General features: G+C 40.3%; 1 protein-coding gene across 1 annotated transcript; it reads left to right on the top strand.

Moving 5' to 3' along the window:
• The first annotated feature begins 27,878 nt into the window (after positions 1-27,878).
• On the top strand, positions 27,879-71,280 carry CPEB4 (cytoplasmic polyadenylation element binding protein 4). The gene is made up of 8 exons (XM_068408425.1): positions 27,879-30,863; positions 39,633-39,714; positions 59,222-59,395; positions 61,214-61,303; positions 61,940-62,058; positions 62,960-63,074; positions 63,286-63,467; positions 66,862-71,280. The coding sequence occupies exons 1-8, from the start codon at positions 29,742-29,744 to the stop codon at positions 67,087-67,089; spliced, it is 2,112 nt and encodes a 703-aa protein (XP_068264526.1). The 5' UTR covers positions 27,879-29,741; the 3' UTR covers positions 67,090-71,280.
• Positions 71,281-72,089: the final 809 nt, after the last annotated feature.

Raw genomic sequence — 72,089 nt, 5'->3', positions numbered from 1 at the left:
ATTTTAATCCTTTTTCCAGCCTGTCCTTTTCCTTTAGCATCTCTTCTCAAAGTAGTTTTCTTCTAGCTTCCTTGATTAAATATATGGTTGGACGTCCTGCTTTCTGGAGTTGCATCTGAACCAAGACTGTAGACCCGAGTGCTAAGCACCAGGCTGAGACAAAACGCTACTTTGTCTTTGGCATTCACATTTTCTGAGACTGTTTTGTTGAGACCACATCAAAATGCGAAACAGAGATCTGGACCTGTAAGTGTGAAAACTTGCTTACTTAATTGCAGGTGGTTTTGACGGGCTGTTTATAAACACTTGAAAACTAGAGTGTTACAAGAGTTGCTCTGATTTGTTGTGCCAAGTAACAGTTAAACTTTGAAAAGTCTCAGTGATTGAGAGAAACTCAGGGGTTTGGCATGGAGATCAAGCTTTAGTACCTCTAGGCAATTGTATGAGACCAAATCTGTTTGCCCTGAAGTTCACCCCCTTGGTTTTGGGGTTTTACACTACTCACACTGAAATACTTGGTCTGCCCAAGCAGTGTCAAGCCTTAAATTTTCAAAGCTTTTCACGGGGTGTTAACCACACCAGCCCATACCTTTAACGCAGCAGAAAATTCACACAACCAACCCCAAACACTCTATGCACAGATTTGAAAGAAGGAAAACTTAAGAGTCTAATCTGAACTGGGAGATGAGAGGAGCCGACAGCAGAGAGCAATTGCATGTGCTCAACTGCTGCCTCTTAGGCGAGTGCACGTCGTGCTGGCTCTGGAGCAAAGTAGTGCCAGTGTCAGGCGGACTCTGTTCCCAGCTCCACCAGTGACTCACCGGGTGACCGCGGGACAAGTCACTTCACCTCTCTGAGCTACAGCTTTTCTATCCGTAATGTGCTAGCGTGAGGCTTCAATAATCCATGCCAACAAAGCTCTCCTAGAGCCTCAATGAAAAATGCTTCCCGGATGAGAAGTGTTATTACTGCCGTGCCGGAGTGGTGCCGTGGTTCTGTGCACAGTCATGGAGGCAGGAATAGCGAGTGGAGGTGTCTGTCCTGCCTGTGACCTTGTAGTTTCTCACTTTTGGCAATTTAGGTCACGTCCCTCTTTTCCTCTTCTTCATGTTATCTTCACACAGTCTGAGATATGGGCATTTATTTTAGTCCAATAAGTAGCTCTAATTAAATTAAGCTGCTTCTGTGACCAACAGGTCAAATTTCTCAGCTACAATTGACATTTACATTCCTATTATGTCTTCCTTATTGGATTAACTCTTGATCAAGGGAAATCATTTACTGGGGCAGCATCCACAGAGGGACAAAACAACATTCTGTCGCCTGTTCTCTGCTTGTGTGGTTTGAGAGGCACCGCAAACTGTAGGGTGATGCAGGGCTGTTTTCTACAGCCGTTTGCCAACTTGCTGGCCAGTGGTTAACACCAATTTTTCTTGACTGAAAGCTGTTAGCATTCAGGTATATTTATTTATAGGCTCATATGTTCTGACTGCGTCACGGGTGTTTATGGTTTTGGCTCCTCTGTTCTCTCCAAGAATGTCCTGTTTTGTTGGCAGTTTTGATAGAGGCCAAGGGGAGACCATGTCTTGACAGTAAATTCTCTTCACAAACTAGGAGGGACTTGCAAGGTCAGAGCTGGAATATATGTTACATATATTGTATTATGTTTATCTTTTTGTGTAATACTTATATATATTATGAGTGTTGAAAATCAAGGCTTGGTTCTGCAACCCCCAGCTTCTCCCTGCAAAAGAAAAAGACTCCTGGTTAAAAAATGTCATGAGCTCTTGCTTCTTTCTCTTTCTTTCTTTCTTTTTTTTTTTTTTAATAGGGATGTTTGGGCTGAGTTTAAAAAAGAAATTATTTAACTTCTGATTTATGAGGCTTAAGGGTCATGTTTTTAAGCTTTTCTTTGCAGTCATGAGACCTAGGAAAAAATGAAAGCTAAGACTTTCAGTTAATGAGAAGAGTCCAGGAGTTTAGACTTCATGAAAAATACCAAATTCCACAAGGCTTGCAGGAAAATTGCTAGTGTTGTCAACCCCAGCCGTCCCCCGGGGAGGGTTGTTAGGAAACACTGCCTGGGCTTCTACTCCTAATAAGTGAGGATCTTTTAGGGGAACAGAGAGAGCTGGCTTTGTAACTCCCAGGGCAGTGGTACCCCCCAAAACTTTCTGTCTCTCTGTAAATGAGGTTGCATTACTCACTGCAGCATTATAATCCCATCCGAGGGAGAGCGCAGGTTCTCAACTAGATTATAGGCTGGCATCGGTCCAGAGGCAAACCTTTCTGATACCAAGGGAGGAATTTACCAGCCCAGCTGTGCACATCCACTGCCTGACAAGGGGTTTATCTGTTGGTCTCCCCACAAGCCTTCTCCATCCCCTGCTTTTGTGGCAGGACGCAGGTCTGGTGTCCCATCTGAACTCCAAGGCCTGTTTCCTGGATGACACCCCAGAACTCACTTTTGCTCCTTCACCAAAACTTTTCTGACCATTATCAGAGTTCAGTATCAGTTCCCCCCAATGGCACCAGGAAGTAACTCTGCGCAGATGAACACCTGCACACCCAAAGGCACCACCACCCTCCTGACGGCTCCAGGGCTGAAGCAGCACCCCGTGGCAGGGATGCTGATGTGACAAACGATGCCTGCACAGGCAGCTCCTCATTTCTATGGTAACGCTGTTCCTCCTCCTGTTTATGTTCATCCGCATGTGCACACACAAGTCTGCGTTGTTTATCCTCATCCACACCAGCAATTACACCATTCTCAGCCCTTCACCAGTTAGTCCAAGGAATTAAAGATGTCCCTTCTCTTGCCATGTTTTAAAGTCCTGTAAGAAAGAGGAAACGTGAACACTTGGGACATGGGATTTCTCTGAATTATTAATCGTGGGAACAAAGGAGCAGGAGGTTTCCTCACTGGGAGTAGGGCAAGCGGAGCACAGCTTCTCCTTGGGACCATGCAGGAGGAAAAGGTGATGGCTCTGCTACTAATGGACTGGTTTAGTCAGCTTTTGATTGTTTTGGATATACTCAGAGATGCTGCAATGACTCAGACAAAATTGCTGCTTTGTCTCAGAGACGCCTTTACTTCTCAGGGTAATGAGTTGATCTCGGCTCTGATTAGATTTCACTGCAGTACTCGTTACCAGTGGGTGTTGGTAGGAATGGGAGTGGTGGAAGGTTTAACTCAAAGGAGAGAACAGAGAGGAACCTGCTCTGCAAAGGGATATTTCAAAAAAAAAAAAAAAGCATTAATTGCAGCGTAAGCTGATCATACATAATAGCAACCTCTTTCCACCTTTGCTCAGGCAGTTTCTTCAGCTTGAAGCAGACTGATCTCTGGCAGCTCTGGAGATCAGCAGGAAGCAAAGGTGATTTACAGCCCTACCAACACCTCCTCCTGCCCTCCCACTCCAGCTGCGCCGGGCAGACGTGTGGGTCCTACCGGGGGGGTGAAATTCCCAGCGCAGAGGATGCAGAGAGGCTCTCCCCACGGCTCACGCCCTGCGAAGGCGGCATGTGGGGTGGCGGTGTGTGGGGTGCCTGCCTGCCTCTGAGCATGAAAAGACCTCGGGAAGCTTTGGACGGGGTCAAGTTGAAGCACATCCAGCTGCAGCTGGGAGAGGAGCCCGGCGGAGCTCACCCCAAGCCCCAGCTGCCAAAAGCCCCAGTGAATGTCACTGCTTCTCTGTATTCATCTTAAATATTATGATTCATTACAGTACATGGGAGAACTTTGTCTAGGGCAAACATGACATAAGAGTACAGCTGGGTGAATAATGCCGGTGACATTTTCTACGGCAATTAATTAAAACTGAAATTCCAGTTTGATCCAGCCCTCTTCAAAGGCCTTCTCCAGGCATTCCCACACAGCTAAGTAGTCCTCGCACCGGTACGGGTGGAAACACTGAGCTCACGTATGCAACTGCTTGCGGAGGAGCAGACTTTATATGGGCTCACCGTGACCTTTCACGGTGGGAAAACTCCCCAGCAGTTTTATTTCTCACATTACAGAGCAGGAATGGATTCCAGCCGGATACCTGAATATCAAATAATGATTAGAGGGTAAAAAATAAATAGCTTGTCAAATGATTTTGAATAATAGACAAAATGCTGCCCACTCACGGGCTGTTTCAAATGGAGGGAGGAAAGAGCTTTGCTTGCCAAGGTCTCTCGCAGCCCATGTGGGACAGGCCAGCACTTCTGCAGGGTGCTCATAGAGGGGTTTGCCAGCTCAGGGAGAAACCACGACAGCCCAGTCAGACCCTAGCATCGGGGCACAAATTGTTGGTCACTCCCACGTAACACCCAAATTACCCTGCCCTTGGCCTACACATGTTGCAAGCCCCTCTCCTCTCTCCTGAACCCTTGGCACCACAACTGGGTTGTTCACCCCTTCCTGCCTGTGGCCTGCACTGGGCTGCCATTCCCCGCCGCGTGCAGAGAGGCAGAACATCAGAGTGGAGCAGGAGGGTGCTGAGCTCTGTGCCCTGCTGTGGTGATGCCTGTTTCTGCCACGGGGTCCCTCTGGTCCTGTCTCGAGGCTCCTGTTTGGAGCTGTGGTCTGTTCTAGCAGCAGCATAACCACACGGGGACACAGCGCTCCTATCATCTGTCCCAAACTTGCCGGATAAATAATTGATTGCAAATGCTTTGCAAAGCAGCCTTGTGCCTCTGGTAGCTCCTCACCCCGGCACATATCTTTCAAATGGGTCCTCTTCCTGTCCCTCCCAGAAAAGATCTGGTGGCAGCTCTCAGTCTTTTCTAAGCCTTGAGGAAACTTTTGGTCAAGGAGGTTGGCATCTCCTTGCTTCGCTCACCACCAATGGCCAGGTCAGCTCTCCACTCCTGTGTCAGTACAACGCTTTCCAAACCAACCTCCGCAGCCTCCGAGAGGTCAGGCCTGAGCATGAGTCACGCAGTGCTGGTTGGGGCCATTGCATCAGGTTGGAAACGGCATTTAGTCTCTTGAGCTTTCTGAGACACATGAATTTTAGTCTCAAACCCTGCAAGATAAGGGGATTTGTTTCCTGGCTCATCACTTGGGTTGGAGCATCTCTCACCCTGGGCTCCCCCTTCTCTGGGGTATCCCAGAGAAACAACTGCCTTTGTACGCTATCCCAGTCCTAGCTGTCATGTCTGCTAGGCTGTAGAGTGCTTAGATCCCTTCTATGGTTTGCCTTCCTCTTCCATTTTTAAAACATTTCTACCCTACACCTCTATCTTTTTTTTCCTAGAGCCTCTCTTGTGCTGGGAGGTACCTTCAAGGCTGCCCTCTCCCCTTCCACATTCTTCCTCAAAATCCTCCTCAGCCCAGAAGTGCACCCAAAACCTCAGCAGTGGTTTGGCACCTGACATGCTGTCCAGATAACCAGGCTTGTTTCCATGTGGTCTTTGCCAGGGAGAAGGGTGAGATGGTTTTCCTCCAGCCCAGATGTTCCTTCTGGCAAGAGCAGAAGATTTGGCAAAAAAAATCTGAAAACCCATTTTGGTTTCATTTTGAAAAAGGCACAGAAATGTCCAGACCATTTCACTTGACATTTCAAACACGGCATTTTTTTTTTAATCCTTGTTTTGATTCAGGCTGACTCTTCATTTAAAAATGTTCTGGAGTTTGGTTATTATGACGTCCAGTGGGAAACATTTTTGTCCAGTGCCAAGCTGCCTCTTTTTAACTTCTAAAATCTCGGACAAACAAAATTCCTCATTCATGTTTACAGAATTGTCAGCAAACTGAAAACTCATTAGCTCTCATGCTCCCTTGCCTGGTCTGTCTGTACCCACTTGTTCCCTCATTCGTACCTCACCATGTTTTTGCTGGAAAGTGCTGATGCACCATTAGTGCAACCGAGCCTCTTTCATTACTAAGGCCCATTGGGCACTGTTGTATTACAGTAATAATATTAAATGGTTTGATCCACTTCCCTCTGAAGTCAGTAGATGTCCAGCATAGTGTTTCTTTCCCTTTCCAGTCACATGATAAAAGATCTCAGAAATCCTCTCTTTACTGTGGCTTTTCTACACCTGCGCTGCCCCGTGCTTCAGCACAGAGCTCATTAGCTGCTACCAGAGAGATGAATGCTGACCGGGAAAGGGCCGAGTGCCAACCTGTCAGATGGAAATGGTTTCCAATAATTCTCCAGAGGGTATTTTCTGGGAGCATGCAGTTGTTTGCACAGTGGTACACTCATTTCAGCCTGTATCTGGAATAGCACATTACCATAGCAAATCTTGCTACTGGCTCCTCTGCGCCAACGGGAATTTCTTCTTTAGCATTTATTTAAGAGTGCATCTAGCAAGCTGTAGCTCTGAAGCTCAGTGAAAAAGAAAACAAGAAGTTTTACTAGGGTCAGGGCAGCAGAGATGATCCCTTTTTATCACACATCTGAGTTAGGATGTTCCCCCAAGCTCAGTTTTGCTGTGACTGGCTAAGCTGTATGAGCCTAAGATGGGAGAACTGCACCGTGCCTTCAGCCGAGGGCACGTTCCTTGTGGTGGGGAAAGCGTTTGCTCCCTCTCCTCCTCTCTCTGCATGTTCTCAGCAGCAACAAACCCAACCACCAGCCCTTCCCAAGCGTGTTTTGTGTGCGAGCACAGGGGATGTGTTTATTCGCCCGCAGAGTAACAAATCTGAGACTTAATCAGGTTTCTATTTCTTTCATTGCCCAAGGAAACCTGCAAACCTTAAATAGCTTTTCTGGTCTTGTTCTTTACATTCTAGAGGGGATTTTTACAAATCACTGAGCATTTTGCTTTGGTGGGCAGGTTAGTTCATGTTGCAGTATTACCGGCTATTGTTGTTATGCCAAAGGATCAATATCATTTTCCACCGGGAATGTGCCTCCCCTCTTTCTTCCCTGGCCCCCCGCAGCCTTTTTGACTTTGTGGACTTTGGCTGCAAGGCAAGCGGTTCCCTTCGCTTTGGAAAGAAGCATCTTCTCCCACACAAGAAATTAATTTAGCTTGGGTTTTTCAGTGCAGCCTAAGATGTGTAGGTGCACAAACCCCAAAATTCACTTAATCAAAATCCCAAAGCAGCTTTGAAAAATCTCTGTCGAGGTCCCTTTTATCACTAAGGGACTTAAAAGCAAAACAAGTTGGTGATGACTTCAGATGCCTGATTTAATGTCTAGAATATTTTAGTTCCTTGTTTTTTTATGTATCTTGGTGGAGTGGATGGATGCCTCAGTAACAACTGGGTTAACCACTCAATCTGCCAAGACAGCGGACAACAGGGTTCAGACCTACGCCGATGTTTGGACAACAGTGTGAGAATTTGGTGGCACTGAAGTTGATGTTAAGGCCCAGGTCTGAAAACAGCAAAACTGAGGGGAAAGCAGGCAAAGTGCATCACCTGGTTCTCTTTTGCATTATTGTGTCTACAGATGGACAGGAGATGTGTCAGAAGCTGTCACTGCCCCTCTTCTGCTAGACACAGACATGAGTGCGCCAGACCTCTGCTGGGCTGGGGCAGAGCAGGGTGCTCTTGGGGGCAGCTGAGTTGGATGCAGAAGTGCAAAGCAGCAGGAGATGTTCTAAGCGAGGACTAAGGCATAAAAGCTTATTACGTGGGTACGGCCAGAGGCAGGTGAGGGGAGAGCATTACTTCCCCTGGCAGAAGTGTTTTGGCAGCTGTGGGAGCTGGGAACTGGAAGAGCAGGTAGAACCATGTAGGAGCTCAGGGCTGGAGCGGTGGTACCTTGGCAGGGCTGAGCCAGCCCCTGCTGCCAGCAGTTCTGGGTTTCGCTGCACAAAACTTCCTACCCACCCCCCCAGTCCTCACCCTACACCTCCCACCTTCTTTTCCATAAGCACTGCATGCGAAGGGCATGGACGTGAAGGCGTAACCAGTGGGAGGCTGTGGAGCAACAGGAGGAACAGTCTGAATGGCTTTGAACAGGTAATACCAGCGGCGTTGTGGCAGAAAGGAGAAGTTTGCTACAGGCAAGTCACGAGGCGATTTGTGTTTGGGTTAGTTTTCTCAGTGTGGGAATAGAGGAAAGGCTAAAATGGAACATACAGCAGAAGAAATGACAAGCCTTCGACATAATGTTGAGTCAAAGACTGAGTCAAGGAGGAAGCCAAGGCTCAGACTGGTAGAGAAGGGACATTAGTACTTTCTGCAAAAGAAAATGTGAGAAGGTTTGGGAGAAAAGAGCAAGCACATACTTGGTTGCATGGCATGTGAGGACAGTTGTCCTGTGCTATTGTTACCCAGTGAGGCGAGCCCTGGTCTGTCTCAGGGTAAGAGGTATATGTTGTTGAGATGGGTAAAAACCACCACTGTCCTAACATGGAGCCCAGGGCTCAAAAGTGAGAGAGGCAAAACCTGAATCTCACCACTGAGCATCTCCAAACGCAGTCACTCACAAAGAGCTTTCCGAGTAGCTCAGTTATGCCCAGAGGCTATATTCCTCAGGGGACTGTCACAACACACACTCACTGACTCCCCAAATTCACTTGCACATAACAACAGGTGAGGAATGCAGAGAGTAATGTTTTTTTCTGAAGATAACTGGCAAAAGGTGAGTTGTTTCAGTGGCGATCTGTAATTTTTCACCCAAGTCAACAAAATCAACAACAGGACCTGAATCAGGACCATCCTGTTTTGAAAGATGGGCCCTGGGAACAGGAACAGGTACATAACCAAACTGGAAATCATCACAGGACAAGCTTGCATGTGTATCGTATAAGAAGGCATTCAGGTCAGTCTCCACCCAGGAGGGATCCAAGCACACTCCGTACTGGGAGGGGAAAAGTCTGAGCCAACTATGTAATCATTCTCCACCTTATCATTGCCCCAACATGACTGATGAGCCAGGGACAGTCTGGAGGGAATGAGGAACATGGAAGCAGCAGCAAAAACAAAGTAGGTGTTTGCAACACCTCTTGTTCTGAACAAGTGCACTGAAATTATGCAGCAATCCTTCTTGCAAAGCAGAAGACATTGCTCTAGATTAGGTGTTAGATGATTTTCTAATTTCTCCCCCAAATTAGCAATTGCTTTTTTCCAATTTGGAGGGGGGGGTGGTGAGAGTGGAGGAGTTGTTATTTTATATTTCAACTTTGATCTGATCTCTTGTCTCAAGACTTCATTTCAAATTCTTGTAGCAGACCCTAGAAGTCAAAATGAGATTTGTTTTATAACCAGAGTTGGTGGTTATGTACATCATGTGCTTACTACGTACACATGGCCCTGTTGCATGTTGCTTTGAAGAGCGGGTCTGAACTAGGTAGATTTGTGTGAGCAATCTGCAGGGCAGGGACATGCTGTGTCTGCCAGGCGTCAGTGCTCCTCATCTTTCTTTTCAAGTGGTAGATCCCACAGGTCAGGGGTGAAGATCCTCCTACCCAGTTATTTATAAAGTGTCTTTTGACAGAGCTGTGAGTGAGGGAGAACTTGGCTGTATTGTCAGTGACCAGAGCAAAAAAGCCCTTGCTTTCAGGAACACTAAATTAACTGCAAAATAAATAAATAAAATGAAGAGCTCGCTCTCGTTATTGTGCTGCAGGCATCGTTTATTAGATGCTGCTGTACTGCAGAGTCCTTATCTCTCCCTCCAGATAGTGTAAATCAGAACGCCTGTTGCTGACACCCCGCAAGTGTTCTCATCTGTGGGAGATTTAGCTGCCCTTTTCTTGTATGTTTTCCCAGAGAGTGATTTTTTATTTTTACTTTAACCCTCAACATACTCATCATTCATGGCTTATGCACTCAGGAAATAAAGGGCCACGGAGGGATGCTCCAAGGTCTTTTGTTGCTGTTGATGAACGTTTCTTTCTGTCCTTAGTGAGAGGATCTCTGTCAAAGGCAGATGCTTTAGCCATGCTAAATACATGGCGCTTTATGCAGTGTAAGAGTCAGGGCTCACAGGCTGGCTTCTCCCTCTCTTCCCGATCCAGCTGCAGTCATCAGGCTTCACCCCCCCGCAATATTATTCCTTTAATGGGCTTAATTATTTTTCCGCTTCTGAAACATGAATCAAATATAAAAATTGCTCTTGAAAGTACTTGGAAAAAGCTGTGATTTTTATTTAACTCCAGTGACTTCTCTCGCTGAGAATCAGCGGTACCTCAGCCAGAGGCAGGAGAAGCAGATCCCATGTGGAGGGGTGATCCATCTCAGCAGGCAGTAGATTTGGTGATTCTTCATTGCTTTACCTCGTTTAAATACACTTTCCATTTGTCCTAATGACTTACTGTGGAGATGGGGCCAAAAAATCTACTGTTAGTTAGTTAGTAGCTCTCAGACTACAGTAGGACTCTAGGGAATATGTTATCTTCTCTGCCCAGTGGATCCCTCTCTGAGAGTAAGGGACTTTGTGCAATGAAGCCCCTTACTTATAGAGCATGGACTTTATGTGGTAACTCTGCTTTTTGGTAATATTATTTAAATACTTGTGTGGATACATACTTTTATGACCTTTCTCATCCTTCTTCCCTTGTGTCTCTCTTGTCAGTGGGTCTCCTGGCCTTATTAAACTTTATATTTTTCTCTAAAGTCACTCCAATGCTCTTCCCTCCCTTAGCCATCATGCTTGTCATTCATAACTTAACTGTGAAAACTGTCAACAAGGAAACAGTTGGGTTTTGAGGAAAAAAAAGATAGTGCCTTGTCTCCAGTAAGACTGTATGTTAACTATTTGGGTAAAAAACCCCAGATTTTGTTTGCAGCAAAGACATGGTTTTAGTTTGATTCTTCCTTTCAGCAAAGGTCATGAGTAAACCAAATTGCTCGATGTATTTTTACCTGTTTTTAATCTGTCTGTGAAACAGAGATGTCCTCAGGTTCTAGTGCCCAATCAGAAGAATAGAAAGAAACTTGATGAAGAGCTCAAACAAATTAAAATAAATGTAACATGTTGACAAACACTCTGAGTTATGGTATAGACATTTAAAAATGTAAACTAATCGTATGGTTTTGGGTTGGTGATCAAGGAGTACGAAAACTTAAATGGTGCCTAGCTCTATTACAAGTGTTGTGACAGCGAAATGACGTACATGAATGCTAAAAGGCAGTTTGTTTGTATACACTGCATATACATGTATAGATGTACACATCACTTTAAATATGAGTAGACGTGTATATTGTGCGTGTGCTGTATGCATTCGGGACTGAGATATTCTGCTCCAATCTTAGTGCAAATGAACAGTGTCCAAAAATCTGTTTGTCATTCTTGAATCTTTTAGAGACAGATTCAAACAGCTGTTTTGTGCTCAGAAAATATTAGTCTCAGGAAATAGAGGGTCACCAAATCCAATTCCCTTTTATGGTGATTTTGATCCAGCTGTATTTAGTTTTCAAAGTTTCTTAAAAATCCAAACAAAGCACCCATCATTTTAGGAGAACTTCAGCAAGCAGCTCTGAAGCCTCCTAGCAACAACTGCTTGATTATCTCTGCAGGTTGGTGTTCTTCTTGTAAGCGTCGGTAAAGCAATCTGTCACCAACCCGAACACTCAGAGCCATAATTCCTGGGCCAGTTTCTGGTGCTCAGCAGGAGTTGACTGTTGCAACACATTTTGCACAGAGAGCAGAGTTTGGCTTGAAGATCTACAGAACCTTGGATGAATTTCAGCCCACAGCCCACAGTAGTAGCTGACTCTGGGATAAGCCACATACACCTCAGGAAAGCTTCCAGAATTAAGTCAAGGCTGTGCAAGAAGAAATAAGCCAGTGGGTTTTTACTGGCCCGATAGATCAAATGTACCACTTTTACTATCCTGAAGAACCATTTATTACGATGCCCAACCATAACAGCAGAAAGATAGCTTATTATTTCATGTGCTAGCAGATGACCTGGGGACACCTGAATTGCTTTGCTACAGATTTATTGGGTGAACTGTGTCCAAGTTAGTTGGGTTGAGGTACTAAAAGATGTTTAGATGCTTGAATACTGTTATACCAAGACAAATTAGATTCCCAGTTCTTGCTAGGTGCTCACCTAGTCTACCTCCACTCCTACTTGTCAAATGTATCCTGCTCCATTTCCCTGCTCATTTTTCATAGGGTGCCAGGGATGAAAGACTGCGAGGCACCGGCCTCAGTAGTAAACAGCCATTTAGAAGATGTGTGTACTTTCCCTGATAGATCTAAATTGATATAGCAGGAGATCACACAACCACAGGTTAAATCGGGCTGGCTTATAGTAGATTGGGATGTAGCTACTCTTCCCTAGTAATTTTATCTTGTACTGTAGAATCTGTTTTGTTTTGTTTTGTTTTTCCTTTTAAAATTATGCCTTTAATGCTATGATTAAAAGATTATATTCAGAATACAGATTAATTAAATGCAGTGCAATTGGCCCGGGTATGGTGAGAACTTGAAAAACATCTCAGAGGCATGCTTATGGACTAGAGAGTATACATACAAAAAGTACCAGGACACCAACCTCAGGGATGGTGCAACTAAACTGCAAGAGAGGACCTGTCTTTGCTATATAAAATTGTGTTGACACTGAAGCTCAGCAAAGGTATTTGTAAACCTGTCAGCGTGGTCTGGCTCGTATGATTAAATACTAGTCCGTGTGTCCTGCTGTCACCTCCTTGAACTTTGGCATTTACTGATAATTGTTGATTTCCATACGTTGTTGAATTAGCAATATTCTGTAGCTGAAAACATGGATAAAGTGGAGGAATGATTCAGATGCAAGAAGTCAGCAGTCAGCTGTCTGTAATAGAACCTGGGAACACAATACGGCTTAGAAATGGGCTAGTGTGGCCCGAAGGATATAGATAGAATCTTATATCTCTGTCAGATATAGGCCAGAGCAGCAAAGTTCAGATCTAGTTTTGGATCACTGAACTAGTTCAATAATATCCAGCAGCAACCTGACCCCACCAGATACCCCGTCTGTTTTGGGGGTTTTGGAGATCTGCTTCTCTTGCACACTTCTAGCCCCATTAGACCAGGTTACACCAGTGTAAAGTGCAGAACTGGGTCTAGATCTACTGTCCATAGAACTGGGGACACAAACCGGAAAACCACAGAGAATATCTTCTGCCTTTTTAGTAGGTGGAGTTTAGACTGCAGCAATGGAAGACTCAGTTCTGTTACTGAAAGATTTAATTATTGTATTTATTTTTATTACTAGTGGTTTTTAGGGCACCTATATGTTGTGAGGTACTGTACAAACACAGGGGAAGAAATGCTCTGAAGACATCAGAGGGGAGAGAAGGGTTAGAAGGAGCTGAAATATCCTCCAAGGTAGAGAGGACGCCGAGGTATGCAGGACAGGTGATTAGTGTAAGGGAGCAATGCATGAGACTCTGGTGGGGGACACTTGGAATTCCAAACTCTAGGACTGCAGATACTGGACTTTTCATGTTTCTGATGGGGTTTTTTTGCTCCTCTCCCTTTACATGGCACACTTTCCATTTCTTTTTCAGAATTTCAATTGTAATCTTCAAATTCCCCTCCTCATCCTGCTTTATCTTATTTGCATCCAGGAGATTCTGTGCTTCTCTGAGGGCTGACATGCCCTGGCTTAAACTGGAGCTGCCCTGAGGGTGATTTTATATTTAGTATGTCCTTATGAGCTGCTCTCATTTGAAGCAGCCCAGACTGCCTGATACAATATTTACTGCGTAAGTCTCTCTCTTGCTTCTCCCTATTGCAGTGCAACGATAAAGCTGAGCTTGAGAAGGGGCCAGGGCCTTACCCAAAGAGTGCCTGGGTAGCAGAGCCTTGCAGGGCACAGTTTCTAGCCCCTTTATGCTGTCAGAGTAACCCACAAGATCTGTGGTGAGGGATGAAATTCTGTCCCACAAAATCTGCCGCCAGGAGAGCACAGCTATCAGCTTGTATCATTCAGAATACACCTGTATAAAAGGCCCAGCCATGTGCAACCTCTGATATTCTCCCCTCATATGTTGGGGTTTTTTTTCTGCATTTATTACAAGTTGGCCCCTTAGACTGGCGTATTGATTTGGAGGGCTTAAAAGGAAGAGGTCTTCTGCAGGAGTGATACAAATGCAAAGTCACCTGGCTTCTCCCATCCTTTGGGTATCAGCTTTTTAACAGGGAGCTTTCAGGAATCCACCTCTCAGTTTTTATACAAAGCTCCTGGCTTTAGTATCCAGGTGCTCAGATACAACCACTGCTCCCCATGCCAAGTCCTTGTCATAGCGATGGGGTGAAGCTCTGCCCTGCAGCTTTCGTCTTTCCAATGGAAAAGTCAGCAATGAAGGTTCGGGGGACTGTGAGAGACTCACAGCTCTCCCTCCAGACACCCCACTGGGCTCCAGTCTGCAGCAGACAGGCCAGTCCCTTTTAAAATGGTCCCTATTTCAAGCTTGTGATGCTTTTAAGTATGACAGCATGTGGGTGGGAAGCTGTGTATCAGATGGAGCACTGTCTCAGCTCTCAGCATCGTGAGCCTGCAGAATAAAGAAATGGCACAATATTGCCTCCGCGGAGAGCAGCCTTTCCTGGAACACTGGACTGAAGCAGCAACGTGGTAGCTCAGGCTCTGGTCTCTCTAGATTGTGTTCCTGGAAAAGCCGTTCAATTATTGATAAGGGTCGCACTGACATCGCCAAAAGACAATGAGGCTCTTGCTTGCCTTTAATAATTTCTTACTCAGCAGATCTTTCACTTACAGCTCAGCGGAATTGGCACTGCAGACGCATCAGCTGAAATACAATATGCATGCTGGAAAGACAGGCAGGCGACCGCCCAGCTTTTTCATTTTCAGACTTGAAAGGAATATAGAGCTGGCACCCCGGGTCAATTCTGCTCTGCAAAATACTAACTGCCGTTATGGAGTTGGCACTGCCAGGTTTTCTTTCCTGCTGATAACGTTTGGTCCTTGTTCATTGTTCAGAGCTGCTCTTGAGTTTCTCCTCCCCCACTTATCACATATGCCGGAAAGGAGGATTTCCCAATAAAGGTAAAGAGAAGGGACTGATACTAATGCTCCAGATTTAATTCAATTTAACAAGCACTACTCTAGCTAGTAAAGCTGCTGCTGTTTTGTTCAAAATATAGTGCTGACAGCTTATGCAGGGAGGAGCATTAACCCCATCTGTTCCTTGCACAAGGTTTAGTATTCCAAGAGAACTTTTTGAATAAGAGAGAAAGCTTTAACCCTAAATGTCCCTTTGAGACCTGGGACTGTCTTGGGTTTGGTTCTGTGAACGTGCCCTACGGAATCAGCACCAACTTGGGAAGCAGGGGGAAGTTTTGGAGGACACTCATGAGATTCTGGCACTCTTGAAGCTGAACCCGTAGCAAGTTTGGACCAGAAGTTGAATTGCCACCTAAAATAAACGCATATGGAGAGTCCTTTTTTAACCTGTTTTGTTGTTCATAGACGTTTCTGAATCTCCTGGTAGTGGCTGCCATTCACCTCGCTAACGGGATCACTAGCTGCCTGTGAAGCAAGGAGGCTAATGATTGAGACTCATTAGAAAATGGAAGAGAGAAACTCTCATATCAGCAGATCTGAATGTCAGGCAGGGCTTCCCATCAGTTTGAAAACGTAACTTCCCAGAAATTCCAGGTGGTGCTGCAGAATCAAAACCGTGCACCAGTGTCACGCCTGGGGAAGGGTCAGCCTGGTCATGGCGTTTCACTTCAGCACTTCCATTTTGTCTGAGGTCTCTGCAGCCTCAGCAGCTGTCAAACCGACTGCTTTTCCATTTCCATGCAGTTTTAACAGCAAGAGGCACGTGCGTGTTTAAGGAACCTGTTTACCGTGCAAAGGTAAACAGTCAGGTTCCATTTTCACAATTACTCCTGTGTTAGAGGTAGATGCAAACATTAGGTTGCCAGCGCCACTGCGTCACAGATGCAAACAATTTTCATCAGGGTGAAAGCCCGGATGATACCACCATGGCAACCAATTTTAAATAGAAACAATAGGCCAGGTCCTTCGCTGAAATAAAGGCACAGGACCCAAGGATGTGATTCCGTATTTGCACAACAGACAATACAATTTTTAGGCATTCATATTTTCTATATTTTTACTGCTTCTTTCCTCAGAGCATCTCAACATGCTGTTTGCAATTTATTTGCAGTAAATACTAATGGAATGAAGCTGTCTCTGTGGGGCTAGCATCAGTCAGAGAACAGCACGGTGGATAAAGGAAGTTCTTGCCAACTTCTTTATCTTTCCAGTTACAGAATCTTTAAGTCCCATGCAGAGAAGTCAGTCCAGCTTTTCCCTTGAAAATCTCAAAAAAATAAACAACAAATCATTAACGTTGGGAAGATGAAGTGCTGAATCATGCCTCCCACACTTTAGAACTTGTGTTCCACTGAGTCTAATTATTTCACACTTGCTACATAAATCTTTGAGCAGCCTCTTCCAAGAATATTCATGGTGATGGCTGAAAAAGAGAAAGTTCTGATGAACAATCTAACATGGGGACAATAGTTCTGGTCAAGCCCAGTGGAACTTAATGTTGACTTATCTCATAGCAATGGGGTTTTATTTGGCCCCAAAGAACCTCAAGCAAACTTGAAATTGCCGTGAGAACAGTACAGTCAACGTGCAGCTGACTGAGTGTATAGAAACTGCCAGAAAATGTTGAACATATTTTAAAGCATTTGAACCAGTGTCTTTTGTGTATCTGAAATGAGGTGAAAAGATGTTAAAATCCCACCAGCTCTCTCTCTCCCTTATTGCAGCCAGCATGCCCTTAACAGAGTCAGTGGGTGGAGAAATAGGAAACTACTTTTTGCTTTTGCTTGGGTATTGGGGATGGGGAGTTAGTATTTAAAAAAAAAATTACTAACCTACAGCAAATTCAGGAAGGGCACGTATCAAGTACTCCACAGCTCTTAATTCTGAGAAGGAACTTCAATGCTCTGGCATTGTTTTCGCCTGTGCCATTCTTATCTGACAGGTAGTATCAGCTGCCAGAAACGATGTGGGTTTATTCTGTACTTTGTATTCTAATATAAATGGAGCTGAATACTTGTCATAGTCCTTTGGGCAGGGCTCCTTACTGCTGCAGAGTTTAATATTGAGATTGGCAACACAAAGTTAGCTGATGTAATCCGTTCCATTACAGATATTTACGGCACGCCATATTACAATACAAAGGCAGAGGTTTAGAGACTAGAAAGATGTGACAAGCCAAAAAAGCCAGCCCATTCAAACCTGAGGCTGACACTGCAGGGGTCTGTTTCCCTCACTGTACATTCACAAATATTTCATTTAATGCCATTAGGAGCATACGTGATGCAAAATTCAGATCAGGCATAAAGCAAACTCCGCTGATGGGAAACAAAGTCACCATGATACACATCGCATCTGACTGTAGATCTGTCTTTAACATTAGCCAGTGACTCATGATCACCAGCATGCATTATCCAAAGTCACTCCTAGGTTTCCCCATTCTTTGGCCAAACATCACAAGCCTTGGCTTATTGTAACGCAGGGGGAAGGAGCAGCATAGAGGAGTGTTTGTTCCTCTTTCTAGCAGCCTCTTTATACTCCTGCAGTAGCCCAGGAGCTGATACGGTGATCTGTGAGTTATTACAGGTCAGAAAACTATGTGCAGCTTATTTATGTTTTCAAAGTCCTGGATAGTTCCTTCTTGAATTTCTTGCTCGCTTCTAAGTCTTTCATCAAGCCTCATCAAGCAGCTCTTTCAGATCCGAGGGCAGAAGCTGAGTGACTCCCTAGCTGTTTTAGAGCCCATTTCTTTCCGACAGCTCTCCTGGAGGATCTACAGCGTCTGTTGTGCAGAATCAGCACTTTCATTAGTCTTAATGGAGCCTCTTCTTGCGGAAGACACTGGAGAGGCTTCGCATGTAACTAACTGAGGAATTTCTATTACGGACCATTGAGGAGATACACATCCCACATTGCCTGGTGCTTCTGATTTGAAGTGAAAAAAAATACTACTAATGTGGTATGAATGCAGTGCTGTGTTTCCGATACGGATGGGCCCAACCCAATAGCTTGTTTCCCCGAATTTCTTAAAGTTCAAGGGAGGTTGGAGCCAAAGTGCTTAACTGAACAGTCTAATTTGTGTTTTGTTTTATTTGTCACGGAAGTGGCAAAATTGGCTCGATGAAAAAAATGTTGTTTGCCATACCATTCAATCAGTTTGTTGCCTTTTGCAATGGCTTCTCAGTGAGGTTGGTAAAAATAATGTTGCTTTTCCAGTGTATCATGTAAAGTGATTTCAGCTGCCTTTTTCCATTCCTGACCTCTGCAATGCTTGCATTTTAGACAGTTTTATACACTTATTGATTACCTGATGTACCGTTCTAATTTCTAGGAAGTAAGAACATAGCCTGTAAATCATCCAGACTCTTTGAAATGTTTTAATTTCAAGTAAATAGAGCATATTTTGCCAGGAATCTTAAATGTATGATACATGGATCTGATTCCACTTTTACACAGGTCTTGTATAACTCCCTTCACTTCAGTGAAATTACTCTTGATTAGCATTGAGAATCAGGTCCAGAATATGGCGAGGAGAGTGGGTTAATGCCATTTTTTCTGACATTGAGTGCTTTAGAAGCACTCTGAGACTGTAACCCATTACCATTTCTCAGTAAGTGCCCTTTGAGAGGATTGGGAAGGATTGAAGAGTTTTTAACCAGTAAGTCATGTCAGGCCTTTCATAGAACAGTAGAGATTTAGCCATTTCTAGCTACTGGCTATTTGGTGATTATGTATAGTCAGTAAGCTGGTGGTCTCAGCCACTGGTGGACAAGTGTCCATACCACAACCGCTGCTATTGCATTAGCTCCCTCGCTGGCAATCTGGAAAGAGGGTGAATGCAGCATGGGTCTGGTTCTCTTCCCAGGCTTTGCAAGTTTTCCTGTCAACCAGGAAGGAAAGTGTCTTATAAAAATGCTTCAGAAAAGTGTATTATTTGCCTCATCCAGAATTGTCACGTTCCAGTGTCTAAATACGACGCCTGATATTCTCTAACAACCCCGTCAAACTCTCACATCATAGATGACTGCTACAAGTTATAAGCACTTCCAAAATAGGGCTGGATTTTCACAGTGATAATTGAGAGCCATAACTTTCCACCAGCGAGGCTCTGTAGGTGGAAGCAATAGCAGAGACAGTAGTATCAACAGAGTCAAGGCTTTTTACCAGGATGTTATCTAATTTTATTATAGTATATATACCATAATCCAATGTATAGCCTTTCTTTAGTGGATATCTCCTGTACACAGTTATGGGCCCATCTTTTGCCAGTGTGAGAAGAACTCCAGGGGAGCTAGCAAAAAGACTTTGTCCTTATGACTGCCCTAGGCCCTGGCTCAGGAAAATGTTCATATTCAGGACTGTGCTTAAACTTTATGGACATCGTTGAATCATGCTGGCTTCAGTGAACTGATGTCTTAGAAAAAAATGTTCATGTAGGGTTTTGTTTTCCTTCAAAAGAACTGAAAAGGTTCTACCTTTTCTTAGTGCTTACCACTTTACTTAGTGCTACCACTACTAAGGAAAACCTTAAACTGCCACCAACCACTCATTAGCTCAGTTCCGATGTACATATCAGAATATTTAAATGCAAGTTAAATACGAGAAGCTAAACAGAGCAATATTCTCAGTCACTGTAAGCAATAATTGTTGTTCTTTTGGGACTACATGGCCAGAAAGATTGAATCAAAGAACAGTTATGGGTCACATTCTTATCTGGTACACTGCCACCTCAATCAAATAACGCCAGAGTTGCATTGCGGCAACTGCTGTTGAGATTAGAATCTGCATATAGATATTCTGTCTCTCAAGTTCTAAAAGTACTGTTATATTTCAAGTCAAAGGGAAAAGAGAGAACAAATAACACAATTTATTGCTGCAGATTATTTTTATGCCTGTGTGCTCCATTTAAGAGAATAATCTGTAAATGACTTATTATCAAGAAAAGTTATTTGTTTGCACTAATCAAGCCTTAAACTTGGAGGCATAATATGGAACTAATTATTTTTAACTAACTAATTAACATGTTTCATTCATAAGTTGGGATTTATCAATATAGCACATGAAAGGAGAGAACATATTATTATTTCAATTTAGATAATATGCAAAAAGCACTGTGTTTGTAATGACCTGCTTTCACTGAATATAATCAAGCTCCAAAGCTCTATTACAGGCTGGAAATAGCAGCAGCTTACTTTAATGAGATTTCTGGCTCTGGGCCCCAGCTGTTCTACGCAAGGCTCTCCCTTTGCTCTGTGACCTACCAATATGTGCTGTCACCAGTAATGAGACAGGACCTATTTCCTAACATGGGGAAAAATTGGAAAGCATGAGTTCATTCTACTCCGTCGGTGGAAACACACCCTCTTTCCCCTGCAAGGCAGAAGGAGGGGAACACTGAATATGCAACATGCCCCCCATCCCTTGCCAGTGGAAATATAACATGAAACCCATAAGGTAGAGAACTCAAAGACTGAAACTCTCTTCTTAACTCATCCCCTTAGCTCATGGAAAACCAATATTCACTAGGCACATACAGAATATGTCTCTCCCCTGTGAAGTACCCCAGCAGACCACTTCACATTATCTGCAAGCCATGGGGAAGGGGGAGCAGGAGCAGTCTTAGGCTTCGAATTTTATGGATTTTGTGGAATTATGCTCATCTCAGAGCCGTGTTGGGAATGTGCCAGGAGGCAGAGCTGCACTTAATTTGCCTAAAATGGAGCAGATTACCACTGCTCTCCTTTTTAATAATGGAGATGCAGCCTGGAGACTACAGATTCCATCAAGCAATACTCCAAAATGAGCCAAGCAGCCCAGGCGCTGAGGCAGAGCATTGCACACTGGGACCCGGCCCCGAGGGCTGCGTCCTGAAATGCTGCAGCAAGGGGTACTGTGACGCCAGGGTGGAGAAAAGACGACCAGTCACATTTTGGTCACTCTGAATTGGACTCTTAATATAGTTCTCTTTGCTTTTTTATTATTATATGCCACACTTTTCAGAATTTCTGTTCTTGAGAATGTTTGATTAGCTAACATTTGGGCTTTTTTTAATGCTATTTTTATCCTTAAGCTGTCCCTTGGATTCATTAACACTTCACACGTGAATCTGTTTTTTTTTAGGACAAGAAGCCAGTGATTTTTTTCCCTGAATAGCATTGTTAAGTATTTCAGGAATCTAAAATCCACAAACTATATCTGTGCCCTGAATACAAACCTCTTTGGAAAAAGCCGATGAACATTTTAGTCAGAAAATTGGAAGGTGTGTGCTTAATGCACTTTGAAATTAAATGATTTGGTGCTTTTCAATTTGTCTTTTTGCCCTTCCCAAATACCCAAAGGCACTAGCCCACTTTGTAAATGAATAGGCTATGAAATCTTATTTTGAGAAATGAAGGTGTCACCGAGTTACGGTAAAAATTATACTTAGCACCAGTGCACTTTGCAAGCCCTGACTACTTGGCCCTTGCAACAGCCCTGATGCATTCCTCCTTTATTAACAGAAATTAAATAACCAGTTATTTTATTTCAGATGTGGGAAAAAAAAAACAAAAAAACAAAACCCAAGAGACTGAGAAGCTAAGTCTCCATAGCATTAACAGCTTCTTTCCCATTAAATGCAGTGAATCACTACTACCTTCCAGATGCCTCTTGGACAAGTGATGGGTGCCCATGGACAGGCTGTCCTGGCACGCCTGGGGCTGGCTCACCCGCTGTGCTCAGGCTCATCCTCCCAGATATTTGGAAAAGGGCACCCTGGCTGTGCCCGAGGCCGTCCTTGCAGGCTAACTGTGTTCATGGCAGACAGCCCATCTTGAAAGGGATTTGGGGCAGCCCTTAGCATGCAGACCAGGCGTCAGAGAGGTATCTCCCTCTTGCTTCCCCCCCCAGGCGCAATGCTGTGATGCAGTTGTGATCAAAATTTAGGAACTTTCAGCTTCAGAAAATCTCATCTTAGCAGAGATATGTGAGGCTCTCTGTGAAAGCCTGCAGCTTTTTTCCTTCTACAATTTCAGAAATAAAATTATAAAGTTAGCTTTCAATTTGCATTTTAAAGCTCCGTATCTGTGTGAAATTTTTTGTCCAGCTTGAGGAAGCGGTATCCTTAAATGAAAAAAGAAAAAAATGCATTTCCAAAGGCCACATCGCCAAGTTTTGAAGTACAGTGGTAAGAACACCACCGCCTTCGCAACACTACCTATTTCCTCTTCTAAATTATTTATGTATTTATTGTATTTTACATGAACCATGGAAGCTAGAGGCATTTTTGCAGTGTCAGGCCATTCTAAAGTACATTCCATACAAAGAATAGGGCTGGAAAATACTGTTGTGCGTAATATTGTTCATTAATATTACATAATTACTGCACACAAAATAGTTCTCTGGGCAGTGATAAGGATTTTTTTCATAAAGACTAAACACTCCAAGGCAATGTATTCCATTAAGGGGTTGCTTAACGTATGAGGGTATATCAATATATATAGTACCTTCATCCAGTTGCAGAAAAATGACGAAGCCAGATTAGCCAAATGAAGCCATTAGCATGTATAATGTGTTTTACGCAAGCGTTAAATCGTTTACCGGGTTTATAAAATCATACGTTGATATTGCAGTGACCAGGCTGAGATATGATCTAGCAAACAGCAGTTGCAGCTGCATCAGCACAAAAATGAACTCTTAGATTTTCTCTGCGGCCTAGAGAACATTTTCTGCAGTCTTTGAAAATTGCTCTGGAATAAAAAAAAAATTCTCTACGTGTAGGCTAATATTAGCTACTGACAGCTTGCCTAGAGTTTTTAGCTCAGCCTTCCTGAAGCAATTGTTTAGGATAAAATGTTGATGCAGCTTTTCAGGTCTGTTGGTTGCCTTTACTGCCATTGAACGTGAGCAAGTCCTGTGTCTTACATGACACATTAGACCTAAAGGAATGTGGAGGAACACTCGAGTGACTAATAATCCTGTAAATGATCCCTCTGAATTTTACTACAGCCCAGTGCACTCTTCCTAAAGTCCTTATGCTATAAGTATAGCATAATTTTGACTTTTGATTTACTAAATTGTGTTAATATGCCATAGATTGTTGTATGGACAAGACACAACAACCATTATTAATATAAAACTGGAGATTTCGACATCCTGACAGGGCTTTTGATATTCAAGAAAACATCAGGCCTTGTTACAGTTTTTGATACATAAGATCCAGTTGATAATTCTGCTCCTAGAAAAGAGATTCTTATCCTCTTTCTGCTCCTTTTTTTTTTTTTAAGGCAGAAGATTACTTCAACTCTCTCAACAGTGAGACCTGAATTCTCAGTTTCCCCACCAACAGTGTTGAATAGGTGCATCAGTCGGATGTTTCTGTAATCGGCAATGTGTGCAGTGTTAACGTTTGAAGTTTGTGTGTTGAGTCACCGAGGGTTCACCTTTCTTTCCAGATGACACCATGACAGCTGCAATCAGCAGATGCATGAGAGATGACAGTCCTTTGATTTTTCAAAAAAAGAGGGTTGCTGGCAAGGCATTTTCCATAAGGAGTTCTTACTAAGCACTGTAAGTCATTTCACTTGTTAGCTCAATAGGATCTTGATTTGATAAAGCTCAGGGTATATCACAAACCGCACATCTGCTCTCCCAGAGTCTCCCAGGATGAGTGGTGTGACTGAGCTGGAGAGGCTGTTTCTTGGGGATTCCATTTTTTTCAGGTTTAGTTTATCTGTGAGCTAATTCTAGTAAATTATCATTAATGATTCCATGTCTTATGGGTCATACGACCTTACCAAGGTTACACAGTCCACCTGACAAAATTGTTTTGTTTTGCCCTGAAGATTTTCCCCTTTTCTGTGTTTCATTGGGTGTGTAACACTGAAGGGTTGAACGGGCACTACACCAGACCCAAGCAAACCACAGATCTCAAGATTCTTTCTGACTGAGTAGAAGTGAGCAAACAGATTTCTACACACCAGTTCTGCCATCCTCAGTTTTTCCTGTGACCTGAGTCACAGATGAGCGCTTACTGGGTGATGTGTTGCGGTGAGACTGTCAGAATAAAAGCAGGCTAAGGAATCTAATCCTCAGAGGAGAGCAATATGTTCCCACTTGTGATTTAGTCTCGCAGTGAAGAGGTTGTCAAGGGGTTTGTGATCCTGGAGATTCATTCTGGGGGGAGCCTGCTTAGCGCACAGTGCCACTGGCAGTCAACAGCTAAAGCTGCCTAATGATGTCAGCTGGAGTGGCCAGGGGAATCCTCTCCTGTGAGGTAGCCAGAAGAGTTAAATTGCTTTCAGAAATGAATCCATTAGGTGCTGATAGTGATTAGTGTAAGGTACCATAATGACTAAAAGTACTTCAAGTGTGATTCAGTCTGAAGTCCCTTTCAGGTGAAAGGTGTTAGATACAGCAGGACTCAGCTGCAGGTACCTATTTGGTGGATGTGGCAGCAAATCTAGGGGCTGAATCTCACCGCTGTATGTGAGCAAATGCTACTGAGAAAACTCTCGCTCTTCCTTCCCATTGAAAATATCCCTGGATATTTATTGTTGAGGTAAAGGGAAATTTAGGATTAAATTTCTAAATTAGTTAAATTCACATTATTTAGATGCCCAAGGGTTGTTTTTTTAATTATTATTTTGATCTTATGTTTCAAGTTTCGTCCAAAAGTTAGGTCACGGTACAAGCTGCAGGAAAATCAGTGTGTCGCTACACGAAAAAGGGTTGATTTGACTGTGCCAAGACTTGAGCTCATGGCCTGAGTGATTTAAAAAAATCTTCATTATACCATTAGCTATATGTTGAATTAGAACAATAAGGAAGTTTTTAGGAATGCTTGTCATTATTTTAATGTGTCTGTAATGAAAAGCAACAACAATAATATCTTCATCACTCCATGGAATCTAGCTTGGTTTTGCAGTGTTAGACAGCTGGGAAAGGAAGATTCTCTCCTGTAAAAGAAGGTGGCAAATTAAATTATATTGCTATTAAAAGTAATTAATTTTAAAATGTTTGACAAATTTTTAAGCTAATCATGTAGTTAATTTGATGATTAGTTTCTGCAAAACTTATATGACAATTAAAAAAAAATCCTGTTGGTTTTCATGCATTCCAAATAAAGCTCAGACATGTTATTTGAGGCTCTCTTTACGTCATTCAGTCATCAAAGTGGCAAATTCCTCACAGGTTGTTAAATGCACTTATTCATAGATACTACTCAATTTCTGTAGTGATTTATTCTTCTTTGCAACTAAATGTAGTGACTGCAATCCCCGTATATTCTTCGGGTATTTTTCCTCAAAGAGGCTGAATAAAACGACGCAGATCCTGCTGGGCAGCTGATACCATCAAAATGTCAGCCGTTAAACAACCTCCCATGGTTTCAACAAACCATGTTTGTCAAGCAAAGTGATTAAAGTCAGATTTTGGAAGTTCTGCTCATATCACTCTAGTTGATCTGCATCTACCCTAACGCATTGCAAGGGTGTGCCTGAAATTAAATTAAGGCCATCTACTCAGTCTTTCCCAAACGATTCATGTAATAGCAATCTACTGCTGGAACCAGGTTCGTAGCTTCTTGACAGAAGTGCGTGTTAACCCTGAATCTGATGATAATAATAATAACAGTATGACTAGAAAAATACAGAGAAAAATAACGCTTAATATCAGATGGGGTCACATAAGTTGCAAACAGTAAACAAAAGGGGAAATTATAACCCAGTAATTACATGTTCACAAACAATGATGTTTTCACCATATGTAAACAAGTCTCTTTTCACACATGGAAACAAGGTATATACGATTGCAAAGGAAAAAAAAAAAAAGGTAATTTTATAAAATGCTTGAGAAGTACTGGATTTTGTAAAAATATCTAGATCATCCAAACTTACAATCTGGTGACTGAGTAGGCTGGAAAGAGTCTTGGAGAAAGTAGTAGTGGACACCCCACTACTAAATGAAAATTCTTCAGGAATGTTTCTGCATGTTTCCTTTTCCAGTTAATCTTTCTACTACTGTATCTGCATATAGCTATTTTGATGACAGTATTTTTTCTTATTTAGTTTTGAGCTATATTTTTATTTGCATCTTTTAATTTATAGATGTGTGAAAAGGGCACCCATCCCAGAAATGAACTATTTTAGAAAATGGATCTGTAGTAGACAAAAGTTTTGATGCTTGTCCTTGAACAGTGCACATTCCTCTGCAAGAATAATTTTTAAAGCGCATGCCAGTTTTGGACCCATGGTTGTGCCCATAGACCACATAACTGTATATACAAAAATCCAATCAGATGTGCAGTGTGTGGTGTTAGCCATCTGGTAAATGCAGTAGAAGTAAAACTGCAATTTCACTTTGTATGCCTGGCAGCTGAGGACAACCAAGCCTATTGCTTTTATACAGATTTGCTATGTGTGATGAAGTAATAATCACTAAATGTTTAATAAATAACAGAGCTATATACAATACGTGCTGAATTAATATTTTATGTCATACAACTTGCTGTAATATGCATTCACTTTCAAGCCAGAACTTCTTAAAGTATATTAGAAACTATGGCCTTTGTATTGGTTACTGGGACAGAATTTCTTGCTGGGGCAATCCCATCCTAAGGTACCACGCACTCGAGCCAGTTTTACATCAGCCTCAGGTGAAGGTGTGGTGGTCCAGGAGGCACTACATGAGCCACAAGAAGGTTCAAGATATCAGAGTAGTGCAACAAAGGTCCTCTCTTCCCACCACCACTCCAGCTCTGAGAGCTGCACTGCAGTGCGAACGCACCTCTGTAATCCCCCTCCACATAAACACCTCTATTTATAGTGCTTTAAAAGTTGTCATGGCCTCATCCACCATCCCAAAAGATGAGGGTTGCTGGCTATCACAGCCCAAACCTCCTATCCCTTCATTGACAAATACGTCTGAAAATCAGAAAAATCCCCCTTCGGCCCATATGATAGGTAGCAATTCCCCTCACGCTGGATGGGGAGGGCCTGGCCAGCACGGTGTGGGCCCTGCAGCGCAAACCACCCCTGAATAACGCTGATTTACTGCACATTTATTTGCTTCTATCTTTTTGTATCTTTCACTGATTAGTTTTTTGCCTTTTTTAAAACCAATGTTAACATGAGTTATTTGGGAAAGCCTTTAATATACCTAAGTGAGCTGGAGTTTCGAAAGTCTTTCACAATGACAATCTCTGAAAACTCCCAAAGCTTTTCACGTATTTTTAATGCGACCCTCTGTCATTGTATCCGATTTCCATGTTTCAAGAACTAAAAAACAAGCACAACCCAGGTACTGTGGTATTTTCTCCACCTAAGTTGCCCTCTGAACATTTTGCTACATTATTTTGCTGACTTTCCATTCCACGAGTGAGATCGCTCCAACGTGGCGGCCCAGGGCAGGGCAGTTTAGGGACGGGATGATTCCCTAGAGGGGCCTCGGCTCTCCGGTGCCAAAGGGTGTTACAAACTGGCAGCGTTTGGGGTAAGATTTGATTTTTATATACTAGCTATGATATTAGAGCAGGGAATGCCTGTCCACGGACACCGGCTGGGGCTGCCACCAACCAGCCCGCTCCATCAGGGCCCGGCCCCGCCGCCAGCCCCGCGCCGAGGAGAGCGACCTGCCCCGCACAAAGATGGCGGCTCGCGGCGGGAACTGCGCTCCTCAGCCCGAGATGGTCGCCCCGCCGGCATCCGCCTGACCTTGTGCCCTGACTGAGGATGGCTTCCAAGCTGCGGGCGACGTGCCCAAAACAAAGGTGGCCACCCCAGCCAGGGTGTTCCCTGCCCCTACCAAAAATGGCGGCGCGAAGCGGCTGCCGGTGGGCAGGGCGGGGCGGGGCCTGCGCCCGGGGAGCCGGGCCCGGGGGCGGGGCGGGGGCGCGCCCGCCGCCGAACCGGAAGTGCCGCGCTGCCTCCGCCAGCTGGTTGTCATTTCGTGCGGCAGCTCGGTCCGGAGGAGACGGGGCTCGGCAGCGGCCGGGTGGGGAGGAGGGAGGCACCGGCTGCGGCACCGAGGCAGGAAGCGGCGGTCGCTGGGGGGGTGGGGGGAGGGGAAGGCGACAGAAAAAAAAAAAAGAAAAAGAGGCAAAACAAGGCAGCGGCAGCAGCAGCGGAGGCTCCGCGCGGAGGACCCGTCGCGGCCAGGCTCGCCGGCTACCGACCGAAGCGCCTCCCGACTCCCCGGAGCCGGTGTCGCGGCAGCCCTCCCCCCTCTCCCGTCGCTCTCGCCCGCGGAGCCTCCCCTCCTCCTTCCACCTCCCGGCAGCAGCGTCCTCCGCGGCGACCCTCCCGGCGCCCGGCCGGTTTACATGAGGGGGAAGGAAGCCCGCCTGGAGCCGAGAAGACGCGCAGCAGGGGAAGGACTGCTCCGAGGAGCCGCCACCGCCGGACCCCGCGCCCCGGTTAGTCCGCCGGGCCCCCCCTCCGCTGCGCCCAGCGGCCGAGACCCTGTCCCGTAATCCCCGGGCGATTTGGGAGAACCGGTTAAACACCTTCCATGGGGGAGAGAGGAGCCCGGCCCCCCGCCGCCTGCACCTTCCCCTCCCTGCCGGAGGCTGCTCCTCTCCTGAGGTAAAAAACAAAATCCCTCCTGCCTTCCCCGCCAGCAGGACTCTTGCGAGGGAGGGGGGATACCGCGGGGGCACCCCACAGAGCGCCGGGCCTCGAGAGCCGAGCCTGCCTGTGCCGCCCGCCCCTGCCCCGCTGGATGCTGAGTCCCTGAGGAGGAAAAACACACACGCGTGTCCACCCGGCCTTGCAGCCAGGGGCTGGCTCGTCCGCAGGGCACCCGCATATCTCGGTGGAAGGAGGCGAGCCCCGCACCAGAAACCACCCTCCCAGCAGCAGTGAGAGCAAGAAAATCTCCTTCCCCTTCCTGCACAACTCGCTGTCCCCTCGCTTCCCTTTTCCCCAACGCTGAATGCTGATTTCTGAGATGAAAATCTTCCTCTTTGGACAGCTAGGACTCATATGAAGGACACGCAAATATTGGATCATAAATAAGAAGCGAGTCTGGCGAGCTCAGAAACCCAGCCCAAAAGCAGCAGCATCAAGAATCCACCCTTCTCCTGCACAACTCACTCCCCACCCAGCACACATAGAATACTAATTTCCTGAGATAAGATCTCACCCCTTTAAACAACCACACACGCACACACACACACACACACACGCACACAGAGTGTATATTATTACTAAAAATAATAGGTTAAACCCAGCAGCACGGCAAAAAGCCTCTTCTGCAACTCACTCCCCCTTTTCACCCTTCTGAATGCTGAGATCCTGAGGTAAATTTTTCCCTTACCCACAGCAAAGACTCTTTTTGAACAGGACACAAATATATATTAGATTATAGAGATGTATTAAATTATTCCAGATTTAAATCTATTTTTTGCTGCCAAGGGGTCGGGGGACCAGACGTCATTGTATATTTTTTTTTTCCCTTCCCTCTTAACTCATTTATGTGCAAGTCAAAGCTGCTGAGGAGGAAAAAAACAGGATAGTTAGAATCTCTTTATCCTTATTCCCCAGAAGCTTTTTCTCTCATTGCTGTGCATTTCCTTTAGAAAAAGGAAACCTCTTATTTTGTGAACCAAAGAATTATTTTTCCCTTCCTCCTGGCCAAAGGAAGGAAACGGAGACAAATTGACACATTTAAATAGTTGAAGAGATCTATCTTTTGCAAAAAAAAAAATCCGAATCTGAAATAAATAGCGTGGAGGGAGAAACTGGAATATCTAGCTGAAAACAGGATACTTACTAATCTCGCCTCAGAAGAGGACGAGGTAAACACTAAACATCAACTTGTTCTTACAGGGAGGATTCAGATCCTAAATATAATAAATGGGGGATTACGGGTTTGGAGTGTTAGTGCAAAACAACACTGGAAATAAGTCAGCTTTTCCAGTCAGATTTCATCCACATCTGCAGCCTCCACACCATCATCAAAATGCAACCCCCAGCCCTGCTGCTTTTATAAATAATAACACAGCTGCCAATGGCAGTAGTGCTGGGTCAGCTTGGCTCTTTCCTGCTCCAGCTGCCCATAATATTCAGGATGAGATTCTGGGGTCAGAAAAATCTAAAACTCAGCAACAGGAAAAGCAAGAGTCCCTAGAAAAACAGCAGCTTTCCCCTGGTCAAAGTCAGGAAGCAGGCATGCTCTCTGAACCTGAGAAAGCTAAAACTGAAGAAAATCAGGGCGACAATTCTTCAGAGAACGGCAATGGAAAGGAGAAAATAAGAATAGAATCGCCGGTGTTAACAGGATTTGATTATCAAGAGGCTTCGGGGCTAGGTACTTCGACGCAGCCCTTGACATCCACTGCATCTTCTCTGACTGGTTTTAGTAACTGGTCTGCAGCTATAGCTCCTTCTTCTTCTACAATCATCAATGAAGATGCAAGTTTTTTTCATCAGGGAGGGGTCCCTACTGCCTCAGCTAATAATGGTGCTCTGCTGTTTCAGAATTTTCCACATCACGTCAGCCCTGGCTTTGGCGGTAGCTTTTCTCCCCAAATTGGACCCCTCTCTCAACACCACCCTCATCACCCCCATTTTCAGCATCATCACAATCAGCATCAGCAACAGAGGAGGTCTCCTGCAAGTCCTCATCCACCTCCATTCACACATAGAAATGCTGCTTTTAATCAATTGCCTCATATGGCTAATAATCTTAACAAGCCACCTTCTCCATGGAGCAGCTACCAAAGTCCATCGCCTACACCATCTTCATGGAGCCCTGGTGGCGGTGGATACGGGGGGTGGGGTGGGTCCCAAGGTCGAGACCACCGCAGGGGACTGAACGGAGGGATAACACCCCTGAACTCCATCTCGCCCTTAAAGAAGAATTTTGCAAGTAATCATATCCAGTTGCAGAAATACGCTCGACCCAGCTCAGCCTTTGCTCCAAAATCGTGGATGGAAGACAGTTTGAATAGAGCTGACAACATTTTTCCTTTTCAGGTAAGAATACTCTTGTTATATCCGTAAGAAAAATAACAGTAAGTGCATTAAAATGCCCTAGAAAGGGTCGGGGATTTGAACAGTACAGTCTGCTTGTGTGATTTCTGTGCTTGCAACTGAAAAAAAAAGTATATATGGCTAACTTAAAATGTCATAGTGTGAATTATGCTCTGAGCTGTGAATCGTGTTGGTTTTGTTTTTTTTTTTTTTAATAGTGGTGGTCATATAAATATCAGTATTAGCCAGTTTCCTGCAGCTTAATACTTACACATATTCAGAAATAGCCGATGAACAAATTTAGTTACAAGTAGCAAGTATGTCTACAAAAAGGAGTAAGGAAAAAAGTGCTGCCTGATGAAGTATGAAAGATGAGGCCTTCGAAAGTATTTGAGGATGTACCACATCTGAGAAAAAGTATTAAGTGATTTTATTTTGTTTTACAGTATCATTTGGACTTGTAGTGCAACATAATTTTTGTAGCATTTTTTGGAAACTTTGAATTTTTTACATGGTGGTAATCAATGCAGTTTGCTTTCCTCAGTAATGCCAGCAAATTTTGGTTACAGGCCATTAAATTATCACCAAAAATAGATCTGGATGCATTTCAGTTGGTGGTCTCCTATATTTTAATATGGCCTTATCCTGGCAGGAGGCAGGCTGTCTGGCAGTTCCACCTCTCCTTCTGGGCTGACTTTTTACGAATTTGAAAAGAACTGTATAATATTGAACCTAATTTGCAGTAAAAATTGAAACAGAAGTAGTCTTCTCTTCATCTGACCACTAGTTAAACCTAGCTTTTATGTGTGTGTGCCCTTTGTAAACTCCTTTAGGGTGACTCCAAAAACCCAAGAGCTCTTTTACATTTAGTGGGTTGTTTGTCAAGATCTTCAAATAAGTGCAAAAGTAAAAATTTCAAAATGATTGCAGTATTTCTAGCCACGCTGTAAGAACCAGGGTGACCTACTTTAAAATAATTTGAAAGATCTGTAGATAAAAACCGTGCAATGTGTCTGATGTTATAAACCACCCTAGAGAAATATAAAGATATTTCATAATGACTTTGTGGATTCAGACATAGGGAACGGTTCAATTCTTCGTAAACTGTTCAGTTTGTGTTTGGTTTGCAGGGCCTGCCTATGCAGCCTCCTGACACCAGAGCAGCTGCTGGCAATAACTTTCCATTAGAGATCTTTTTTCCTACTGCAGAGCTTCTAGCTGGTTCAATATCAGGTAGAGCCCTTGTAAATTTAGAATGCATAGTAATAATTGATTTTAATGTCAGGATTTTTAATTAATATAATGAACCTGTGTCCAGCATACCAAATTTATGCACTGAAACCACTAGAAAAAGGGGCACAGCTGGAGTCAGTCTTTTTTCAGCCTCACTGCAGTGAGACTTGGCTCACAGTTTAATTCATTCTGTACCCTGACACATAGCTGATGTTCAGAGTGACAGAATGAGATCAAGTGTGTCCTTGCTGCTGTGTACAAGGTCCAAATATATACGCAGCGATAGAAATGTGCTTGGTTTGACATCAAGGAAATTTCAGGAAATTGGCAAAGTCAACCTTGACTTCTGGGTTATGTTCCAAACATAAAATATCAGACACATGTATTTTGATCATGGTAAAGAAATAATTTTTGTGTAGCATGTTGGTATCTGTTTACATAAACACTAAGATGAAGCTGTACATGTCAAGACCAAGTCTGACACTTCTTCATGCCAAGAAACAGAAAGTGTTGGAATGAAGTGCTTTCCAGTCTGTTACTATCACTTTTGTGAAGAAAAGGGCAGGGCAGCAAAACAGGACTTCAGCACTGCAGACCTAGAAAGATGCTGATTAATTTTGAAGCCATCTTGGACAAATGCTTTTTATAACTTTTTGTGTGTAAAATCTTTAGCTCCTTTGGTCACTTAGTCATTTGTGTGTTGAAAGCATGCTGAATTTTTGAATTGCTGAAAACAAATGATGTAAAATTTGACCTTTGGTGTGTTTTTATTTTTTCTTGATTATGCTGATTGTTTGCCTGACTTAAAGCAGAAGTGAGTTTTGCTTATTGTATATTTATGTTCGTGCATATATATATGAAGTATCCTTGGTGATGCAATCATGTACTGGACTAGGCTATTTTGTTACTGGAATCTTCTTAGATTCCTGTTTACGAAATAATTGAAAGCTGTCTTTGCTGTGGCCACATAATGGAGTAATTTGATACAACTATCCCTTTCATTTAATATTTATGTTTTGCTGCTTAAATCATTAACAAGTGTTGCTGCAATGTAGTGAAAATGAGTTTCTTTAGAAGGCAAGATGTAAACCACAATTGTGAATATTTGGGGATCACTTTCTTTTTTCTCAAAGGTTGTCTCTAGTCCAAATTTTGGTGAAACACTTCTGGGCCTATGTTTTGATGGAGATCTTAGGGTAACCAAGTGCTCGTTTCCTCTTCGGAGAGGACAGCATTGCATACTGTCCTTACAAGCCACTAACGTGAACTACTGCTCACTTCAAATATTTCTGCCCATGGCCCTTAGGCGCTTGCAATGAAGTGGGCATTCCAAATGGCGCAGATAAAAGGAAAACACTGTGGTGATCTGTTTGATAATCTTGCAATTCGATGATTGCTTGCTTGGTACTGAGAGCTGCATGCAAAACTTTGTGCTTTTTGTTGTGTTTTTCATTTGGAATTCTGTCTTACAACATTTCAGAAGTAGCATGTCTGTAGGAGCCTCTTGTTGCAGAGATGGAACTGGAAGCAAGGTCGGAAAAGACTGTTACCGGATCTGTTAATGAAATTAAATTTTGATATTGTGCTTTAGCTACTGGGCAGGCTTCCCCCTTCAAAGATCTTTGGAAAAGAGAAAAGCCATTGTTCTTTGTGTGTTCATTTGAAAAGGAAATGGTCTCCAAATGAAAAAATGGTTTCTGAATTTAAAGAAAAAGAGTCTTTTGGATATAACAGCCTTCCCTGAGAATTAATGAATTAAAATGCTTTGACTGTGCCTATTGCATCTTACAAACTTACTGATTTTTTAAATAATTCCTTCTACTTTTCTCCCAGCAGCACTGACAAACTAAGTGCTCGGTAATTGCATTTTACTGCAGCATTGCCCTCAAGATTGTTTTGGCTTTCCTTTTGCTGTGTACTTGCACTTCCTCATGAGAGTGGAACATCCTGCCTGTTATGCAATGCATAAATCTTGCTTTGATAGGCATTTCCAGGTTTCCAGATCTCATCTTCAAATGTGTGATGGTGTTTTTTTAAATTTGTCTTTGAAGGCACAAGCAAGTTAAGCAATAGTGTTCAGCTTTCTGTAAAAATACTTTAAAATAATTTGTGTTTCTTCCTGGAATCAGGCTTGAAAAGAACTGCCCATTTGAAAGAATTTTGTACATGAGAGCAGTTCATTATATCCACTTGTTCAAAATGTTTTTTCCTTTCTTCTACAGTGGCTAGTTTCCAGGTATATAACCCCTTCCAAATCCATTGAGGGTCTGTGCCAGAGACTTTCTCTTCCCCCAGGCAGATATGTAATGTTTGTGAAAGCACATACGTGATTACAGAATGTGTTTTAATTCTGAGCTATACGTCATGATTTGTTTGCCCATAGAAATAGGTTGATTTAGTAAGTGCGTTAAACAAATTCACAGGGAACTGGAATTAAAAAATAACCTCTTGAATGCATTTGCCAATCTTTCCTCTTGAAGGAATTTTGCAAATAAATTTCTTTACCATGCCTCTTTATTTTTATATTTGTTCTTTGTTTTTGAGGAACCTTTTCATAAATCATGATGGCTGGTTGCATACAATGAGGCTACTCATTCTGAAGAAAGTTTTGCAGAATTTTATTTTTATTCTGGCAACAGCAATTATTCCAAGAAATTTCAAGCTATCATTTTAAGCTGGATTTTTAAATGTCTGTTCACTCATTTTTTCTATAACTACCTCAGCTGTGTAGTAATTAGTGTTTTGTGTGCTGTTCCCCACAGCTACTGATCTGTGGAATTAGAGGCACTCTAATGTGGTATGACATGCACAAGTTAAGTACTGTGGAAGTTAACACTGTTCTTGTTTTATAAACTTACTACTGACGTTAATAGTTCAGCTTTGGCCCTCCTGTGTGTTTTTGATCTCGGGGTTTCTTTTTAAAGAGAGCTTTTGTTAGGAGCTATTTGAATTATGTTTGTATTTTCCTAAGATTAAAAGGAGTACTCTTATTAAGCATTTTGCTTTGAAAATTGCATACTTAGCAGCCCAGCACAAAGATTGAGAACACAAGATATTATGGAAAATAATTTCTAGAAGACACATAAAAAACTAAATATGTGGCTAAAATAGAATCAGACATGTTACTGGAAATTTTTATAAAGGTCTGTAATTTCTAACACTTTTTTTTTTTTAAAGTTCAAGTTCGACTAAACCAGAAGTGCTCCCTCCCAAAAAAACTCCTATGTTATGCGTCACTTAACTTTTCCAGCTTTTTCTTATTGTTCCCTGGTGAAGCTATAAAAGATGATCAGGGCAGCATACAGCAACATCCTTTCAGGAAAAACCTGTTTACTCAAAGCCTTTAATTCACTGGATACTGGACTGGGAGCTGGAATACAGCATTTGTAGGGTGGTGGGAAGGAGGAGAGGCTTACCCAGAAGCATAATCAAGTCCAAATTTGCTTTGCAATTAAAAGAAAAATGTGGAACTTGTATTTAGTTCCTACAATATTACCTCTCCCTACACACTTTACTTTGCCTGAGACACAAGGCTTTTTAATTGTGGGAAATATGTACAAGGTTTCAGAAGGTTTCAGGCTTCCTGTGCTATAATGTGGGTAGCAAACGTAGTTGTGAGTTTTCTAATTTTCACAAGTATTCTGGTTTGACAAAGATTTAAATATATAAAATAAGCGCCAGTTTTACAACTACACCTACTCCATAAATACTGATTAATCACCTTCAATAAATTGCTTAATGCAATGGCATGCTTTGCCTTATTATTGATGCCTCAGTCTTCAGAGAAATCATATTTTATAAGATTAGGCACAGCCTTAGCTACCAGCAAGTGCTCATACCTTGCCAGGCTTTACTTTTTGTACAGTTTTTTCCTAAGTACAGCGTGGCTTATGTGCTTTATAACTCATAACTTATGAGTTATAGCTGAGAATAGCTCTCATTTAGTTACCAGTTAATGAGCAATGTATTGACTGTTACAGCTTTTTTGATGTTATGGAATTAAACGTATAGTTACACATTTCTTCAGCAATATGGCCACTACCACTAACCTGTCATCAGTCTTTTTATGTTAGGTATATAATATATATGTTTCAGATATGTGTTTCTGATAAAATGTGCTGGCCATCTTGGAAGTTAAGACTGGCAAAATTTGTGCTACTGTTTTCAAAGCAGTCTCAGAATAAAAGGCCTTGAAATTGTATAAAAATTCTAAAAAAAATACCAATGATAACTTTCTCTAGTAGTGTGGACCCTTTCAGTATCCCGGCAAGTAGTCAATTAAATTAATGGAATTCTTTTATAACAAGCACTGTGCAAACCTCTGAACCAGTTGAGCATGGCATTTTGGCTGGTCTTTATTTAGGATATACGTGACTGACATCTTTTCATTGGATAGGTGTATATAGGTTTACTTATATACAAAGTTCTTGAGTTACTCTGTGTTTCCAGAGAGGTGGGCTGCTGCATTAATTTCAGGAATATATCCCAATTCGATGTGACAGTAGTGGCGCCTCTTAGTGTTGTGCTTAATATGGTTTGCTACCTTCTAACTGATAAGCAGAGATGTGGAACAGCAAACTGTTTCAAACAACCCAGGAACAAGACTGATCTTCCCAAGGGCCTTGAGGCCGGGGCAGTTCAGCACCATGAATTGACAGTGATGGTTAGATAATGCTGTAAGCACAGAGACCTTTTGTTAGAAAGACAAGCAAGAAACAGGTAGTAACATATCAGCATTTTGAGGGTGCTCTAGCCTATGGCAGTCTTTACCATTGCTATGACAAGTTCCTGGAAGCACTGTTGAGCGTGAGTATGAATGTGGGCCGTATTTTAGCCAGTCCTCTTTTTTATGTGATTGCTGATAGCTGCAGGTAAGAATATGACCAGTTAATCTTTTGTATTGGCGTGCAGGGTCGTGTTTTAAAACGTTTGCAGTATGATTAGAAGCTTATGGACCTTATGCTACAAAAGGGACATCTACCTGGTTCACTCAGAGGGGGAAAACTATAAACTCCTCCCCACAAAAAGCTTCCACTGGAGAATGTGGTGTCCCTATCAGCCAACCAGTTCAATTCTGTGTTTTTTTTTTTTTTTCTCAAACATTGAAAAACCCTGTTCTCATTATTAAGAGACAAGAGACTGTTTTCAGGCTCACGTACTCCAGCGCATACACAGCACAATAAACTAGAAATTACTCGGCTTGGGTTTCTTCCTTCGTGTCTCTCTGACAACCGAAATGTTAAGTGCCACAAATTCAACAAAGACTTGGAACTACTGAGGTTCTGCACTTTGTGAAATAAGAATTGTGTAGCTGTTCGTGGGTTGGACTTGAGGTTAATTCCACACAGAGAAACACAATACACTATGAAAGCCAGAATGGAGGAAGGAGTAGCTACTGAGGGACGTCAGGTTTCCAGAAAATGCTCCCACCTGTGTTTTAGGGTCTTTTTGTCATGTTGTGAGGACTGCTGAAAATGTAGAGATTGTCTTCTAGTGACCATTCCTGAGTTACGCAGTTCTCTGATCCTGATGGGTCCAGGATGCAGACCCAAGGACTTTTACTCAATCCTGCTAAGGTGTTTTAGTGTAACTAGAGTTCAAAATAGTTAGGAACTAGTAATGTGTAAACCAAAACAATAACCTAACTACTACTAGGAACGGAAGAAACAGTAGGAAACATGTGAAAGTAAAAACCACAGAATTTGAGAATCTAAATGCTCGTGATAGTTTCTGTGAGGTGCCTCAATTCTCTTGTAATATAAATGACCAAGGAAATAAAGACTGTGTAGAGAGAGGGCCGTGCTATGCTTTATATAGCAAATTTGATTTTGGGCTAGACTAATAAAGGAAGTGGTTCCAAACTCTGATCTTTCTAATGCTATTTGAAATGCAGCACATACGGGTAGAAATACTTCACCTATTCTGTGTCAGTAAGAAACTGCTCTGAAGAGAGGAAAAATACCAGAAAATTTCATTGAAAAATAGTATTTTTCAGTGGTCAGAATGTAACTTATAAACTTGGAAATGGATCAGGACTGTAGGAGCTAGTGTATTCCTGCTCTTAAAATACTATTGGGTGTTTAAAGTCCAAGATGACTGATCATTGTCTGATATAAAGAATGTCTCTTGCAGCACTGCAATCAATACTGCTTTAGCACTTCATCACTGGAAGTAAAGGATGTTATAACTTGAAACACACCAGTCTTTGTGCAATACCGTTCTTTACTTCACCACTGGTTTTATAAATGATCAAAGCTGGATCTGTGTGCTTTGGAGAAATTTCAGCTTCACAGCTAGAGTTAGGAACAAAAAAAATGCATATTCACTGCTGTAATAACGTTAGTTGTAGAGAAGCAGTTTAGAGCAAATGTCGGTCTTGAATTGCTCACATTTTGCTTTCTTATTTGAATTTTCTTTCATATACTTTCCATGCTTGATCTCGGTTCAGAGATGAATCTCTTAGAACATGAATGAAATAAAATCTTTAGAACTGATGTTAGAGTTCTTCTTGGACACAGAAAAATTGAATTCAAGGTAGATTAATATAATTGTATAAAATTCTATCCAAGCATTTCTACAAATATCCAAGTGTATAAAGACAACAGATAATGTGGATAGGTGAATAATTTTGGGAATGAGAGTGATTTTTTGCCTCCATTAGTGATCTTTTATGATACTGTAAAGATTTCAAAGTTTATATATAATTTCGGTTATTCTGAATTTGCTAATTAAAATAATGCAGTGCCAGGATATTTTATGGTTTCTTACCCTAATGTAGTGTCAGATTTGTAAGATGTGGAATTTATTGTTTTAGTTGGGAAAGTCTGAGGCGTATATGTGTTAAATGTTGGCTTTGGTTAATAGGAAGGAGAAATATTTGGTAAGTATACTTCAAATAGCTTGAGATAATGAAAGAGTAAGGTACATGAGACATCTTGTCTCCCATTTGTTGAGGCCTCTTTCAATTCTAGTAATGCTTGGAATACCAAACTTGTGAATTCAGGGAATTAAAAATCAGAGCTAAGTTGTCACCTAGTAAACCAGCCTATTTGGAACACTCCTGCTTGTATGGAATACTTGATAATTATGCAGAATTTGAACTGACTGGGCAGAATTAGATTATTTAAGTTGTTGGGGTAGTCGTTTAGGTGAAGGAAATTCTGTGTGTTTCTGGAATTTAGATTTTCTTAAATTTGGGCTGAAATACCTATTTTATGATTGCTCCTTGCAATTCTGTCTCCCAGGATATGATCTTTACTTCTGAACTGTGAACTTATTTTTAACAAAGTTTAACTGTATAGCAAGGAATACAAACTAAATGTTGAATTGTTCTTAAATGTTTAGTTATGATAAATATAGATCAGATTCATATTTATGAATACTGTAATTTTTAATATTCCTATATCAGACTGATTTTAGTGGTATGTGTATTTTTGTTTAATTCTGCTGTAGCAACGTAGAACAAAACTGAAGGTTTTGTTTTACATGGTCTTGTTTAACACTGTGTGTTGCCTAAACTGGCTTTGTATTTGCTTGCAGGATCGCACTCGGACTTTTGACATGCATTCACTGGAGAACTCACTAATTGACATAATGAGAGCTGAAAATGATTCACTGAAAGGTAAATTTAGAAAGAGACTATTTCCTGCAGTAAACAATTGGGAAGACGTGCTTACTTAGAATAAGAAAGTTCAGTTTTGGTTGGGAAAAGTAAAGTTACATCGTGCACCTAATGCATGCCGGTCAGCTCGGGCAGGCCTCCTTTTTTCAGTTGTCTCTAGATGAAGCTATTGCAACACATGAGCACTTGAGTGTGTTTTGTCTTTGTACAAAACAATGCGAAACACAAACATAAGCTGATCTTTTGTGTAAGTTGCCAGTGTTGTTTTTAATAGATACAATGTGTGCAGCCTGTAAAAATTATCAACTTCAGCAATCTTGTGCAGCTCAGTGAGATGTAACTTTTTGCTTAATAGCGTTTTCCTGCTGAAGTCTTAGTCCTTTCTGTCTTGGGGAAGAACGAGGTTTATCTATGTCATTCTGAGAAGAACACTGGGTATTTCATCACAATTTTTTTTAGTTCTTTACCTCTCTTTTTGTTGCTGCCTTGAATTGCAGAATTCTTTGTACCATTGAAAAAGAAAAAGGAGGGTTGAACTGATTTGCAGTTGGGATTTATCCTTTTTTTAATTTTGGCAAAGCTAATCTTTCTTTGAAAATACCTCAACTTACAAAGTATTCAAAGCATTGTCTACATAGTTTATCTAAACCTGGATAGAAACTGCTTATGGTATACAATTCAGAAGTCTAGTTTCTTATTCTGTATGATGAGTAATCTATTTCAGTTTGATGGTTACTTGTATAAGTAAAAGCAGTCAAACTCTTACTTATGCTCATTATCTAAGCATTCAGTTTTGTTACCAGTCATGAGACCACTAAAAAAATAAACTTGCATTTGTGGTTTCTGAAAGAAAATTTCTTTGAATATAGAGGCTTGTGGTGTGAATGAAATCTGACTTGTTTTAATAGTGATTCTTGCACAGAAGACCAACCTTTGATAAACTGGAAATAACTTGCACGTGTTGCATTCACTGTGGTCTGAAATGCAGCTTGTGTTTCACATCCCCAGTACTGTGCAGCAATTCAGGGTGGTGAGAAACACCAAGAAATACACTTTCCTCTTGAAATGACAAGGAGAGCTTGATGTAGATAAAAGTAATGCCAAATGAATTAAAAAAACAAAATACATTCTCTCCTTATGTGTTGGGGGCCAGGCTTTTATTAGTGACAAGTACTATATCTTTCATTTGTTTTATATGCTGTCTGGCAACATCCTATGCCCCCAGCATTGTATACTGAATCACAAATCAGATGCCCATCGTTGACTGCAGCACCTGGGATTTGCCCTGAGATGACCTATTCAAACTGTCAGGCAGGCCCAGCCCAGGTTTTAGCTGTTGAAATCTGGCAAGATAACAACCCAAGGTGTGACATGGCTGTAGAACAAATAAAATTTCCCTTTAAATTTTAATTTAACAAAGTCAGGGTCATATGTATTCATACTCAGCAACTAAACAAGGGCTGTTCTGTACAGTAGTATGCTTTTTAGTTTAAGTGCTTTGAAAAGGTTCTTTGCAATTGAAGTTTTTTTTTTGAGTGCTTACCATGTTTTAAGATTGGTGGAATAATTGTGTCAGCAAAGAATACGTATAATTCTGATACACATTAATTCCTGCTTGAGCTTGATTGTTAATCCCCTCTTCAGAGTCATCTATGGTTTATCTAAAGTTGTGTGTGCATTGTATCATACTGATTGGGTCACAGTAATATCAGTCAGGTATTGTTCTGGGAATTATTTCTTAGTTCTTTATGTTCTGTTTCATGGTTAATAATTATAAAACTATAAAGAAAAAGCCTCAAAAGTGAGATTAAAAATTTAAGTGATCCTACATAAAATACTTTGTTGTGAAGTCTCATTTTTCAAGGATTTCCTCATCAAAAACATTAAGTTTGCTTATAGTGAAATATGCAGTGCACTGAATTTGACTGCTGCTTATCTGGCATGGCAGACTTAATACAGTAACTTATTTCCTGTAATATACTTAGGAATGGATCTTTATTCAAACTGGCATCTACCGTGTTGTGGTAATGCTGCAGTGATCGTCTGTAAGTAGCACAGGATTTGTAAGGAGAGGAAATACCTTTAGTTAAACCAACTGATACAGCTGGAAAAAAATTCGAACTTGCTGGTACAAAACACAGAAGCGCTGAAGAAGGGCTCATGTGGTCACGAGCATTTTGTGTTTTTTTTCTCTCTATATCAGTTGGTGTATGATAATGTCTTAACATAGATTCTGTCTCTCTCCTGTTTTCACTTTTATCTTCTTGCTTTACCTTTATTTAAACTGATTGAAAGGAATCTTTAAAAACCTTGGATCTAGACATCTTAAAATATGACAAATTACGGTTGTCAGTTCAAATCTTGCTTGTCGTTTCAAACACCTGCAGTTAAGTAAGCAGGTCCATGAGAAGTTTTTTGGTTTGTATTTTAAATGGGTTACTTGGTGCATACAGTGCTTTTAAACTAAACTTGGACACTCTCAGAAAGGAAAAGGTTCTGGGTTTGAGATTTTAAAAATAGCCTGAGCAAGACACTAATAAAACATACTGTAGAGAGCAATCTCAGAATGGCATGGAAATAATTTAGATGATCTAATAGGTCTCACTGCTATCTTGTGAGTCTTCGAGAGGCTTTAGTATTGACTCAACATGAGTTCAGCATATAACACTAACACCACCGGCTTTCATAGTGTAATGGACTTCAAGAGAAAGAGGTACTATGTTAAAATATACCTTCAAAACAGCTTAAAGAGTATGGGCATGAAAATAGATACCAGTCATAGTTTGGAACCCCCTGTCTCTTGGAAATAATTTCTGTCTTTAAATGGTATGTTCAGAGCAGCAGGTTTTTTGATCCTGTAATAAAATTATAAGTAGGAATTCTTCAAAATTTAACAAAACACATTCACAGTGTGTACTTCTTGACTGAGGTGATTAGCTGTGCTAGCCTTGGATTCATTTAGGACAGTAATAGTTATGTTCTTGGGTTGTCTTGCTATATGAAATAAAGTATTTCCTGCTTGAGGTTCAAAGGTGAATCTTAAGTATCATTGATGCAGTACATTCAATATTACCTTTTAATGCTTTTGATAGGCATTTCCCCTCCTCTTTTTAAGGTATGTTTTTATCTCTGCTCAAATCCTCTTCCTTTGCTGAGCAGCTGCCATTTCAATATGTTATTTTTATCCACACAAGTGAGTGTGCTGCATGCTGCAGAGCCAATGAAAGCCTGCAGAAGCCTTTCCCTGGAGACTAATTGCATCTTCTCTACAATGTATTCGGCCTTCGTGAGCTGAGCCTGGGATCCAGAGACTGATTTGTGAATCTGGGTCTTCCAGATGGCAATTTGAGCATTACTGTAATAGTAGTAGATTGACTAAATATTTCCTTGTTAAGTGACACTGAAATGTCTTTAAATACTTTATAACCGCAGCCTGTTTTATAACTGAAATACCCTATGGTTCAGTTCAGGATATAAGGTTATTATTGCCTGGAAATTATGCAACGTGAAATGGATAAAGAACCAGGTCAGTACATCTACTTCTAGCACTGCGAAGCACTCCTGTAAAATCTGGGTGCGAAGAGCTCAGTATCTGCATGAATGCTACGAGTGTGAAATAGTGTCTAAAGACTAAACATACTTATGCACAAAAAGGAAGGTTTTAGAAGTAGCATAGGGTCAGAGTATACATACAGACACTGGGAGAGAGAGTCAAATAACTTTAGAGATGGGAAGCTGGAATGATGAGAACTGGCATCATTCAAGATTTCTCTGATACACCTAACTGTATTTTTAAAGCAATCATCAGCCCCTTAATATTGATCTGAAAAACTGTTTCAGATGTGAAGAAAGTAGATAAACCTTCTAGAGCGTTCTTTGATGAAAGGGATCAAAGTAGTTTTGCCAGCATTTTCTGAATATCTGATAAGAAACTAAACTAGTTGTTTCTTTTCTAGCTGTACAGATTATGCAACATGTTCATATTAATCGAGTAGAATGGGCCATTTGGTTCCCTGTATGGTCCAGAAAATTAATGAGAATCTGTTGAGAATCAGTCTCAATTTGTGCCAAGGGCTGAGTAACAAAGGCTACAATTGGTTTTTGGGAAGTGGTCCTTTATATATGCACAGGACAAAATCTGAGCTCTTTTAAAATGCAAAATAATAGATCTTGAGTTTTTTCTTAAATTTTAAAACCATCTTTATTTTCATAGCAGTGAGGAATGTTTTTGAGGTTGGTGACTAAGATCAACTGTTCTTCCCTATTCTTGTTCTGTGTGAGGAGCTGCATGGTCTAGTTACTGAGTTCTGAAAGTCACAGGTCTCTCGCCAACGTGTACGGCTGCACTGACGCTGCAGTCGCCTTCGTGTCTCTGGTGCCTCTTGTACGTGAGCGAGCTCTCACAGGGGAGCCGTGGCGGTCGTACCTCTGACTTTGGAGAGCATCATCAGCAATTCATCTCGTTTGTGTACCTTGTCTCAGAACAATCCTATCTAAGCATTACTCATTCGCAACTTTTTATGGTATCCAACTTAGGATAAAATGCACAAAAACTTTCGCTTGTACTGCTTGAGGCAGTAGACAATTTTTTTGTAGACAATTAAGGTTTGCCGTAATTGTTTTTGGAAACTGTCGATGAATTACTGTGTTGAATGTTTCCTACTCAGGATCTTCTTGAATTTTACCTCCTATGCAGTAACCAGGAAAGGCTAAAGGGAATTGCAGACTTGAGTGCATATTAATTAAGAGGAGAACCAATTGTTTTATTATCTCAAAATATTGTTGAACTGGGTCTAATAGCAATAAACTACAACCCAATGCTGAAGGAGCTGTGAGGGGGTAAACGGTCTCTATGAATTTTATTTGACATCAGCAGCTCCCATTCCTGTTGCAATCCACTATTTGCTGTTGGGTTAGAGTAGAAGTGTTACAACTGCTATTAACAAGTAAGGGCATACTTTTTTTTCCAAATGCAGCTAATATTCAAAATTTTAATTAAATATTTTAATTTTTTAGTCTTTGAGTATGCTTTTTTCCCCCAGTTCCTCTTGGCAGTTGAGGTAGGTGTTTGTTGATTTATCCCTGCCTTTCCAATATTTGGGGTTTACCAGAGCCTTTATTTAGAAACAGCCAACAATATAGTAAGAAAACGAAAGCCCCTGGGCAACCGGAATGAACAGAAATCTTCTGTTCATCACTGTGGAAATCAGACCATAGATTGGATTCTAACCTTACACAGAAGTAATCGCAACCATACATAATGTTATGATTTTACATTCATTGGCTATTATTTAATAAACTTCCAGCTTTCTCATTTAAATTGACATTTGGTTTTGTGGCTTGACCTAAATGCTTCTTTGTAAGAGATGCTTAATTTGATGAGGCTTAGAAAGGCAAAACTTGATTTGGAAGAAAAAAAAATCATGCTTCAAACTTGAAAAAAAAAAAATGAGGACTTGAACCTAGATGGTATGGAGCCAGAAGCTGAACCAAGCCCCCACCAGATGAACTCCCCTTGTGAGCAGCCCCTGTCACCGCCGAGCTGGGGTGTGAGGGCCTCACACCGCCAGGGAGCTTTGCTGTCCTGGAGAGGCTGCTCGGGTTAGGGCTGTGCTCAGCGACAGGCGACCGCATGCACTGCTTCCTGATGGTGCCGAACCTTTTGCCTTTGCTGTGTTTTCAGGGTGCTGCAAGTTGACGAGACTTCTGCTGTAGTTAGGAGGGGGGAGAGGAAAATACTCCCGAGTGCTACCTTCAGGGGCACGTTCCAGGAACTTTTTTTGGAGCCTGCTCTTCTCTGAGATCCGATTTAAAGGTCACTGTTTGCGTTGTGCTTCCTGAAGGCATGCTGAAGCCTGCGTGCTCTTCTCCGTTTGTGTAATACTGGTATTAAACAACAACGGAGACTTTTAATATGGCTGAATTCTTAAAGTCGCAGGCGGGCCCTCTCTTCCCCCCCACCTCCCCCTAATTCAGGCTTCTGATTCCTCACCTACAAAACCCACCGGCCCATCAGCAGTGCAGATTATTTCTATAGCGGGGAAAGAACATGGGTGTATCCAGGATATTTTGGACAGTTAAAGCCTTTAAACTAGACTGATTGCTAAGTTATCAAATGATTGCCTGGTTTTGTGGCACTGCATGCCATAAGAAAATGGGGTCAATTTAAAAAAAAAAAGGTTTTTAACTTATAGCAGTCTGCAATTTGCAGCATTTAGGTGGATGTAAATGAAACAAGGATTTGCCCGTTCTTTGGAAGACATATTGGGACTGGAACACAGGTTTCCCTGAGGCAAAGGTAGGGTGTAATTTAGGTTAAGACTTTTGAGATTTTTTTCCTGATTATTCCTTGGCTTTGGCACCTTAATTTTCTGTTATCACCTGTGAAAAGCCAAGACCCATTTATACTACCTCGGAATCACAGAATCAACTAGTTTGGAAGAGACCTCTGGGATCATCAAGTCCAACCTTTGACCTAACACCACTGTGTCAACTAGACCATGGCACTAAGTGCCACATCCAGTCTTCTCTTAAACACCTCCAGGGATGGTGACTCTACCTCCCTGGGTAGCCTATTCCAATGTCTAATAACCCTTTCTGTGAAGAAATTTTTCCTAATGTCTAACCTGAACCTCCTCTGGTGCAGCTTGAGGCTATGTCCTCTAGTCCTGTTGCTAGTTGCCTGGGAGAAGAGACCAACCCCCACCTCACTAAAACCTCCTTTCAGAAAACATTGTGCATTACCTAGTAAATAATTTAAACCATTTGCATCCATGTACACTGATGCATATGATTTAAAAAATAAAGCAGTAGTTAAGTTACTGCTGTTTGTTTTATTATTTGCTACAAATTCTCTTATTACAATGAAAACTGCAAAAATCCCAGGGCAGGGATGCAACATTTAAAGATGGTATAATAAACATTTTTTACAATCATCTGGAATAATTTGGGAAATTATAGCACAATCCAAATTACGTAGTGCAATGTAGCAGTTCAGTACTTGTTTTCAATGATGGAAAATGTTGGTTTGAAGAGGTGAATTACTGTTGACATTAACTTAATTCCCTTGCATTTATTGATATTCTTAATTTTAAGTGTGTGGGAAGTAGTTTGTAGGTTACAGTGCTCCTCAGAGTTTGGGAAATTTTTCAAAATGTTGACATTTGTTTGTCTTTGGAACTGCATTCAGAGCTTGAATGTGACTTATGTTAAATATACATAATGTTAAATATAGTACTAGAAGAAATTAAGGTAAGGAAACAGATACTGTTGGTTACCTGTCCTGGTACTGCTTTTACACAAGAATTATTGAGTAGTTTAAACTTTGTAGTACCTGTGTTTTTATAGAAAAACAGGTCTTGATAATGCAGATGTCAAACAACTAGATGTTGATACTTCACTACTGCAGGATTTTCAGGTAAGGTATTAATTCAGCTGAGGAGGAACAACACCTTGATTTATGCTCTCTGTCTAAAATGGAGCCGTTGAGCAATAAGCTAGAGGGTATTAATGTAACCAGCCTTTGAGGCCAGGAAATTCCTTCCCCTGCCACCACAGAGCAGTACAAATATCCCGGGGTTTTCTGATCCTGGTCCAGCTTTGAAATCAGTGTTAGGATTCCTGTTAACTTCATTGGAGTATGAGACCTACAGTTTTTTTTGTCCGATCTTGAAACATTTCTCATAGGCCCCTTGCCATGCCATCCCATCTCCAGAATCTGTATGGAAAATTAAATGCCTTTCATATTCCTTAGACAAGATATTTCCGAGGAATGTATGTGCTACAAATGATGCGGCAGTTAAAGAGATTTTTAAAACACAACAAAACGTTGGGAAACTGCTAAACATTTTCATGTCTAAATCAGTGGTTTGATCTTGAAAAGTGTTACAGCCAACAAAATTGTACTGAATTCTATGACAGCAGCCTTGCTAATCTGATTAAAACCTTTCTAAGGTTTTCTTGCTTCCTTTTTTATGTCCTTGTCTTTGTTAAATTAATTCTCTCTCTTTTTTTTTTTTTTTAGAAGCATGTTTAATCTTCTGCCTTGTTCAGTATTACTGTCCACCAAGTGTGGGTTTGTTTTCTTCTTTTCTAAATTTTTGCTTTGATAATCTCTGACCATCCTGGATCATCTTCAAAGCAGCCTTTAATTTGGAGCTGTATTCCATGAGTAGTGTCTGTTCCTTGTTTCAGAAGACAGAGTGCTCGCCCACCTCCCCTCCCAAACTGCTGAAACTACCTGTCTTTCCTCTTTTTGCTCACTTTGTTCACTTCTTTCCTTGATGTTGAATTGTTAGCTCTCCGAGTCTTTCGTTAGCCATGTTTTGCATACTCTCTACTATGTTTATCAGGCTAGAAATGGCATGAAAGGAGCAGAAAGGAAAGCCTGAAGTGCTTTTCTTAAACCTGGAGATAAAGAAGAACTGGGAGGTATAATGAGAATGGGGATGAGTTTTCAAAAAAGATAAGGAGGTGACAGATGAGGTGTAAATGTAAATGGGAAAGTCATACAGAAACACTTCATAGTAGTGGGCAGTCTTTGCATATACCCAAGAGTGACTATGCAGCAGCCTGAAATCTGATTTTTTGCGTCAATTAAGATATTTCAAGAAAGAATTGTGATGCCTGTACAATTTATGTATTCAGTATCTACTTATTTTACTTCAGCATTAGGTAGAATGATGAGTACTATTGATGAGGCGAATCTGAAAATATATCTTACAGTAGATTTATCCATACTTGGCTTAATGTGTTGTTTGTTGGCATGCAGATTGCTTAGCTGTGATGCTAGTTTTTTGGGTTTGTAGGTTTGGGGTTTTTTCACTATAATGTTGATAGTTAGACTTTCAGGTGAGTGGAGCAGTCGTGCTGCCTCTAGATATGCACATGTCAAGTGTCTTTAGAGGTGCAGGCAGTGAAATTGTTTCAGCTTTCCTTAGAAATCCTGTTAACAAGAATCCCAGCTCAGCAGTCAGATTGGATAAGTATGAGAAAAGGATAAAGTTTGTATATGGAATGTGGGGATAATTATGATAGGTAAAATGAAATATATAAAACTATTCATAACACATTACTATAAATCCCTGGGAATTTATTAATGTTACATACAAATCTTCATATTGTCATTAGTGCACAAATGATGAGGGAGATGGGCACAGCTTTCTGAAGGCATTCTAAAGAATGTCTTGGTTGTTCATGTGTCATTTTAAATTGTTATAATAGTGTTGGTGTCTGGTCCTGTATACCATTTAGAATCTAGGCAGAGGAAATGAAGTGCTGATTCTTTTAAAATAGAGTTTTCTGTTTCTCTTCCCATTTGGTTTGGGTGTGAGGAAGTGTATAGTACAGCTTTTTCACGTATATTACTGGAAAAATTAGTGTCTTGTCTATGCTGGTTACTGTAAAAATGAAAAATGGGGAAATGTTATTCTGCAGAGACTTGAGCATGCTTCATGTTGACTTGCTTGTGTTACTATTTCCTTATTGTTTGGGAGTGAAGTAAGAAGGTGCTTAAAAAAAGAACAAAGCCCTCATGTTGCATTTCAGGCTGTCTTGTGATCATTCCTTCCACAGACAAAAATAAATTGCTTTGAACCTATTATTGTACTTAAGGAACTCTGGTTTTAAATCTTGCAGCAAGTAAGTATATGCCAGTGTAAATGCAGCTCTTGCAAGTCACATGCAGGAATTGCATTTCAGGTTATTCATTACAGTATGGGCAGAATTCAGCCTGTTCCTTTACATTAATTGTTAGGCTGGTGGTTTAGGCAGATACCAGCATCTCCTGAGGCAGAATATTGCGTATAAATAATCGAGGAATACGGTGCATGTGAATCATGACTGCGAATGGGAGGTTTGTGGAGTTTTTGCACCTTTTCCATATGTTTTCGTGAGTTGTTCAGTAAATTCTATAGTAGGTTCAATAAATTGTTCTTGTCACTTACAAAATAAATTCTGTTGAGCAATTTTTAGCATATGACATCCCGTTCTTTCCTTTCCTCATGTCAGAAAGTTCATCGTTAGTACTTTGGAAGTTACTGAAGTTAGCACATTTGAAGCAGCTTGTGGCTGAGAACCTGATTTTCTCCTTGCTGGCCAAGCTATGTAATGTGTAATGCTTTTCCTTCTTCTGGTTGCAAACTCTGCCTTTCATTTTTTACTTTTAAAGTGAATATAGTAATAGTTTAAGTGTTCAAAAGATAAATGCTGCCAATTATTCCGTATCATAAACTGGAAGATGTATTGAGGGAAAAGATTGGATGTTTTTCTAACTTCTTGTCTGTTCTCCAGAAGTCATACATTAATGTAAAATAAAGCTCAGTGCCACCAGCAGTAGGGTGGCTGCTTTTCTGAAATACACGTATAATTCCAACTGACATCCAGTCTCCAGCAGAGAGGGTTTTGCTTCATCATTTGCTTTTTCTGCTGTTGGTTTCTTATCTCTGACCTTGTGGGGGTTCCTGGAGAAGAGGGAAGATTTATATTCAAATACTTATGATATTTAAGGGTTCCACTTAAATTGATTTGCGGTAACCCAGTGTAACGTAATTGGAATTATGGAAAAAAATATTGATCTCTTGTAGACAAAGCTGTAGCTATGTTTAGGTTTTAAAGCAGATTTGTTTAGGAGATTTCTCTGTATTCTTATGTTTGATAGTGAAGAAAACTCCAAAGTTAGCTTTGAAGCTTCTGTGTTTTTGAGAGGAGTGAGGCTGGATTTGGTTTGTCACCTTTCAGGAGTAGTTAAGTCGTTGTTGAAATGTATGAAAGATCATCTCTTGAGGTTCAGTCCGTGTGGCACTGCGTTAGTCTGGCAGACTACCTGAGAGCATCAGCAGTAAAGGAATAATAATAGTGGTGGTTTTTAAAGCTCTCACACAAACCTAACTGCAGTATTTTCATAGTTAACCTTTTTTTTTTTCCCCATTTCCCCTTCAGGTTTATGCTTGAATAGCATGCTGGAAGCGTGTCTAGGACTTTATGTCCCGGTTCCCCAATCTGGGAGTTAGCCAGAGCTTCTCATAAAGGTGGATTTGAACCGATGCTGGGCTGGACTGGCCAGGTTGGAGGCGCGTGTGCCTCTCTGCCCTGGGTCGTGCAGCGGCAGTGTCTCTGGGTACCACGACAGCTGGGTTTGTGCAGTGCACAGGGATGAGAGACGTTAGTTGTTTTTTCCCCCCCAAAGAGTATTCTTTTCTGAATATAACTGCACAGTCTCTTCAGTGAGGCAGTTTTGCTTTAGGCAGATTAAAGCCCTAAAATCTTGAAGCCTTGGAAACAGTAGCTTTCACTTTCACTGTTTCTCAGCTTCTCTCCCATATGCTCCTCCTGGTTATTTGATGTATTAAGTTGTCAACAATCAAACTATTAGGAGTTATTACGCTGATAATCTGCTTTGTGTGGTACAGTCAGGTTCTACCTTTTTACCATGTGAACCCAATTAAATCAACATAATCACAAGTGAAACAGCGTTACCATCAGAAGAGCCAGTGCTAAAAGGCTTTTATACATAGATTCTCTTTAGGGTTTTAGAAGAAAGGAAACCTGCTTGCTTTTTGTGTGTCAGTTGTATTTTGTGACAGTGACCTGGAATTTAAAAAGAAAGATTCTAGTCAGACCTGTACTCGAATGCTACGGAATACCAGAAACTTCATTTCATTAGAGTTCTCGACAGAAGGAATGGGTAAATACTTGTCTTCAGGCATCTGGCCTTACTTAAAATAAAGCATAATACTTGCACCTACAATAGTACTCTTGTTTTTCATCATTTGTTTGGACATTTTGGACATAAACTATATTTCTCATTGCAAAGCTTTTTTTTTTTTTTTTTTTTACATTGTGTTTCTTTGATAATAAATTAGGAGGAAAAAATGCAGGTTTTGGCATCTCTGCCACTTAATTTTGCAGAATCAATACTTCTAAAGGTGTTAATCCTTAATTTTACCATGCAGCCAAATGTAGTCTACTTTTCTGGTTTCATGCTGACTTTGACATTGCTGAAAGTATGACAAATATGCATTTTCCAGGTGGATATATAGAGGTGTTTAATTTTTTGTAAGATTGTCTTAGCTTAAGAAAATACTATTTGAATGTTTTTCATTCTTTGGAGTTAGGTAGTGTTTGAAATCCACATAACAGGGGATCTCTCATACCCCTTTTTAGTAGCTTATTTTTGAAAACAATTTTTAAAACAGGGATCTCATTTGACAGTATCATTAAGATGGCTATGACTGTAGATGCAAAGTTCTGACATGGAATAAGTTCACTGTCACTGGAGACTTGATAACGTTTTGGTCAATTTGTTCTATATTGACAGAATTTATCCTGGACCATGTATCACATGTCTGTGCCACTCTTTACCATGCATTGGCTGTTGTTCCACAGTCAATATATCATGTGCTTGGGATAAGTTGACAGAAGTGAGATTATCTGCTTGAACTGGGCAAAATTTTTGCGCACGTATGCATGTCTTAACATTAACAATTATGGAACTGTGGCCTAATCCTTTTGTCCTTAATATTTTAGTTCTAAAATCAAGGAACGCATAAAAAGTAGTACTTTTTTGCCTGCCATGCAACACTTTGACACTATATGCTTTCCTATTGAAAATGTCATCTAAGACTTAAGTTGTGAGGCTCTTTTAAATATACCTTTGTGTATAATACATATAGGTAGATATGATTTTTATGTTCTAATTTGAGGAAGTGTATATAGCTCTCTGACAATACCTGCCTTGGTCTCTGAATTGCTTCTTCATATACAGAGATAATTTAACCGAAAGTAGGTTAAATATAGATGTTCTTTGTAGTTTTCATTTTCCTACTTTTGGTTTGTTTAAGGATAAGACTAGATTCTTCACTTGGGCTTGAGATGACCTTACAGAACTTCTTGTGCAATGTACTGTTACCTGGGGTAGAAACACGTGGTCCATGCATTACATATGGAATGCATTGTGAAATGTGAAGCGATGATAAAATCTAACTCTTGAGTTATAATCAACCCTACCTGCCCTCAGGGAGTAGAAGGGGAAAAAAGGTAATAAAATACTGTAGTTCATATTTTAATGGCCTTGTGCACAGCATTGTCAATCTTGCTACAATTACAAAATACAGTTTAGTGTAGAATAATTTAGAAATAAGGCTTTGCTGTTGGCATGGCAAAACCAGATTGTACTTCAATTATTTTTCTATAATTTAAAAATAAAACTCATGAAAGCATAATTATTTTCTGTAATAGATTCAAGGCTATCTAGTTCACATTTAGAAATAATCCCTGAAACTTTGATACTTCTGTTTCTCTAAAAGTTAAATCCTAAGTGCAGCACCAAATTATCTCCCTATCTTCTGTTTAAGAGAAGAAAATGACTAGCAGGCTAAATAGTTTCAGTGAAAGTTTGAAACTGTGTTTGTATATCGATCGTACTTGCTTTCTGCCATAAGAAACTGGCCACCTATGACAATCTACAGTTAAAAGTTCTTTTAAATAATATGGAGAGGTTTCAAGATAGTCTTAGTGAAAACCTTATTATCCCCCCTTTTTAAGAAATCTTGTCTCTTACACTTTTCTCCATTTATATAATATCTAACAAATAGCTGATGATGGTACAGAGGCTTGTTTTCCCTTCTACACTTTACTGCTTTAACCTGCAGGAGTTGTAGCCTGTTTCCCCTGTAGTGGTTCCCTTATTTATACCTGAGGTTCTTGTTTGTCACTTTTTGTCCCTAAAAATCAGCAGATAAAATCATTACTTCATTCGTGTAAGCTTATGAAATTGGGATCACTTCAGCAAAGTCTTGTTCAGCTTGAATATTTTTCATAGAGCCTGTATGGTTGGTGTGGAATATGAAAGAGTATATGCAAATTGACATAAGTTTCCTAGCTTTCCTGGGAAGCTGTTTCAGTGGTAGAGCCTGGTGGAAGGGTGTGATTGAGTCCTACTTGTTCTCACAGTCAGGTTATGTAAAAAGTCAACATCAATATTTGCCCCTTTTAAATTTCAAAAATATTTCTCTGGTAACTTCAGTAATGAATGCACATAGAAACCTGAAATTCTTTGGAACTCACTAATGAAACTAGTCTGGTTTGATCTTTGAGAGGAAAGAAATGAGAGCGTATCAGTGACTAATGTAAAACATTGCAGTGTGTTACTTTATTGGCCTCTGTGCCAAGGTAAAGAACAGACTCCCTGCCTTGAGGAGCTCTTGGACTAAAGATATGATTTAGGTACAGAACTGGACAGGTATTACATCAACCTAGACTTTGCATGCCTTAAAACAACTATAGCAAGGTAGTGAGAATGAAGGTACAGCCGTAATTTAACTTGGAGCACTCAGTTGCTCTGTCCACTCCAGGGTTTTATGATGTTTATGTTAACTATGGATGCTTGTGTAATTCTTCTAGTTGTGACGTGACCTTAGAAAGTTGGGATGACATTCACAGGAGATACAGGTCCTCTTGCTTGCTGGTCCCTTTGCTTTTAAACAATCTGCTGACCTTTTTATGTAAATCTTCCACAGTCAATGGCACAAAATACCCCTGAAATTGCTACCATCCTGCAGGTTGGAAGGCAGCAAGAACCATTAAAGAGCGCCAGGTGCTAAGCCTGGGCACACGTTTTGCAGGACAAGCTTGTAGTTAGTTTGGAGCTTAAGTGATTGGGGACTCCTGCATACATTTTTCATGCTTCCTCAGCAGAGTACCTTTGTCATTGGGAACTGTGTATTTTATACAAAACTGCATATGTGATTATACACAACATATTGGCAATCTTTTTGGTGCTTCCTATAGAGAGAAGAAAGCTCAACGCATTTAATTGGAGGTACATTACACACAAAATATGTGATTTTTTTTAATAAAAAGGAAAGAAAAGAGAGAGGGAGATGGCCAGGAGCCCATTAAGTGTCTCAAATGAAGAGAAGACACAAAAAATTGAGTGGGCTGCTTATTCATTAAGTTCCTTAAAATGAAAGACAGTAAGAGCAGCAGATTTTTGAAAAAGATCGTTGTTTTTCTGTATGGCTTTATTTCTTACATAGAAAGGAGTGTTGCAGGGAGGGATGAGGTGACAAAATAATTGAAGCAGCAGCTAATAGCATTTTAAATTTCAGACTGATTTTATCTGAAAAGTATCTCTGCATAGGTTATTAACAAGCAGTTGAACCAGTTGCATAAACGCTTCGTGTTTTTTAGATTTTGTAACACAATTCTTGCTCAAATATCTTGTGAGATTAGTAAATCTGTCCTAGGCCCTTTATGCAATTATCTGAAATGTTGAAGACATGGGGAAAGGAAAAAGAGATTTGAGGAATCCAAACCAGTGTTGCAGTTGTCTCATTTCTCAGTAGGGGATAGGCCCGCATCCTGATGTTCAGAACTAAATCTTTTTCTCTGGTTGGTAACAGTTACCTTAAGGCTTCATTTATGTTGCAGCTTAGCTAGGGTACCCCCATAGCAAAGATTTCTCTTAATACGAAATCATGAAAGCCAGAGACGCCGTTGGTACGTCACAGTTAGCTGGCTGCCCCGCCTGCCAGGAGAGCGTTCCTCGGTTCCGGTGCTATTACATTGTGTGGTATTAATGGCAAGTGATGAGCTCTGAATTCAGTGAGCAGAGAAGGTTTGTATCTGTGCTGCACCGGGGTAGTTTATAAACTGTGGCTTCTGAGAAATGTTTTGAAATATCAAATGTTGGTATTTTGTGGGTTAGATGAAGCAAATGCAGAAAATAAGAAGAAAAATAAAATTGTAGAATTTGGTTCTCAAAACCTCTTCAGTAGTATTTGGCACTGGAATACTTCCTAGCTGGTGGCTGAGCTCTTTTTGTCATTTTCCGTACTGGTAAAGGAGAAAAGTCCTATTGCCTTGGGTGACACAGGTGGCAAAGCAGTGAGGAGTCTGCTGACCTCAATTGTGGTCACAGATCCGCAGTGGGAATCGTATTTCTGCTGCATGCTTTGCTGTCAAGAATGGGTGTACCAAGTGAAGGAGTTTGTGTGGTTTTGTTAGTAATTTAGAAACCACAAGCAAGATTTTAATGGCTTTATAGGCAGAGCTATTTTTGAAAGCACTTGATGTTTTCTAAAACATGCAAAGGCTTCTGAGCTTTGTCAGAAATGCAGTAAGATTGCTGATTGCTTTCCATGACAGACAAGTTCCTTAAAACTTTCTACTTTGAGGACTATATGAGCATCTTGGATTTCTAAATTCAAAATTACCATGGAAAAATTATAATTGTAAAGGCCCTTAGCCTTTAAGATTCTCCCATAAAGGCAGTATCTGTGTGTACGCTCGAGAGTATGCTCCAGTCTGAAGACCAGGGCTTCATTGTTTTGTATTCTTGGTGTATTGTGAGTATCTCTATTAGCAAGAGAGCAGAGAAGTAAAATGATCTTACAGATGTTAAATAATCCTGAAGTAAATTGGATTGATATGATTTTTATTTTGAAAGAGGAAATGGCTCCTGTTCTGTTGTGGTTTACAAATATTTAAATGCTTAAAGTAAATGCCAGCCTCAATTTTGAATGAGGAAGCAAAACAAAATGCATGATGTGCTCAGAGTTTCTCATAGTGCTTGCCAGGAGAAACCAAGTTTTGAAAACAGTTGGCCTGCTTTCAGACACAGATTTTAATGAGATTAAAAGAGAAAGAATGTGCAAGTTTGATTAGAAAGTTTGGCCATTTTCTGACAGCGGGTCCTGGAAGCCAGGCAGAAAAAGTTTGTATTTTTTAGTGGTGGAATTGATTTATTTTGGCAAATGAAAAGTAGGAAGCAGTGGGTAGCTGTTGAGTACAGTGAAGTGTACTAAGTTAGTGTGAGAGAATCTATACTGTTGTATACCGACTGTAGGAGGTCTGAAAGGCAGTTTTAGTGGCCCAGATGTTTTCTTCTTGACTTTTTTTGAGCTGGTTATTTGCCAGTAATAATTTAAGCAAGGATTTTGTGGGTTGTACAAAGCTTTTATAGCAACTTAATTTCAAAACAGAAATTAACACTATAGTCCTCCATTTTCCTTGTGTTAGGGCTTTTCCTACCGTTCAGATGAAGATTGGGGTTACAGTATGCTTGAACTTGGCAAGGTAGAGAGGATGGTGCATTGCAGAATGTGTAAGGAGAACCTGGTACATGAGAAGAGATCCATTGACCGATAGGCATACACCCAGCAGAGGATTAAGGAATAGATTCGAAAACCGATGTGCAAATTAAGAACTAAAATTGTTTTCAAAAAGTCTCTTTGAGTATACATAAATACTTTGTCAGCCTCGTATCAACGTGTTTTTATCAAGAAGTAACAGAGGTGGTGCAAGGAAGGCATGGTATTGTGGGCGGTGGGGGAGGTCAGCCTGTGAACACCATTTTAAATGACCTGGAGTATGAAAAGGCTTGAGAATCACTGAGTTAGTATAAAGGCGATAAAACAAGGTCTTTTGGTCCTTATAACAATGTTTGAAAGGCTGTTTTCTTTCTCATTTAACATGCAGCAAGGACATATGGGAGAAGGCGAGGTAACAATATTCCTATTTAATTTTCTAATGTTGACAATGTCTCATGGGAGAAATAACATTAAGTTGTTACTAGAGGGCAAACTCCAAAATTTAAGATTATAAAGCATCAGTTTCACATAAGTTTACATAGTCTGCATGCCATAAATAAAGATTTTTAACTGAATTAGGCAGTACTCCACAGTAGTACTATTGAGGCTGAAATGATTGCAGTCCTTACAGTGGACATCATCTGTATGATGGAGGGCTGTGTTGCTGTGTTTGTGTGTATGTTATGAATGCCAATGCTGGAGAAGTTTATTTTGGTTCTTTTGGGTGCTGATGGTTTTCTTGACGCAGCGTAGACTATAGTGAATGTACATCCTGGCCTGCTAGGTTAAAGAACCAGATCCTGCAAGCATGCATGTTAAATTGTCTAACAGCGGTGGTAATGCTGATGAACCTGAAAAGGTTGTTTTGGTGTGGAGAATTGCTCCCGTCCAACAACACCTGCAGGATTGGGGTCTTAAGAGATGAAATGAAAGACGTGCGTCAGTTCATTAGGGGAAAACAAAATAATGCTTAAGGCTATATTACAATACTTTTATCATAGTAGGAACCAGGTTTCCCTAGCTACACAAATAGGCTTGATTATAGTTGATTATTATTTTAATTAAAGGTGCACCAAGATTCTTGAAATTTCAAATTAAGCAAGCTGAACAAGCCTTCCCTTTTTTATTTGTATATATTCTATGGACTGTGGATTGTATTGTATTTTTTTTTTCTTTCAACTAGTTAGCTGTTAGATTTTTGCATGGAAAACGTCTGGATATTGGAACTGGTCAAATTTTCTGTTTTCTAGAGGTTTTCTTTTTTAGAATAAATCTGTTCAAAGGAAGGAAGCAAGAGCAGGATAAATTAACCTTACCAATACATTACTGTGGTAGATTGTAATGAATTCTGAAAAAGCAGACATAGTATATCGCATCATAGGCAAAAGGAAATGTATCCTAAAACTTGTAGCACACCTCATTTATTTGCTTACTTTCCCTATATATATTTATTTTTTCCTAAAATGCTCCTTAAATGAGTAGACATCTATTCAGTTTGTTGTCTAGATACTGAATACTGTAACTAAAGGGTGAATTCATGGAAGAGATCAGCTTGTGTGCTCTATTTATGAGATTATACAGTTGAATTTATAAATCAAAGAATCTTATTTAAAAGTAATAAATATTATTAAGGAAATCTATGATAAAGGATTATCGTAGAAGAATATTGGGCTTTGAGGGGAAGCATGCTTACAACATTTTCTCTTAGAGTGAGTCCATTAACGAAACTCTGTTGTAACATCTAAGTAAACTTGCTTCTAGGAATGACACAGTATTGCCTAGTTTCCAGTCTTCATTTGCAGTAAATTACAGTGGATCTTCCTGTTTTTATCAGGATGTTTTTGCTATTTACAGAAGGGTGGTTTATGATATGTTTTGTTATCAGGTAATTTAAATGTGTAATATATTTAGCTGGTAGAATTCTTGTTTTCCCATCTGCACTGTGACATTGTATCTACTCATTGTAAGAAGCTGTTCAGTGGAAAATTATACATACGGCCTAGATTTTAATGATGTCTGCTATTGGGAAAGTCCCAGAAAAAAAATTTGGCTTATATTCTCTTCTGGTTTTACACCTTTTTAAAAGAAATCTAATTGGAAACACAAAATACTATGGAAAATGGTCAAATTGAGCATCCATTAGAAATACCATTTTGTTTCAAATTTTCATTAGTTGTAGTGCAGTTCTGAAGAAGGTAGCAACCTTTTCTCTGAAATAATACATTTGAGTTATTGAGTGATATTGAAAACTGAGTCATATGAAATTGAGAATATAACTGCTCATTAAAAGGGAAGATTTCAAACAGTTCTACTGCTAATGCAGCAACTAGTGCATTTTTTTTAATTACTTAAACAATGTGTGCTTTGTTCTGTTAGTATGGGTTTTTTTCCTTTTTTTTTTTTAACCCCCTCTTCAGGTCAGTCTTCACTGTTTCCAATGGAAGATGGGTTCTTGGATGATGGACGTGGGGATCAGACTCTTCACAGTGGTTTAGGATCACCTCATTGCTTCTCCCATCAGAATGGAGAAAGAGTGGAACGGTATTCCCGTAAAGTCTTTGTTGGCGGGCTGCCACCGGATATTGATGAAGGTACACCCAGAAAATCTTATCCAGAAAAGCAGCTTCTGGCTTAATGACAAAACTGTGGTGTGAAACCTTTTGTCTGTCAGCTAATGAATGATTGTTTTGTAAACTCTACGGAAAAGCTTTGATATGTAGATGGCTCTTTGCCTGTTACAACTTTCAGTCCATGGCAAACGTGAGATAATTCAAACTAGGTTGGGCTATAGCATTGTTCTGCCATTGAAGAACGAAATCATATGTTACCACACATTTAACTGATCTTTACAGTATAAAAATTATAAAAAAGGGACAGTGGTGCAAAACTAAACAAGTAAATATCACCTGTTGAAACTCATAAATACATTGCAATCATTTTATAGTCACTAGAAGCCAGTAGTAGGAAAAGTATTGCTAGTAGTTTTATGAAGTTTGTATAGTATAGTAAGTCATAGCTCTTTATTTGGATGCTTATGTGTAGTTCTCAGAGGTTGTGTTCAGCAATGATTGTGTCCTGTGGCAGCTTCTAACGTGTGCATGGTGAGGGCTCAGGAGTGAATCTGTACAGAGGCAGTTGCATTCGGTGAGGAACCAGGAATTTGTGGTGAGTCCATCGTACAGACCAAGGTGACAGAATACTGCAGTTATTTAAAAAAAATTGTGCTAAGTGTTGTTCTGAACAGAGATCTATTTTAAGAATAGATATGTAGTAAGTATTGTTCTCCTTGTTTTATATCTTCATCAGCGTGTAACCTCAACACACAACCATTGCTGTTTATGTTCCTGATGATCTATAGCATACAGAGAAGCTGTCAGTAGAGTGGATTGTCAATTGCTATTACATAGCAATATCATCCAAGGGTAAACAAACTGAAAAAGACATAATTAGTAACGCCTTTTCAGGTTTCTAACTGAATTTGAGGGTGGGGAAGATCCTCTAAATTGTGTATTAGGAACCCCCAACAGCGTGCTAGTATAGAAAGCCCTGTAATACCATAAACAGAATACAGCCAAGCAGTGTGCCAATTTACATGACATGCCAGCAATGTGAAGTTTGTTCTTGTTGGTTCAATTTTTTAATGAAAAATTCTTGTCCAGAGAACTTTAACTAGCGATGGTTCAAGTGTGATTGTGGAGAAGGAAAAGGGAATAATCACTCAATTTCAAGAACAACAGAATTGCAACTAGAGGACTTCTATGGGACTAGCATATACAAATTTATACCAGTAACTGGAGGTCAAAGGCAGAATTGAAATGTATGCAAGCATTGTTTTTTTATATAGTAGTATATTCTTGCCATTTCTCCTATGAAATTACGTAACTATGTCCTGCAAATTTACTCTGTTAGTTTGAGGTCAAGCTCAGATAGTGTTTGCACATGTGTCACTGGCATGTGATATCACCAGGCATGGCTGGGTCTTATGATAGTCCCTTCATTTTTTTCCAGTCTTTCTGCAATTATAAGGCATATTGGCAGAGCTCATTGCTTACTAGCAAGTCGACAAATTGTCTATAAACTCTTTGTGGGAGAATAGTTGAAGCTGGGTTATTATAGCTGTATAGATGCAGTGACTCCATTTCTGTGAATTAGTGGGTTATGAGCTTTTATTTATGATCATCAGTAGAAAGAAAAGCTTGATCTTTGACCTGTCTTGTTTTCTTATGTGTATTCTGACTTGTCATAAAGATTCTCCATCAGCTAGTAAGCATTGCTATGAGCTGCTGAACCTTTAGGGTCACAGAATATTTATTTATAGGATGAAGCTACCCGAAATCAGTGTTCTTCAAATGTCTTCCATTCAATTTATTTTAATTTCAATTCATGCCTTTTCCCTTCTCTCTTTACAGATGAGATCACTGCTAGTTTTCGTCGCTTTGGACCTTTGATTGTAGACTGGCCACACAAGGCAGAGAGCAAGTCTTATTTTCCTCCTAAAGGTAAATACCTGATAACCAATGACATACCAGCATTTTAGAATAATTTTTCATGATAAGACTCCATTTTAGACAAGATTTTTTGTGAGAGTGACCCAATGTTTAGGGGAAAAAAAAGTTGAATCCTTGGGATTGTTATAAACTGGTGGAATTTAGAATGTGTCTTTGCAATTATTCTGCACTAAAAGAATTCTGCCTTAACTTCATGTTTTTACTTTATTCCATTTTCCCTTTTCTCCCCTTGTTGTTCTTCATTTTTGTAATAATAGTCAAGACTAGTCCTTTTTAAAGGGACTAAATGCTCTCCACAGAAGCTGGGAAGGATTTGTACCTTATATTAACAACCATCCTGGCAGGTTTGCCTCTACAGCTGTGGCTTTTGTTCGGTTCGTGCTGCTGGCTTATCCTTTTCAAAGGAAACGGGGGGAGAGTGTGCTGATCAGCAAGCTCCCTGCTTTCCTTCATGTCTCTGGAGAGGACTTGCAGGAGGCTGTGTTGGAAATGTGTGAGAGCATCTTAAAGTTTGTCCCTTACTGTGTGGTAGCATGATGACATGGTGCCAAGCATAATTCTGGGTTAAATTATTATCCTATAGGCAAATAGACAAAAGAAGTTACGTGTTCGTTTTCCCTTTTGTAGGATATGCATTTTTGCTGTTCCAAGATGAAAGCTCTGTACAGGCACTGATTGATGCATGTATTGAAGAAGATGGAAAGCTCTATCTTTGTGTTTCCAGCCCCACTATCAAAGACAAACCGGTAGGTAGAATTGTCAGGGCCTGCACAATTCCTGTATGATAACCAGAAATTGTTCTCTTCAGATGCCTTTTTTCCTTTTTTCTGTCTTCAGAATGCTGATGTTTAAATTTCTTTAAGGTATCAAATAAGTTCTCAAAGAGAAGACCAGCTTACTTATTTTTAAACTAGACATTATGAAGTTTTCTAGTCTAGTTACAATTCATACTTTTGTTAGAAAAAGATTTGCTAAATTTCACCATTACTGTTGTAATAAATATATTCCCAGATAGGTATTTTCTGCGTATTATTGAATAAAATGTAGAATTCATATTGTCTGAGTGTTTTGACAGAGACAAATCCAAAAAAATGTAACATGGCATTGAACTGTAAATTATTAGTACAAATGGTTTTGAGGCTGATGCGAGTCTGTTTATAGTTGGAGAGACTTCTGGTATATTCCTGTAATTCAGATTTGGCTAGCTGTAGGCAAATATAAAGCAGCTAGTTTTGCATAGTAGATAAACACGCAGCTTTGCGCACTGGAGCCTGTTGCATTGAGATAATGCTACTCTAGTGCTTACACTTGGCTAGAACAACACGAATGGCGTAGATATGTATGCACCCATGTGGTTCGTACAGCACAGTTCAGTCATGATTAAGTAAATGTGTAAGTAGAGGGTGAGTTTTTTCCTAGAAATTTGGGTAACAAGGAAGTGGTGAAATTTAGTATGACCAAGTGGTCTGTCTTAACAGAGCGCATTACCGTTTCGTTTTGAGAAATGATTGCTGAACGAGTAGAAAATGAGTTTAGAAAGTACAGCCGTTTAAGAGGTTTTCTTCTTTGTGGGGTACTGTATTAATTTGTGTTACTGAGATACTTTGAATTGTGAATGGTTAAAAAAAAAAGGCTTTTTGTCCATAGGTTCAGATCCGGCCTTGGAACCTTAGTGATAGTGATTTTGTTATGGATGGTTCACAGCCTCTTGACCCACGAAAAACCATTTTTGTTGGTGGTGTTCCTCGGCCTTTACGAGCAGGTACACTGCGTGTTCCGCAGCACTGGGCATGTTGAATATGCAGTCTGATTTGGGGAGCAACGGGGGAAACAAGTTATTTCAGCAAGGGAAGTATTAAGTGTTCTTGACACTTATAGCGGGGAACATGAATACAAATGGAATGTTTCATTTGATGGTTTTAGAAAAAAAATACCAAGTCAACACCACTGTTTCATTTTCCTTTCTGCTTTAGTGGAACTTGCAATGATAATGGATCGGCTGTATGGAGGGGTGTGCTATGCTGGAATTGACACAGACCCTGAGCTGAAGTACCCAAAAGGAGCTGGGCGGGTTGCATTTTCTAATCAACAGAGTTACATAGCTGCTATCAGTGCTCGCTTTGTTCAGCTGCAGCATGGAGAGATAGATAAACGGGTAAGGTCTTCAAGAATATTCTATTTTTGTTCAGTGCTTTCTCTAGAAATGCTTTTCCATGTAAATGTGTGCCATTGTGAAGACTGTAAATGTGATATCAGATTAATTGCATATTTAGGGCTAGATTGTGCCACTTAGATACAACAGAATAAAAATGAAGGAGTGGTACAGAGCTGTTGCTTCTGGAACGTAGGAGGCAACTGTGAAGCAGACTTTCTAAAACTGCTTAGCATAATGGCAAGCATGTCAGCTGCCTTGCCCTTTTATAAGAATATTGCACTCGTCATATACTCCCACTGCAAGTATTTGCTCTTATAGCATTTGTATAATGTCAGGGTGTAAGGTATCTGCCAAGGATGGAGCGGTTCTTACTCCTGTTCTGCATCATTTGAAAGAGTGGGCAGAATCTGGCCCTAGTGTTACACATTGTGCGCTGGCTGTTAGTAAAGAACATCATAGTAATACATTGTAAACTCGTTAGTGTGCATTACAGCCTCACAGTCATCCTCCACAGCTTACGTAAAGGCTGCGTCTGGTTATTTTATTCCTTTGTTATTATAAATTAAAGGAATATGCCAAATGGTTCTGCAGTTTGCTTGCCTCTGCCCTCTCATCTGTATAAAATGTGACTGCCAATTGCAGTGATCATCAGGCCACAATTTTGAGAAACTTGGATCCTTACATCTACCATTCTGTCAAATTCATGCTTTGTCTCTGGATTTTTCTTACATGACAGTCATTATTGATCTTAATTTTATAATTACTACAGAGGAAAACCCCCCAACTTGGCTCATTAGCTGATTATCATTTCACTTCTGCTTTAGCTATAAAGCTTGGGTAGAAGAATTGTAACAACAATTTGACTGTGGGCCTGCGAATTGGAATGTCTTTGTTCTAATCTTGGCTCTGAAATAAGTTCTGTACTGCTTTGAACAAATAATTTGGGCCGCCCTTGTGCAACTTCTGCTTGCATAAGCAGACACTTGGGTGAATAGGTCCATTGAAGCTGGTGGGACTACAAATTTAAGTAAGTACTTGTGAACTCTAGCAAAGATTTTGCAATCTATTTCCCCTTCCTTCTCTCCTCCACCTCCTCCTTATTTCCCCATTTTGTGTGTAGTTCAGAAGAAATATGGGGAGATAAGTGCTCAGAGGATTCATTATAAAAGGGGTTGGGTGCATGAGAGGTATAGAAGTGCAACAGTGGCAATACTTCTTTTATTAATAAGGTACTATTTATTAATAATTTTTTCTAATAAAGATTTTCTATAAAAATGAGTAACAAGAAGGGATTTCCTGTAAAATTAGGCAAGGAGGTGCTGCTAAAGGGTGTGCCCTTCAAAGAAATAATGCAATTTAAATGCTCGGTGGCCTGCAGCACCCACAACTGCCGAGCTTCTGATGAGTGCTGCCACCCTCAGCGTGTCTGGTGAAGTTGCTATAATCTAAGCTGTTGCTCTGTAGTTGGGAAACCTCATCATACCTAGCACAAGTAACAATTGCAGGCCATATTTGGCACATGCACTTCAGCACGCACTGAATAAATGTGCTGAGGACTCTGACTAATAGCTATGGGTTGCAAACTTGCACAAAAACCAGTGCCGCAGTAACAGGCTAAAGCAAGCAGAGGTATAATTACCTGCGCTGTAGTTTGGCCTCTGAATATGTCTGAGTAGACATAACAGAGCAGGAGAATTGCCACGTTAAGGAGGCCTGTATAGCATATTTGTAGGATATTTGTAGGTTCTCCCTGTAGCACTTGTAGAAGACAACACTCATCAATGAATACTCGACCTCAAGCTACATAGCAAACTAGGTGATGAAGGTAGAACGTGGTGTTAGGAATATTTGTCTGCCTCTGCTCTTTTACAAATTAATTCCTCTGAGTTGGCATGGAGGGGTGTTTGAGAAACACAACTCTAGCAGTGGAAGAGGAGAAAAACTGAGGTAAAAAAGAAAAAAAGGCCGCTGTACTCCAAGTAGTTTATATATATTGTAAGCACAAATGACATCAAACTACTGCAGTGCCCTGTCTGGACTGTGATAAAATTGGGTAAGTTTAAAAACACAGGAACCTGTGAATGTCCTTATTTGAATGAGCTGGCATACCTCTGAGGCTTGTGAGATACAGAAAGGACCATCCCTAAGCCACATGCAGAGATATCAGGTTAGCAGTACAGACACCATTCGCAGTCTGGATATTTGGAGATGTTTGTGAAAACATCTAATTAAATGAGCTTCAGAGAAGGCTCACAAGAACTTCTACACCAGGAACTTGTACCTGTACTTTTTTAACGTGAAGTTTTGTGTTGCACTTCTGATATGTCACATGGACCTTTCACAGTTCTGTGGAGCAAAGGAATGGAGGTGATTACTGGTTTCGAGGTGAATCTGAGCCTTTAGGGGATGGCAGTGCTGCAGTTGTGATTTAAACACGTAGGCATGTCTAAACGAGCTGTGCTGTAGCCAGCTTGGATACCGTGAGCAGCAAGCTCTGCTTTGCTGTCACAGAAAGCGCTCTGGAGTGCTGTGAGCAGGGGTTTGTAGCCCACAGTACAGCAGGCTTGGTTTTGGTATGCAAATGCCTAGATTAAAAGCTAGTAGCCTGCAGATGCTGCAGTGTAGATGTATCCTTGGAGCACCAGCTGGTAAGTTCCTGTGAGTCATTATCAGCTGAGAACTGGCAGAAATTTTTCTTCTCCTTTCTTGTCTGCTGTACTGAGTTACTGCTCATCATCTGGCCCTTAATGCCAGCAGCGTAGGTGGCCATCAGTCCCATTTTAAGCTTCTCATTTGATCCCAGCAAGTTTAGGTGGGTTTCCTTTTGCCAAGAGGACTAAGCCACAGAAAAAGAAATGTGCTGTTCATTGAAGATAATAAATGAATTTTTTTAAAGTTGGAAATTCAGACATTGAAATTTGCGGACCACGTGCATATTTAATCTGCAATTAGTGTTGTGTAAACAGTTTACATTGCTACCTGAAAGGGGAGGAGCTTAATTGTGCATCACGATTCTTAAAAATAAACCCCCAGAATTCTCCACGGTTTTGATGTGAATCTGTGTGTCAGTTCTGCAGCGATGGGTTGATTGGTCCTTTCTGTAAATCAGTGACGGCATGTGTGATACTGATGGTCAGCATTGGTTTCTGGGGTTTTCTTAAGGATCAAGGAGGACAGTGGGAGCAGGATTGTTCTCAAGTTAAGTGCCCATAGTTTTGGGTGTTTAATGGCTGTGATCAAATGTAATGAGGGAGAAAATCCTTGAGTGTAGTGTTCTCTACTACAGGCATGTGATTGCAATCCTTCTAGAACATAGATAGCAAATAGCATGGAATTGTCATTATCTACATTGTTATTAAGAATTATAAACTTTCTTCTCATTTTCTGAATACAGGTGGAAGTTAAGCCATATGTCTTGGATGATCAGCTTTGTGATGAATGTCAGGGGGCCCGTTGCGGTGGAAAATTTGCTCCATTTTTCTGTGCTAATGTTACCTGTCTGCAGTATTACTGTGAATATTGCTGGGCTGCTATCCATTCACGTGCTGGCAGGGAATTCCACAAGCCCCTGGTGAAGGAGGGAGGAGATCGCCCAAGACATATTTCATTCCGCTGGAACTAAATGATCACTGCAGTGCTCATATGCAGGCCTCAAATTAAGTGCACTCTTCTGTTATCCTGATTGTCCCTACCCCACCCTACCCTTTCTCTTATTCAAGATAGCATGTCCTTTTGTAGTAGTCTGTAACTTAACAATAGTATAATGAAAGAATGACCTATAATATGGGTATTTTGTAGAATCTTGTCATTGAAAACTGTATTGGGAACTCCTTTTCGTATTGATAACGTTGCAAGTGAGTTGCATTCTCTTGTCTTTACTACCAAGAGAACACTTAATTTCATGCAACATTTTCTTAGAGGAGAGAAAAATATTAAGAAAAGAGAATTGAAACAATAGAGTATTTTGGTTTTTTAATTAAATTATTGTTAATAAAGAACATAAGAATACTTTTATTAAAATAACCGTGTAACAATAACACTATCAGTCTGTTCTGACACTTTTCCCCCAGGGAAACCTGTTTTTGCCTCTCTTTTTGTTTCGACTTCGGATTTTTCCAGCAACAGATGAAGTTAGCATTTACCTACGAACAGGAAAGAGCATGTTTAAAGCAACACAAATGCATGAGCAAAGTTGAAGCAGCATTATAATAATGATATTTTTAAAAAATCTGTTAAGGGTTTTGAGCTCAGTATGTATCTGACCGTGCCTCTGACTACCACCCACATCCAAATTACTAATGAGATAGGCAGAGCTTACTATATTTTCGTCAAAGTGATTACATTTTAAGAATTCCTGAATGTAAAAGTTAAGTAAAATTACTACTGAGGGGGGAGTGCACTTTTTTTTTTCTTTAAGAGAACTCAATTGTCTGGTTACAGCCCTAGAAATCCTACCAAAGCTAGAGTAATGACAACTAGTTAACTGGCATTTCCTCTCCTGAAGGATAAATATAGAGATTTTATTTTTGATGGCTATATATAACTCTATATCCTAATATACTAACATTCATCAGGGGCCAGCCTTTGCTCTCCATTTTGACGTGAAAAAGTAGAAAATCTAAAAATACCTCAAGGATATTACTGATTTTTACTGAAGTTTTGATATTCCATTGTGTCACACAAACTAAAATTGGCTGCTTATTCGTTTCGTATCTTGGATGTAAAGTTAGTTTTAAATACCCTCTAACTTTGTTGTGACAGAAGGCATGAACCTAAGTAGTTTCCAAGTCTTGTTTTGCACTATTTTCTGAATTTGTGCATGAAATGGTGCAAGTGTGCATATGCCTTTCTTACTCTTCCTGTAGAAAGAATCCCAGCTAAGATTCCACTTCTTCAGAACTTACTATGGGGAAATAAACACAGGTGTTTGAAGTGCCAACATTGCTAAGTTAATGCCAGCTTTATTATAAATAAGTTCTACCTTGAGAAGCATTAACACAGTACATGTTAATTGAATGATAAAGAGTGGGTGCAGGGGTTTAGTTTGAAATAGTTGAATGAAGGAGTAGTTCTGAAAATTATTCTTATTACTTTTGAACTAATGCCCTGGCCAACTTCTCAAATGATTATTTAGCAGTGTGCAAAGAAACAAATTTAGTGGCAATCTTCTGAGCTGCCCACGTGGCATGGTACCATCCTAGATTCTCTCAAACCAAAGACTTGCCTCAGCACTGCTTGGAAAACATCTGCTCTGCTAAAAGCCTTTGCCGGCCCCCCTCGTCCCGTTCCCCCAGCCCAGATTATCTTTATGAGAAGCAGTTTTTGTTTTCAATACAGGCTTTAATGAACTATACCTTACCAAGTTCCAAAGGTCAAAATGGAGACATTTGCTGTCAACTAGTCAAGTATAGAAAGGGAGCTGCTTTTAATGAAATCCCTGAAAATATTGACAACAGTAATGCAAATGCAGAGTGCTCTTGTGTAGATTGTCAGGGACTTTTTTTTCTCTGAAGTACATAATTATAGTTGGAATGTTCCTTTAGTTTTTTTAATGCTTGTAGGTGGCTTGGGGTGTGCTATTGTGCCGATCCTACCCAGTAAACAGGTGAGATGGGTTACCATTACAAGAAATAACACTGTTTGAGAACTAGCTTTGAATAATAATTTTCCCTTTGTACATGACCTGCTGAATTTCGGTACAGTGTTTTTGTAGCTAACTTATTTTGTCATGCACATAATGTATATTTGTTATGCACTACTTTTGTATATCTTGTTTTTCCAACAGTGAGCATTTTTAGGCACACTTTTCACTGACGGGATATCTCTTTATGCAATACCTCAATTTTTCATATTGCAAAGAGTAGCTTTTTGTACTTTTATTACTGAGAGATCTTCATATACTTCATTTTTTAATATAAATAATTTTAATAAATTTTATTTTCTTATATTCTGCTTTTTATACATTTCAGTGCTCTGCATACATTTTGAATTATGGATGTTGTGCACTGGCAATGCTATTTTAGAATCTGCAGAGAAAAGAAAGCATGTTGCTTAAACATCTTAGCCCAGCACCAGGTATTTGGTGTACATATAATTTAAGAAATAGTATATGTAAAGTTGAGAATTAAAGAAGAAAAGCATGAAAGTGACAAATGACACTGTCTTTAGACCCATGAAATTTAAATGCATAAATATAGTGTAGAAATTTAAAAGTAAAGAAACATCAAAATTGTCTACCGCTTCTTACTGAGTTTTTAAAAATTATACACAAATGCAGACGTTTTTGGTGAATGTTTAGCCATTTTTAATATTAATAAAAAATTGATGTTAGGTGTTTGATGCAGAAATGTGTCTGCTCTTTTAAATTATATTTAAAGAATAAAAGAGAACCTGCTAGGTGGCAGGCATGTAATGTTAGTATGCATGACTAATGTAAGAAATTGTTATTCTACTAATATTCACTTGTGATTGTGTGACAAGCGTGTTTACAGATTATTTGGTTACACTTCAATTTACAGGGCATAAACAATTATATACATTACTCTGTACTTAAATAGTGATTACATGTCCTTCTGATTACGTGGGATTTGTTGGGGTTACCATGTAGCTCCAAACATAATTAACATGTAATTGGGTTACCAGTCTTAGGGTATCACTTCAATTTGCAAAGGGGTTAATAAGCATGTAGTTTTATCACACTAGCATGGCACTGGCCATGTATTTACAATGTAGTTACAGAGTAATTACATGGTTATTTTTGCAATGTAAAATAAAGTGTTTCTGATTATTTTATATGTAAAGGAACCCCACTGCCCCGTGCTTTTTGGTATAGTATATACTTCTCCATACACAGACCTCTGCAGAATGCAAATTTAAAACTTGCAGTGAATGAATTTAGCGTTTTATAAGGATGCTGTTGGAAAGACTTGATAATTCACCCCTTTTGTTTTTGAAGAGTTAAAACCTTCTGTTAAAAGGTGATTTAAAACTTGAATGTGATGAATTGTGGCAAGTTAACTTCAAGTTATGTGCAATACCTATTTCAGACTTCTGGAAGATCTTTGCAGTGTAATTCTTTGTTTTTAATTGCAGACATTTAAAAATGTCATTTTCTACTGTTCTAGTAAATCCTCTTTCTTGCTGGTGTTTCTAAAGAAAAGAATCAGAAATCAATCTTTCTACTAATGTAAATTTGAGATTATTTTTAAAAAATGGAATAAAAGGTTTTGGTCATTTGCTTTATTTTATTATCTTATTTTAAAGCTACTGTGATAGCGTTGTAAGAATTGGGACAATATTGTATTCAACTGTTTTATTTTTTATATTTTTAAATTTTAAAGTATAATTAGTTTTTATAATTTTCATCAGATTTTTTTGTTATATTTTTTGGCAGTGAAACTTTTAGCAAATGGGTGTCTAGTTTTTACTAATCCCTAATATGTTTTTCCCCCAATGTATTGCTCATATTATCAGAAGGAAAAGTTATTTAAGTATGTCAGTTAATTGTACTACTTGGCTGAATTTCCATATAGTTTTTACTGTGTATGGGGAGGTTGTAGTATTTATTATAGCATTTTAAAATAAGGGTAATTCATTTTTTATTAAAGTCATTTTCACGTTTAAGTTCATATTTTTGTATGTTCTACTCTAAGTTATATAACACAAGTTACTTTTTTTAAAGAGTTCATTTGTTGAAGTGCTAGTGAAAATTAATGTTATTAAATAGTTTGCAAATGACTATTTATACCAGTATGCATATAATTTTTAAATATTTGTAATGTGAGATGTTGAATGAATAAAACTTTTAACTCAATGTTTCTTCTTAACCTTTTTATTTTAAGCTTCCTGTAGAAACACGTTCCTTTGTGGCTGAAGCTCATGGGGCTTGGAAGTGATTTTGATGAAGTGTACAGCACACGTCTGGCTATAAGATGTGTAAAGTGCTTTAGGCTAAGTGCTGCAGTGCTGTTCTGGTCAAAACGTGGAATGTGTTTTTTTAGGGGGTGTGTGAGGGAGGGTATAACCACTTGAGAGATGCCAAGTACCCTGGACACTGCATTAAAGAGGTACAAAATCAATGTGCAGTGCTGCAGGAATGGCAATGGTGATGTCCGGAGGACTGTAGAACTGCTCGCTGTTGAATTAGGCTGTAAGAAGAACCCTTTTTACTGCTTGTGTCCAGATGTTGTCTTTAGGGAATGTTGAAGGCTAACTACTTAATTTTGTGAATTTGGTGCTTGTTGAGTATTCGTTAGAAATCACGTGTAGCTTCGGAAAAGCCTTCCAGCAGCTTCAGCGCTGCCATTTCTATTTTGTGCACAGCCTTAAGCATATCAGCCTAGCCAAAGAACTGTGGCTGGATCACTTGTTCCTACTTAGTGCTCTCTGCAGCTAACTCATAGGGACAAAGATGAAAACCAATACACAGCTGTGAAATCAAGCTAATGAGGCAGGTGACACGTTCAATGAGAAGAATACCACTGAGGCACATGTAATGCATCATGTAAGTCAGAAACCACTGTGCAGCTGGAACAAGAAGATAACCAGACTAGGGCCACAGTAGAGCCAAGCAAGGCGTGGACAGACAAAGATTCTTTTTTCATTGTCTCATGGTTGTGATCG

This window comes from Nyctibius grandis, chromosome 10 (genome assembly GCF_013368605.1).
Source record: "Nyctibius grandis isolate bNycGra1 chromosome 10, bNycGra1.pri, whole genome shotgun sequence".
Classification (NCBI taxonomy): Eukaryota; Metazoa; Chordata; class Aves; order Nyctibiiformes; family Nyctibiidae; genus Nyctibius; species Nyctibius grandis.
The sequence above is the reverse complement of the archived record's forward strand: the minus strand, read 5'-3'. Positions and strand labels throughout refer to the sequence as shown.

Coding starts and splice junctions, on each gene's coding strand:
- CPEB4 (XM_068408425.1), top strand. CDS start 29,742: ATGGGGGATTACGGGTTTGGAGTGTTAGTGCAAAACAACACTGGAAAT. Junction 59,396..61,213: donor GCCACCGGATATTGATGAAG/GTACACCCAGAA, acceptor CTCTCTTTACAG/ATGAGATCACTGCTAGTTTT. Junction 63,468..66,861: donor ATGGAGAGATAGATAAACGG/GTAAGGTCTTCA, acceptor TTCTGAATACAG/GTGGAAGTTAAGCCATATGT.